The sequence below is a fragment of the Euleptes europaea genome, chromosome 4, assembly GCF_029931775.1.
Source record: "Euleptes europaea isolate rEulEur1 chromosome 4, rEulEur1.hap1, whole genome shotgun sequence".
Classification (NCBI taxonomy): domain Eukaryota; kingdom Metazoa; phylum Chordata; class Lepidosauria; order Squamata; family Sphaerodactylidae; genus Euleptes; species Euleptes europaea.
The window spans coordinates 102,039,147-102,111,045 of record NC_079315.1 but is presented as its reverse complement, the minus strand read 5'-3'; the positions used below and the strand labels follow the sequence as shown (position 1 = coordinate 102,111,045).

Below are 71,899 nucleotides of genomic sequence, written 5' to 3'. Positions count from 1 at the left end.
CATCAGTTCCCTTGTTCCTGTTAAATACATAACAAAGGAACAGAAATGAGGTAAAGATGCAGTGATTGCCACATAAAGCCAGTATGGCAAGGGCGCAGTCTTTCCAAATGGACAGATCCACAGGCCGTGACGAATTCCATCTCGAACGTGATGCGAGGTCCAGGATATAAACAGCATCCAGGGCAGAAAACACCAGGAATCCTTCAGCTTGAAAAGGTGCATAATAAACTTCAGCATCAGGCACACAACTGGAATCACAGTAGAACAATGAAGAAATGGTCTCTGTGGAAGTGTCACAGCAGCCTGAGGGAAAGACAAAACACAACATCCCATTGCATTACAAGGAAAGAACAGTTTGTTTGCCATTTTATAACTCCTTTATCAATCTGAACTTTTGTATCAGCAGGCTGGAAACATTTTGGAGGACATTGATTCATAGGGTCGCCATGAGTCAGAAGCGACTTGACTGCACTTAACACACAGGCTGGAAAGGTCTCATTTGTCCATAGTGTTCTGAATGCTGCATGCCATGTGGGGGCCCCAATGACCCCCACTTGTCAATATCACACATTTCTCTCAATTTTATTTATTTATGTAGCTCAATGTCATCCCCCCTTCCTTGAAGGAGCTCAGAGCATTCTTTTTTCCCTTCGCCATTTTATCCTTGCAATCCTGTTAGGTAAGTCAGGGTGCGACCAGCCAGAGGTCACTCGCTGAGCTTCGTGGCAGAGCGGGTCAGATCCTAGGCCACTCTAGCTGCTATGCCACACCAACTCTATTTTAGTTGGGGCAATTGTTGCAAATGCTGAAATAATTTTATTATTTCACTGGACTGCTTGGCTACAGGGAAACAGAAAAATACTCGCCATCTACTCGGGTAAGCTCCTCTCACTTTGACAGGGAGTTCTACCTACTCCAAGAACACCTGGGAGATTCCTAAGCTGAAATGCCAACATTTAATTTCCGCGCTTGAGTGGTTGGAGAACATGGCTTCGGTAACTCCAACTTCTAAAAGACCTGCAGTATGTGAGTTTCAAGATTATCAGAGATGCGCTACAGAACGTGGGATACGTGAAACCATTTGTAAGATGTTACCTTTGTTGGGTAGCTGCTATCCTGGTATTTGTGCCCCCCCACAAATAAAAGCGACCATGGGGGTGTCACCCACTCAAGCCACCCAGGCTCCTGGGCAGGGAGTGAGCTGGCACAGCCATGCTCACCATGGCTGTAGGCAGGTGGTGAGTGCAAGGAGGTGGAAGAGCCTGCCAATCCCCTGGGTGGACGAGGGGGGTGTTGCTGTTGTCCTGGCAACTGGATGCAGCTCAAGGTGGCGAATGCTCTGGGCCCTGTGCTGGGCTGGTTGCTTGGACTAGAGAAGGTGGACCTGGAAATGCTGGGTGTCTAGCGAATGGGGGAAGATGGGGGGAGGGGAGAATCAGCACCGCCTGTAAAAGGCTATTGAAGCCCCCACAAGTGAGGCTGAGGACTCTCCTGCCAGCTCCTCAGACCCAGAGAGAGGAAGGGTCCACACCAAGGCAAAGGAAGGACCGTGGCAGATCAGGATGTGGGAAGCGCCTCTCCTCTAGGAGCTGAGGCATCTGGGGAAAGTCGGATGGGGCACTGAAGGACACTATTGCCTAGCACAGAAAACTGGACACAGCAAAACTTTCTAATTTTGAACCCTGGCTTCTGGACCACCACTGGTTGTTAATCGAACGTCTATGTTCAGAAGCAGCATAGCTCCGAGTAGCAGAGAACAGACACGAACATTGGAGGATCAGATAGATCACTTCTGAAGACAGAATTCTAGGAAAACAGATCTTTACACCCATCTGGAAGATGACAGTAACCAAATGATGCGCATAGTACTGAGCTCTAAAGGTAAAGGTCCCCTGTGCAAGCACCGGGTCATTCCTGACCCATGGGGCGACGTCACATCCCGACATTTTCTAGGCAGACTTTGTTTGCGGGGTGTTTTGCCAGTGCCTTCCCCAGTCATCTTCCCTTTACCCCCAGCGAGCTGGGTACTCATTTTACTGACCTCGGAAGGATGGAAGGATGAGTCAACCTTGAGCCTGCTACCTGAAACCAACTTCCGTTGGGATCGAACTCAGGTCGTGAGCAGAGTTTGGACTGCAGTATTGCAGCTTTACCACTCTGCGCCACGGGGCTCTTGAGCTCTAGACTAATATAATAAAATTGCTTCTTGTTTCCAAAGTTGACCTTTCAGTAAGTCTATACATTCATTCTTCAGTTATAACTTTAGTTAAAAATATGGTCAGGAGTCTTGTGGCATCTTAAAAGCTAAGAAAAATTATTCTAGCATCAGCTTTGTAGACTCTGAAGAAGAGATGGTTTTTATAACCGGCTATTCTCTACTGTAAGGAGTCTCAAAGCTGCTTACAATCACATTCCCCCCTCACAACAGGCACCTTACAGGGTAAGGTGGGGCTGAGAAGGTTCTGAGAGAACTATGACTGGTCCAAGGTCACCCAACAGGCTTCATGTGGAGGAGTGGGGAATTGAACCCAGTTCTCCAGATTAGAGCCTGCCACTCTTAACCACTACACCACGCTGGCTCATGCTCTGCTAAACAAACACTGTTTAAAAGGCCTATGTTGTGTGAAGATCTCAGCTGATCGGAAACTCCACTATTTTGAGATGAAGTGGCCATGTAAACCTCCAGGATTTGACATCTAAGCATGTCATTAACTGTAGAGTTTGCAGAGCCCATTATTTCTGGAGCCACAAAACCAGGACCCAGGGCTTCACTCAACCTTTGTCCTAGAAAAACGTTGCTGTTTTCTCAGAAGAGATCCTAAGTAACCCCTGGCATCAACCAAACAAAGAGGTGTGTTCTGTGGTCCTTCCCCATCTTTTTGTGGTAGTTAACAGGAAGAGCTGGAAAGTAACTGATGGATAATGCAATAATTAATGTTCTCAGTTTGCATAATGAGCAAGCAGTTTATATAACATTCCCATTAGGTTACCTGTATTTGGAGAACTGGAATTAAGCAACCTTATGCACAAAACCAATGTGGTGTAGTAGTTAAGAGTGTCTGACTGGGATCTTGGCGACCCAGTAGTCCTAGATCCACAAGACACCCCCACAAAAAAATATGCACACAGAATTTTATTGTTTGTGTGTGTTTCAGGGCACTATTCCTTTAAAATTTTCTTGGGTGGACATTCCAATTCTGGGACGTTTTTCCTGTAGCTGCCATTTTCCAAGATGGCAGATATGTTTATTTGTATATTTAAAATTCACATAGGATGCTCATCTTTGTGTTAAACTATATGTTTCTAGGGTCAATAAAGCCAAATACACTCTTATATTGTAGAGACTGCCATTTTTTCTGTAGTCGCTATTTTGCAAGATGGCGGATCTTTTTCACATTCTTGTAGAATGTTCATCTTGGTGTCAAACTGTATGTTTTGGGGGGGTCAATAAGGCTGCTGATCAGTTCCCTTTACTGGGAATGGGAGAGTGTACAAGATTGCTGTGAAAAGATAAGGAACTCACTGGGTTCCCTTCAAGGGAAAGGGAGGTATTTTTCCTGTTGTGCACATGCATGCAGGCTCTGTCCCGCAGAGATCCAGGCCTGGAGGGTCACATATAGTTAGTTGGTGAGAGTTCTATCCAGGATATGATTCTTTTATGTAGGTGTGAAAAAACAAACTTGCAGGATAAAGGGCCCATATAATGGAGGAAATACAGGACGAAATGTTATTTTTTTAACTTTAATTTTACATAATACCCAGTACTTATTGCATTATAAGGCCCCTTGTCCTTGCAGTTTGCTCCCTCTCCCCTTCACGCTTCCTATATAAAATGCAGTGAGGATCCTTTTGTAACATCTGAAGAAGTTAGATCAAGTCCACAAAAGTTTACGCTGGAATAAACTTCTGTTAATGTTTAAGGTGCCATAAGACTTCTGTTCATTTCTGAACAGCCACCCCGCAGAAACTTCAGCTGCAGCCTTTGGCCTGTTCCGTCAGATTGCCACTTAAATAAGGAGAAAACATATATGAATATACACACACTTTACAAGAAAAACCGAAAAAACCCAAAACGTTACTTTAGCATGTCACTCAGGATACAAATCTGAGATTAAGAGAGAGACGAGGTATCAGGATTAAGGACTCCAAGAAAATGTCATAAGTATTTCTACTCCTTGTGAAGTTTGCCATCTACTGGCAACAGATGAAGCAGAACAGTATCAATGTTATTTGGCTTAAAATCATTTAAATTTCAGACAGCCAATGTACACAATTTGACTGACCTTCCCTTTGGTTAAAAAAAAATAAAACACTCTTACAAAGAGGGGGAAATTAACTATATAGGAGAAAACAATTAAAAATACAATGAAATTCAAAGGGTAATGTTCATTTTTATCCATTTATCAACTGTAAATCCATAGTAATAGAACACGGATGACCTATGGTTTCATGACGATAATGCTCATCTAAGTTCTATATTCAAGGGCCTTCTCGATACTGATTTAGCCTATTAAAGCTATGATCCTTAAACCAACTGTTTTGAAACAATTCCACCCGATTGTTTCAGTGTGATTGCATCCTGGCTGGCCAAGAATAGAAGTGCAACCAAATCCCCATACGCTGTCAGAACACACAGTTCTGTTGGTTTATGAATCCCATGTGTGGCAAGCGCCTTGGAATAAATAGGGTGATGACACCCTCTCTGTTAATTGTACCCGATAAAAAAAAAATTGGGTTGAGACCAATGCCCATTACTCATCAGTATCCCTGTTTCTCCTGACTCTTCATTGGCAAGCAGGCTAGAATCCCCAGCACACAGGAGCCAAGGATGTCCTCCGCCCAGTGTCACAAGGCAAGGCATATAACAGAATTAGAGACCAGTGGAAACAAGTCAGTTCCTGTGTGAGGACTGGATCTGTTTCCTTCAACACTTCTGTGTTTTAGAAAAGGCAGAAAGGCAACAGAAATGCAAAACTCAGCACCAAGGTGCAGAGATGGATTTAGCTGTACCTACGAGTCTTTCAGGAGGGAAGGCAGCATGGTACAGCCTGATCTTGGAAGCTAAGCAGGGTCAGCCCTGGTTAGTACTTGGATGGGAGACCACCAAGGAATACCAGGGTTGCTGTGCAGAGGAAGGCACTGGCAAACCACCTCTGTTAGTCTCTTGCCTTGAAAACCCCATAAGGGGTCGCCATAAGTCGGCTGCGACTTGACGGCACTTTACGCACACACAGAGTCTTTCATGAAGCTTCAAAAACACAGGTGCCCTGCAGGGTTGACAACCCAATTTCTATTTGAGGGCTGTCACAGTCCTCACTGTAGCCAATAAGAGTTTGTGTGTGTTATGCGTTGTCAAGTCACTTTTGACGTATGGCAACCCGATGAATTACTGACCTCCAAAATGCCCTATCATTAACAGACTTGCTCAGATCTTGCGCACTGATAAGCATATCTATCTTCTATATATTTATATTATATTATTATTATATATAATATATATATATATATATTATATATAAATAAAAATGTAAATGTTCATTTGTTCAAAATCTTAAATCTCCGAAAGTTCTTCACCGATCGCTTTGAAATTTTGACACAACGTTGCATTCGAATACGCGCATGTTTTTATATACCTACTATTATATAGATGTCACACCTGTGACAGGTAAAAACATGCTTTTTTTGAAAAACAGCACCATCTGTTGGCCGTTAAAGCAACACATGCTATACTAAATAGCCTCCCCTTTTGGTGTACTCATCTTCCTTTACAATAACATTCCTGGCTACAGGCCTGCATCTCCATAATATAATTAAATAGCAGAAATATATTGGAAGAATTCAATGTTGTTTCATCCATCATACACAGGATCAAGGCTGGAGATGGGCAAGCTCCCTGTCTCTCCTTGGATTCAAGTCAGCCTCATGCAGATCATGACTCTAAGAGCCAAATTATGAATGTCCTTTTCTCCCAGTTCAATGGTGCTCACTCTCTCAAGTACATTCACTGGTTTTGCACTTTCACTTACTTTCATATTTAGGAGAAGCTACGGCAGATCAAGGAAAGGGAAACATTTGGGTTTCCTATCGATGTCAAGCCTTGATTATCTTTTCCTCCATATTCCTCCCTTGCCCATATTCCAGCAGGATTTCTCTAATATTCATGCATTAAAGGGCAAGCAAAGGAAAGGGAGGCTATCAGATTTCTTGCCAGAAAGAAAAGCTCCCATCTCCTGTGCATAATGTGCACACATGAAAAGGACTGCTTTAGAGTTCTTTATCAGAAGAGCTCTTAAGTAAGTGTTAGCTGTCCTTGTAATACTCGAGTGTGGCAGAGCTGAGTTTCAAGCTAGAATGTCATATGATCAGCAGCATCTCTATTTGTTGGACCTGCATATAAAATTAGCTGCCATGAACCTGTATTTAATTACCGTATTTTTCGCTCCATAAGACGCTCTTTTTTCCTTCTCAAAAGTGAGGGGAAATGTGAGTGCGTCTTATAGAGCGAATGTGCGCACAGAGCCGGCTGGGCGCGCTGGGAGGCAGCCGGGGAAAGCTGCCTCGCGCCGTTCCAGCGCACCCAGCCGGCTCTGTGCGCCCGCCCAGCCCGCTCTGTGCGCTTGCTCACCTCCCAGCTGGGAAGCGGAGGGGGGGCGGCTTGGCGCGCCCGCCCGCCTCCTCCCGGCCCGCTCTGAGCGCTTGGCGCGCCTCTCCCGCCCGGCTCCTCCCAGCTTGCTCTGAGCTCTTGGAGCGCCCGCCCGCCTCCTCCCCGCCCGCTCTGAGCGCTTGGCGCGCCCGCTCCCTGCCCGCGTTTTTAGAGGAGGAAAACAAGATTTTTTCTTGTTTTCCTCCTCTAAAAACTAGGTGCGTCTTATGGAGCGGTGCGTCCTATGGAGCGAAAAATACGGTATTTCATTCTAATACACTCCATCTCACCATGAGCTTTCATGGACTTCAGAAAAACAGTTTGCAGAATCACAGAGTTGGAAGGTACCACCATGGTCATCGTCCAACCCCCTGCACAATGCAGGAAATTCACAACTACCTCCCCCCCACATCCCCAGTGACCCCTACTCCAAGCCCAGAAGATGGCAACAAATACAAATCAGCTTTCAACTTTTCATATCAGTTCTTAGTGCTATTACTTTTCTTCATTTTATGTCGAAGACGGAGAAATCTGAGGCAAGCAAAAGGCGTGGTTCAAAAGAGGTTGTGTACAAAGGTCTTGCCATCTTGTTGCAGGGGCAAATGTGGCTGGGATGCTCTCAGACTGCACCAAAAATCCACAAACATTATGCTTGACGTCAAGTCCTAGCTAGCTAGCTAGATTTTATTCCTCGGTTTACTTGCATGAGACCAGAGAAGTGGCAAATTGCAACTAGGAAATCTTGACAGAACCTTTCAAAGGTGAAGATGTCCTCATTCCTCGCATTCCTATGATTCCAACAGATATGCCATTTCAGTTTAAGAGATTGCAATTCCCAATTCGATTGGCGTTTGCAATCACCATCAACAAAGCTCAGAGCCAATCTTTAGAATTGTGGGGTTTAGATCTAGACACGGATTGCTTCTCACATGGACAATTACATGTTGCGTGTTCTAGAGTCGGCAAACCAGACAATCTCTATATCTGCACAGACAATGGAACCACAAAAAATATTGTATACCCACAAGCATTGTGAAATTAAACATATTAGAAACGTGCGCTTTCTCTTTTCTTTCTTTTCCACTGGGCCACAGCAACACGTGGCCGGGTACAGCTAGTAGTAAAATAAGAGTGCATCCATGTGTGTTTTGATGGTAATCTGCAGACAGTGATCTCCTTTCAGGTGCTTTCATGATGGGATAGAGCGGGGGTAGGGGGTGACAATGGGTTCCTCACCACTAGCATGACTATGTCCATAGGTTTGCCACTGGTGCATTATAGCCTCACAGTGCAATCCTTAAGAACACTTTCCAGGGAATAAGCCCCACTGAACAGACCTGAGTAGGAATCTGAATAGACATGCTTAAGACTGCTCTCTTAATCTATTAACCCACTTGAAGGTGGGGAGGTGCTGTGGCTCAGTGGTAGAGCATCTGCTTGGCATGCAGGAAGTCCCAGGTTCAATCCCTGGCATCTCCAGTTAAAGGGACTAGGCAAGTAGGTGATGTGAAAGACCTCTGCCTGCGATCCTGGAGAGCCGCTGTCGGACTGAGTAGACAATACTGACTCTGATGGACCAAGGGTCTGATTCAGTAGAAGGAAGCTTCATGTGTTCAAGCTCACAGTCCTAACTTCTGGTGTTAAATTGTCCATAGATTTCCCCTAAAAAAACCTCTGTGCAACATTAAGCTTCAATATTTCCACTAGTCTTTGTATATGTATATGTTCACAGATACATAGTTTATTAAGTTAAGGTTTTGCTTACCTTTAACGAAAACGAGCCAGCTAGGATAAAGTGATCCATGTCAATCACAGATGAGAGGAAACCAGCAAAAAATACCTCTGAAAAGTCGCTTTTCTTCTTGAGTCCAATCACTATTGCCCAGGACCACAAACCCACAACACCGTGCACAGAGTTATCAGAGATTGCCCGCAACCAGTCATTTTGTTGAATCAAAGAAAACTGTAGAAATCTATCTGCTGCAAAGCAGAAAATTCCCAATCCTAGGCTTGAAACAACAGAAGCTGTGCTGAATGACTGGAGAAGAGCATTGGCCTTTTCAGTCTCAGATGCCATAGCAAGCAACATGTCTCTATATACAAAATGCCGTCAGGGTACATATGGCCCATCGTCTGTTAAATCTTCAGTCATTCTGTAATCAGCAGAGAGAAAATGAGAGGGTTTATCAGCATGGAAGATCCCTCTTTAAAAGAGCAAAGCAATGACGGTATTTTTTAAACATCCTAACAAATAAGAGCACCCTGTAAAAAGCAAAGTCTGTATATGTATAAAAAGAAACATCACACTGTGTAGCCCTTGCTATTCCAAAGACAGTAAGCTCAGCACATGAAGTTATAATACAATCTGGCTTGCAATATTAGCAGCAGAGAACATGCTTCATTAATACAATAAAAATGTGAGGCACATTTAATCTTGGTTGTTAATTAGCAGGTAACCTCAAAACCAGTTTATTTTTCTTTAACAGCCACACTGTTTGTACCAAACCAAACAGGGGAAAAGCTTCAAAAACCATTTTCAGAGCTACAGTGCACTCCAAGACACTGGTTCTGATACCGGATACTCGAGACCAGTAGAAAAGAGCAAGAGTCCAGTAGCACCTTAAAGAATAACAAAATTTCTGAGCTATCCTGAGTCACAGCTCACTTCTTCACACACAGCTAGAATGACTCAAGAGTATCTGAACATTGGTCCCAATGTCCCTCTCTTATTGCTGCTGCTAGCAAGGTTTATGAAACTGCTAAACTATAGTTTCTTCTCCTTCAGCCCTCAGTTTCTAGACCACGGGTGTCCAATCTTTTGGCTTCCCTGGGCCACATTGGAAGAAGAAGAATTGTCTTGGGTCGCACATAAAATACACTAACACTAACGATAGCTGAGCTACATGACTACAGGTGACAGAAGCTAAAGGGGTATGTTAGATTTGCAACAATACACATATGTATTTCCCTTCTAAATCTCATACATCCCTAACTCTGTGCATGGTATACAACACAGAAAGCAGCCTCACACAAAACAATGTGTATTAATTCTAGACAGATCCAGGGCTGCATGACCTCATTTACAACTCACTCTTTATAATAGCAAGTGGTCAAAAGGCAGAGCCAAAGAGCTTCTTCTAGCTTACCATTACCAGTGAACAGGGTTTGGAGATCTTCTGGAGATCTCCTGGAATTACAAACTGATCTATACACTAAAAATCAGTTCCCCTAGAGAACTGACTAGAGAAAATGTCCACTTTGGATGTTAGACTTTATGGCATCACATCCTTGGTGAGCTCTCTACCCTTCACCCTCCCCAAGCTCCCCCCCCCCAGATCTCCAGGAATGTCCCAACCCAGAGCTGGCAACCCTATGAAGAGAAACCTGAGCAGGCTGTATTGGACAAGACGACTAGAACACAGGGTCATCTGCTAAAGCTGGAGGGTGAGAGATTCAAAACAGATAAAACAAAGTATTTTTTCACACAACACATAGTTAAACTGTGGAACTCCCTGCCCCAGGATGTGGTGATGGCTGCCAGCTTGGGAGGGCTTTAAGAGGGGAGTGGACATATTCATGGAGGAGAGGGGTATTCATGGCTGTTAGTTAGAATGGATACTGGTCATGCTGCATACGTATTCTCTCTAGTATCAGAGGAGCATGCCTATTATTTTGGGTGCGGTGGAACACAGGCAAGATGGTGCTGCTGCACTCGTCTTGTTAGTGGCTTCCTAGAGGCACCTGGTTGGCCCCTGTGTGAACAGACTGCTGGACTTGATGGGCCTTGGTCTGATCCAGCAGGGCCTTTCTTATGTACTCACAGCACAGTAGTCAAAACCGGTGGTGGACTGGCCAGAGTGTCAGCTTGCCCAATGGCAAGTGGGCCCCTGATGAAGTGGGCCCCCTTAAACATTAGACAATATGTTTAAAATGTTAATTACCTTTTAGTAGTCTGAAAATATAACAGATTTATTTAAAATTATTTATTTAAATTTTTTTAAAAAAATAAAATTTCAATTATATTTGTATTTACATTTGGTATCTACTGTATACTGCCAGTAATACGTACAATATATGTACACTGTAATTACTAAAAAATATACATTTGTTTTGCAAAAAAATTAATCGTTCCTGTTTTCCACTTACGTATTTTTTTTGAAAATTTTATTTATTCCTTATAAAAATTAAATGATAGCCTTATAGCTGCGGGTGGGCCCCCTTTGTCTCCTGGCAACCAATATTTTTAGACCCAGTCTGCCACTGGTCAAAACCTTAGAAAGCTAGGTCTAGTAGTTGGAACAACCCTTCTATGGTAATGCAGGGCAGAATTCTGAATATACCATACTCAGACAGGATCTGCCCTTGCTCTTCTGGCTCTATTGACTCATTAGCCCATGCCCTTTTGGAATGCCGCTTTTACGAGGAACTTCAATCGCACTATATTTTCCCCCTTTTAATATACAAATCCAATGCCTCTGTGACTGACATAATGCCTTTTTTACTAAGCGATAGGGACCCCAAGGCTACATTGTCAGTGGCAAGATTTGTTTCAATCCTTATATCCCTCCAACACTAGATATGTGCTACTCAAGATCAATTGATCAAGGAGCTTCTAAGGAATAAAAGGAAAAGGAAAGTAGTTGGAACAGAGAATGCTGGCCAGAATAGGCCTAAGCCAACTTGGCATGTTTTTTTGGGGGGGGGGGTCGACACCATCCATCCTGCGTATTAGGGATCCAGCCAAAATCGTGCTTCGGAGAAGAAGGCAGGTTTTCTACCCCTTCCTTGATCGCAGCGTGATGAGAAGGTTTTACCAAGGTGAGTAGGGAACAGTCACACATTGTGCAGCAACAAGGGCTGTCACCAAGTGCCCGGTGTGTGTGTGTGTGTGGAGGGACAGGAGTCTTGTGAGGTGTTAAACCTCATCAACGAAAATTGATGCTTTGAGCCCACTAAAGCTGACCCGGGGGTTGAAAACTCGGTAGGGTCTTTAAGGCACCACCAGACTGCTGTTTGTTTTTGCGGCGACGGGCACCTCTGCTAGTATTCCCACGGTTTAAACGACGTCTCCCTTCTGTTAACAAAGCAACGGGGGGGGGGTTGGGGGAGAGGCTTCCCCTGTTGAATGCCTGCCTTACCAGATCGCTGGAATCCTTTTTTTTAATAATAATGTGTATTGTTTTTCATTTAATATAGTAAAAAACATGTAAATGAGCAGATAACATTAAGGTTAATATAAAACAATTAAAACGTGTAACATTGTTAATTATAACAAAAAAAGAAAAAATAAATTGACTTCCCCCCTCACTCTCTTCTATCTTAAAATAAATTGTGTACACCTTTGCTAACAATACTAATCTCCATGGGGGGGGGGCAGAAGGATGGAGACAGAAAGGAAGGCGTTGGGCGCCCCTCCCCCCAAGCCCATAACGGATATCTCGCGTATCATTTCCCCCCCCCTTCACCTTGACGCCCACACCCGACCCCCGCCGCCATAGCGAGCCTCTCCCCCGCTGCTCCTTTGCCCCCTTCTCCCCCGCACAGAGAGACCCGCACTTCGCCCCCTGCCCGGGACTCCCCCCCCCCCAAATTCCCTCTGGCGACCCTCCCTCCCTCCGCGCCCATCCGGGTCTCGGCGCAGCATCCTCCCCCCTCCCCCCATCAGGCTCCCCAACCGCCCCGCTCACCTCTGGAACGCCGCCCGAGGCTCAGAAGGCGCTCGCGCTATAGCCCCGCCCACCGCCGCGCGCAAAGCATTCTGGGTTTCCCCCCCTGCTTTTGAAAGGCGGCCTCGACCCGCCGCCTCCTCAGCAGAGGCGTCTCCCCAGCTGATGGGTGGTCACGTGAACCCGTGAAGCTGCCTTAAACTGAATCAGACCCCTGGTCCCTCAAAGTCAGTATTGTCTACTCAGACAGGCAGCGGCTCTCCAGGGTCTCAGGCAGAGGACTTTCACACCACCTACTTACCTAGTCCCTTTAAGTGGAGATGCCAGGGATTGAACCTGGGACCTTCTGTATGCCAAGCAGATGCTCTACCACTGAGTCATGCTCTACCACTGAGCCCCACAAATCTGCCTTATACTGAATCAGACCCTTGGTCCATCCAAGTCAGCATTGTCTACTTGCCTAGTCCCTTTAACCAGAGATGCCGGGGATTGAACCCGGGACCTTCTGCATGCCAAGCAGATGCTCTGCCACTGAGTCATGCTCTACCACTGAGCCCCACAAATCTGCCTTATACTGAATCAGACCCTTGGTCCATCCAAGTCAGCATTGTCTACTTGCCTAGTCCCTTTAACCGGAGATGCCGGGGATTGAACCCAGGACCTTCTGCATGCCAAGCAGGTGCTCTACCAGAGCCGCAGCCCCTTCCCAAAACTCGAGTTTTTTTCCCCTCTGTGGCTTCGACATTTCTTGAAACTTTACATCTCACATGAACACATGAAGCTGCCTTCTACTGAATCAGACTCCTGGTCCCTCAAAGTCAGTATTGTCTACTCAGACTGACAGCAGCTCTCCAGGGTCTCAGGCGGAGGTCTTTCATATCACCTACTTGCCTAGTCCCTTTAACTGGAGATGCCGGGGATTGAACCTGGGACCTCCTGCATACCAAGCAGATGCTCTACCACTGGGCTACAGCACTTCCCTCAGTTCAACAGCTGGCCAGTTTTAAATCATAGCTGCTTTATGGCCCGCTTGTGTGATTGCGGGGGGGGGGGGGCAATGTGGCGTGACACCCGCTTGTTAAATAGTTATTATCATTTTAAATTTCTGTTCCATCCTCCACAGCCAAAGTCAGGCTCAGGGCGGGTAACAACAGTAAATTAACCTCCCCACACATAATTTCTCCACACGAGGGTCTCCGAAACCCTCACGAGATAAAAACTGATTCTAGGTGGAAAATTTGAGTGCTGTAGACCCCTAATTGGGTTGCCAACCTCCAGGTAGTAGAGATCTCCTGCTGATCGAGATCAGTTCACCTGGAGAAAATGGCCACCTTGGCAATTGGACTCTATAGTATTGAAGTCCGTCCCCAAACCCCGCCTTCCTCAGGCTCTACCACCAAAAGCCTCCCACCAGTGGCAAAGAGGGACCTGGCAACCCTACCTAATGACCAGCAAAAAAATTCAAGGTATGAGCTTTTGGCAGTCAAAGCTCACGTCATCAGATACAAATAGGAATGAGTGTAGATTGAGGTTGGGTGGACATGTTGGTCTATGGTAGAAGAGCAAAGTTCGAATCCAGTAGCACCTTAAAGAGCAACGTTTCCAGCTTTTGAGAAAAAGCTCCCTTTTTCAGATTTGTGTGTTGGATGAAGTGAGGTTTGATTCTGGAAAGCTTATTCCTTGGAAATCTTGTGGGTCTTTAAGGTGCTACTCTCCTGGTGATGGGGTAGAGATCCTGAATCGCTGCCTGGCCATGGTAGTTAACCGGCAAAAAGTGAACAAATTGAAACCAAACCCTATAAAGACAGAGGTAATGCTGGTTAGGAATGAGGAGGTCTTAAAGGGAATTGTTCTCCACACTTTTGATGGGAGTTCAACTGACCCTTGCTGACTCAAAAGCCTTGGTTTCATATTAGATCTAGCTTTATTACTGGAGAAGCAAGTTAATGCAGCTGCAAAAAAGGATTTCTCCCAAACTCAGCCTAGCCCTGAAAGATGGCCCCTTACTAACTTAACATGGCTGATCGGGCCACCTGGATCCACACCATGGTGACATCCAGACTACTGTATGGCACTTTACATTGATCTCCCCTCAAAACCAATTTAGAAACCCCAACTAGTCCAGAATGCTACAGCTCGGCTATTAACAGGAGCTAGATGGAGCATGCATGTTACTCCCATTCTGCAGACTCTCCATTGGCTGCCCATCTATTCCTGGGCCCAGTTTAAGGTATTGGCTATCACAAACAAAGCCCTTCATGGCCTTGGACCCTCATATCTGGAAGACCATTGAGAGTGAATTTTAACTTTGCATAAGCAGAGCCATCTTTATTGTCTGCTAGGTTCCTCTGGCTAAAAATGAACCTTTGTATCCTGACAAGTTTTTGAACACATGAAGCTGCCTTATACTGAATCAGACCATTGGTCCATCAAAGTCAGTATTGTCTACTCAGACCAGCAGCAGCTCTCCAGGGTCTCAGGCAGAGGTCTTTCACATCACCTACTTGTCTAGTCCCATTAACTGGAGACGCCAGGGATTGAACTTGGGACCTTCTGCATGCCAAGCAGATGCTCTACCACTAAGCCACAGTCCCTCCCCTTTTCTGCTGGCTTTGCTATTCTAAAAAGATTAATTGTTAAAGAAGACAAGGAACCTATCCTCTAGTGCTGATAAGGTGGTGCAGAGTAGAAATTTGACTAACCCTCCCTGTAGCTTCAAGAAGTCAGACACAATTTCTAAGCTGCATGAATATGTCAATACTTGCTTATGTCTAATTGGATGTGATTTTTCTTTTCTAGTGATGCTTTCACTGGTATTTTCATTAATATAGGAAACTAGGAAGAAGTCCCACATTTTAATTCAACTCAAGAGACATTTCAATGAAGCAACATTAAAACAGAAATGATCTGCTATCTTCTGACTTGTATATAAACTACAAGAGAGGGCTCTACCAGGACTCGAGGGGGGAGGGGAAATTACCCCCCCTGCTTTCTCTATTCCCTCCCCACTTTCCCCTCCTCTTGGTGGCCACTTCTTACGTGCCATTCCAGGTTGCAGAGTCCCCTGTCTCATGTTGTGCTTTGGGGAACCGGCAGCAGAGTTTCAGTATGTTTGTGAGAATTCTGCCTTTAAAGCCAATGACACAGAACATCAATTCTTCATGGCCTGACCCTACTTGCTTTATTTTTTTAATGGAATGGTAAATGAGGGATGTTAAATACTTTTGTGCTTTACCACAGTTTGTTTGGCAGAGGAAGCTAGAAGACAGTCAATATCATTGATCACTTTAGAAGTTTTTTCCAAAGTTTCAGCTATGTTCTTTTCATTGATCTTCTCAGGTAACAAGATACTTTCTGGCCTGCTTTGCTTGTCTGTGTTGGAGGATGGAATTTTTTTCGCTGCTGAAACCTTAGTTGGAATATTGCTGTTCTCCATCAGAACTATAGGTGTAGTTACTGTTAAGGGAAGAAACGTCTTTGCACAATAGAATATATCTTAGAGTTGGTTTTGCATGCACAGATTGACAGTGCGATCCTGTGTAGAGTTATTCCAGTCGAAGCCCATCTGAATTAAGACCACAGATTTCAAGGGGCATAGGCTGGAATAAGTCTGCATAGAACTGCACTGTTAAAAACTTCCACCGGCTATTTCAAGGTATCATCGGCTATATACAAATACAGCAGAGTCAGACAGCACCAAGGAATCCAAACCAACAGTCCAGAGGAAATATATGCATATTAAGATCTAACTATCACAGACTAAAGATGGTAACTAATATCGTAATGCACACAGATATTTTGTGTTGTGTTGAAAGACAAACTATTCCATGTTAAGAAGAGGAAGAAGAAGAGCTGGTTTTTACATGCCAATTTTCTCTAACTTTTTTTAAAGGAGACTCAAACCAGCTCACAATCTCCTTCCTTTACTCTCCCCACAACAGACACCTTGTGAGGTAGGTGAGGCTGAGAGAGCTTGAAGAGAGCTGTGAGTAGCCCAAGGTTAACCAGCTGGCTTCATGTGTAGGAGTGGAGAATCAAACCTGGTTCTCCATATTAAGAGTCCACCGCTCTTAACCACTCACTACACCACACTGGCTAAATAAAAAGGCTTATTACTGGTTGTCTTCTTGGGCCTCCAGAAGACCATAAACTAAAGTTTAAAAAGTTACATATGACTCAGACCACTGCAAAACAAAAAGGATACAGTTGAATCTTTTTATTTTTTCAAGCTCAGCAGCGACTGACCTGTATAAAAACAAAAGGTCGTGTTTCTCAGTTATTGTGTAAGCGTACTGTTTTATTCAACAAAGAGAACATGTTTCTCCAACCACACCATTTCATATAATATCACAATTTTAAACAAAAGTTAAAGTATTGTCGAAGGCTTTCACGGTCAGAGTTCATTGGTTCTTCTAGGTTATCCGGGCTGTGTAACCGTGGTCTTGGAATTTTCTTTCCTGACGTTTCGCCAGCAACTGTGGCAGGCATCTTCAGAGTAGTAACACTGAAGGACAGTGTCTCTCAGTGTCAAGGGTGTAGGAAGAGTAATATATAGTCAGAAAGGGGTTGGGTTTGAGCTGAGTATTGTCCTGCAAAAGTAATGTGCTAATCATTGTCCTGTAAGTATCAAGATAATGTGCTAATGAGGGTATGGTATGTTAATATGGAACCGTTGTATCCTGAAGTGATCTGTTAATGTGTGTAATCCATCTTAATAATATCCATCCAAACATTCAGTTTACCATGGAAAAGGAAATTGAGGGTAAACTCCCATTTCTTGATACCCTTGTCATCAGTAAAACAAACTTTCAGTTAGGTCACAAGGTCTACCGGAAACCAACTCACACAGATCGCTACTTACACAAAAACTCCAACCACCACCCCCGACAGAAAAGAGGAATAATCAAAACATTAATGGACCGAGCAAGACGGATCTGTGAACCACAGTTTCTCAAGGAAGAAACTAATCATCTAAATCACGCACTGCTAGCAAACGGCTACTCCAAGAATGAAATCAGAAGGGCCATTAAACCAAACAAAAATCAGAAAACTCAGGAAAAACAGTCTCCCATAGGAAAGGTATTCTTGCCATTTATTAAAGGAGTCACTGATAGGATGGAGAAACTTTTGAAAAAACATAACCTACAGTGTTTAAACCCACCAAGAAAATACAACAAATGCTACGATCAGCAAAAGACAAAAGAGACCCCCTCACCTCTGCAGGAGTATATCGTATACCTTGCAGCTGTGGAGAAGTTTACATCGGGACCACAAAACGCAGCATACAAACAAGGATAAAAGAACATGAAAGATACTGCAGACTTGGCCAACCTGAGAAATCAGCAGTAGCTGAACATGGACTGACACAAACAGGACACAGGGTCTTATTCCAAGACACTGAAAGACTGGACAATTCTACCAACTATTTTGTCAGATTGCACAGAGAAGCCATTGAAATTCATAAACATCAGCACAACTTTAACAGAAAAGAGGAGAGTTTAAGAATGAATAAGGCTTGGCTTCCTGTTCTAAAAAACCTCCAAACTAACAAAGACAACATTCAACAATAGCCATGCAGATTAGCTTTGGATTACACACATTAACAGATCACTTCAGGATACAATGGTTCCATATTAACATACCATACCCTCATTAGCACATTATCTTGATACTTACAGGACAATGATTAGCACATTACTTTTGCAGGACAATACTCAGCTCAAACCCAACCCCTTTCTGACTATATATTACTCTTCCTACACCCTTGACACTGAGAGACACTGTCCTTCAGTGTTACTACTCTGAAGATGCCTGCCACAGTTGCTGGCGAAACGTCAGGAAAGAAAATTCCAAGACCATGGTTACACAGCCCGGATAACCTACAAGAACCAAAAGTTAAAGTGCTCCTTATGAAAGGGCAGAAATAAAAAAAGCATTCACTCATGACTATGTCAACACCGTTTGGCCCTTGGGTGGACCACACAAGTTGTACAATGGGGCCATTTCAGGCAATCTCTCCATATTCTTCAGGGACTCAAAAAAGGTATTCCAGGAAGAACAAAAAGAGTTTTGTCAATTTGCCAACAGAAACAAAAAAGGTGGGGGAAGAGAACTAAGGGTTGAAAAGGTTCCAGAAAGGGCATAATGTTGAGAACTGCCAAGAATCAGTGTGTGTGTGGGGGGGAGAGATCAGCCTGAAGAAATACCTGCAAACTTAGAGAATCCTGGAATCAGTGATGGGGGTGGGGGAGAAGTACTTAAATTCCCCCACCTTCCCTATGATTCCTAAAGGGCCACCAACATGCTATGGCCTATTTTGATGTTTTTGGAATGGATAATTGCAGTGAAAGGTATTCTTTGTAAAAAACAACAACATTGATATTTGAATCAAATCTGATGGAGAAGGATGATCTACAAACTACAGAAAACTGCCTATCGCATTCAGTTAACTCTCACAGGCTTGCATACAACTGTGCTGCCAGGAACGCTGGTTTCCCTCGCATGCCTCTCTGTTCCGGCAATCCCTTCCAACTCCCAGAAAGATCATTCTTGGGATCATGAAACCCACGAAGATGAATACTTTTGCAGGTTTGGGAGCTGCAGCGAGGAGAGGGAAGGAATCGCCCTCCTCTCCTCTCTCTTCCTGCAGTGGGGCTGAGCTTGCAGAAGGGACAGAAGGAGCAATTTCCCCCCCTTTCCTTACTGCACCCACCTACCCTGCAGAGCTATTCTTCCAAGAGGGTCTTGCATCCCCAGCAATGATCTTTTTGGCAGCTGCAAAGGACTGCAAGAACAGAGACGAATGCAGGACAATCGGCGTTCCATGCACTGTGCACACCTCCTGTGCATACCTGGTTGGATACAGGTTTTGGTGCTTTAGGATCACAGGGCAACATCAGAAGAGTTGAAGCGTTCATTAGCCACCAAAACCATCACAAGCCTTTCACAAATTAAGGTCCAGTGAGTCAAACTAATTTGAGCTATTCTGTTTTGGCAAAGTGAGATGTATGTCTTTCTGGTTCTGTCTGGTTCAGTTTGATTCCTCAGATGAACCAGACTGCAGCAGAATCCAAACATTACTTGAATGTATAACATGAACTGGTGTGATTCCCTGCAAAGGTCATCCACAAAATTGTTGATTATTTCCCTGCCTTTTTAATGCAAGCAATCTTGCTATTGAAATGCTACAGCCTTTAAGGAGGCAAATTACAAGCAAGACAGAATGTTTCTAATTTGACATGACACAAAAATCCTAGGCCCTCTTTACTTCTCAGAGCCTTAATATGTTACAGATTGGCACCTACATACTGTACCATACACTGGCAATGTCTGCAATGTAAACCCACTACAGAATTACCGGTAAGTAGTTGCAGTATTACAGTGCTTAATATTTTATTGTTATTACCATATAACACTGTGTGCCATCAAGTCACAGCTGACTTATGGCAACCTCGTAGGGTTGCCAAGGCAGGAGACGTCCAGAGGTGGTTTGCCATTGCCTACCTCTGTGTAGGCTGAGAGAGTTCTGAGAGAACTGTGACTGGCCCAGGGTCACTCAGCAGGCTTCATGTGGAGGAGTGAGGAATCAAACCCGGTTTTCCAGATTAGAGTCCTGCCGATCTTAACCACTATACCATGCTGTTTCTCTCATAAACATTAGCAGATGAAAATCTAAGCACATGGACACTGCATCTGTCACTTGTCGGCATGTCTTTTATAAAAATCTATTGCCGTAGCAAAATCCCGAAGGTTGTGAATCCAATGAAAGATTTGGCTCTTTCAAAATGCCATTATAGTTGGTAAATTATGAGAGATGCTTAAGATTATACCATTGTTCTTCAGGGAGAGGCTGTGGAATAGCTGTATAGACGGCTCTATCCTTGTTCAAGCTTGCGCACCATTCCACCACAGTTCTGATGTACCTGTGTAAAAGAGGGAAAGGTTTGTTACATGTGTTGTGTGAGTGGGTGGTACTCTCACAGAACTCACAGCACTGTCAGCATCTCATCTCCGGCAAAAGAAACATATAACCATCTTTGGCAGATGGTTCTTGCGTTACATCCAGAGAACAGGTTCCCTTGTACCTGCTTGGGCAGTACAGCCCGCAATTTGGAGTACAGGGAGCATCCTGGGGAAAGCCAACCAGCAGTAACCGAAGAAGTATCTGACCTACTCTGAGGTGGCCGAGCAAGTCAGCTGTACAGACCTGCCAGTTCCCATCAGCAACATGGTCTTTGTGGGCTGACAAAGCATGCCCACCTGGGCTGAGAATTATCAGAAGGCAGAGAGAATCAACTGTTGACTTTACAGAAGTCTGTAACGCTAAAAGAGGATTTACATCAGTAAAATGATAATTTTTAAATGATCCTCTGCAGGATGTGCAATACATACCGACGGAATTTTCTCGACGTACAAAATGACTTACCTTTCGTAGACCCCAAGATGATCTATGTGGAGAAGCTGGTGTGCCCCCTCAGGCGAGATCAGTTTAAACCACCCTGAGTTAAGATCTTGATGTCCCTTAGAAGACATTTAAAAAGAAAAAAAATCAAGAAAAGTGCCCTTCCTTATCACTTCTCTAATGAACGACTGCCTTCCCACTGTAATGAGATTCAGCTAGTGATTGGTTTTCTAGTTTCCCCCTTCAAGTTAGGTGCTGTGGGCGTCAGTAGACATTCAGCATTGTGTAGTGGTTAGGAGTGGCGGACTCTAATCTGGAGAACCGGGTTGGTTTCCCCACTCCTCTACATGAGTGGCGGACTCTAACATGGTGAACAAGGTTTGATTCCCCACTCCTACACACGAAGCCTGCTGGGCAACCTTGGGTTCTCTTAGAGCTCTCTCAGCCCCACCTACCTCACAGGGTGTCTGTTGTGGGGAGGGGAAGGGAAGGTGATTGTAAGCCAGTGTGATTGTCCTTAAAAGGTAGAGAAAGTTGGCATATAAAAACCAACTCTTCTTCTTCTTCAGCTCAGAAACTCAGTGGGTCAGTACTGCTAAGGGTTACCTCTCTCTAGTTCTTTGCAAACACTGGAAGGAAGCTCTAGCAGCACCTCCAGCACTCTCCTGATGCTAAACAGAGCCTAAATAAATACCATGTTGAGTATTCTGCATTGGAGAAAGATTGCCAAGAGGTCAAAAGAATCTGGAAAAGTCTGCCTTCTGTTTCCAGGGGGCAACACTCCACCTCTGGTAATCTGCCTTATGTGAAGGCTGGCCCATTCAGTTCTTTCCTGCCACTTTGGCTGTAGCTTTCTTTCTTAGGTGAATGGCTGTTGTCTGGGTTTTCTAAAGAACTCCACAGGAGTTCTAGTGGGAGAGCTGGAACAAGTTTTACATTGTTGCTGGCCTCCCCATCCTCCCTTCCTTCTGCGATTTTCTGGGGGGTTATACTGCCCAAAGGAGCCCTGTGGCGCAGAGTGGTAAGCTGCAGTACTGCAGTCCAAGCTCGGCTCACGACCTGAGTTTGATACCGACAGAAGTTGGTTTCAGGTAGCCGGCTCAAGGTTGACTCAGCCTTCCATACTTCCGCGGTCGGTAAAATGAGTACCCAGCTTGCTGGGGGTAAAGGGAAGATGACTGGGGAAGGCACTGGCAAACCACCCCGTAAACACAGTCTGCCTAGTAAATGTCAGGATGTGATGCTACCCCATGGGTCAGGAATGACCCGGTGCTTGCACAGGGGACCTTTACCTTTTATACTGCCCAACCGGGTTTTTGGAGGCTGTTATCCCCCTATTAAAAGGATGATATCTTGTTATTTTATTTTATTGCTGCTTTTATTGTATTAGGATATTGTGATTTTAGCTGATGTTTTATAGTTTTAAATATCACCCACTGTGAGCCTGGCCTGGCTGGGAATGAGGGCAGGCTATAAATGAAATAAAATAAATAAATAAACAAACACTGCCTCATCAACAAGACTGTCCATGCCTTCAGCACAGACAATGCATGTTAAGATGTTTCCAAACCCCTTTTTTAGGGTGTGGGGGGAGACTTTTTGAATTAACTGGGCAATTCACTCTTCCTTATTTTGAGTAATAATTTTTATATATATTAAAAAAGAAAAATGCTTCCAGATCTTCACATTGTTGCATCTCTATTACTTCTATGTAAAGGGGTATCTACCTTTGTTAGAGCCTAACCGCTTCGAAATGGTTGCATGAAATTAGCCACAAATAAAGAGGGCAGGGTCACCACAACATGATTTTCCCCTTCAGTTGTCAGGTGGCAAAATAGTCTTGTGAATCCATCCCCACACATGAAAATTGAAACAAAATGGGCAACAGGATGTAGTATCAAGTATTTTAACCATACGTTTGGCATATATGCAGTTGAGACATGAGGAAGGGTTTTTTCCCAACACGGACTTAGAAACAAACAACTTCGTGCTAACCTGGGATTTTCCATAGTAAGAACTGAAATCCCACACTGTGTTCAGGAGCATTCCATCACAAAAAACAGCATGGACTTTATTATCTGAATATGCAAGGAGTCTTCCGACATTAGAAATAACCTTTTCAGCCAGCAGGACTGGTAGCGTTTCTCCTCTACCTGCCTCCGAGGACTGTTATAAAACAAACCGTGTGGGACAAAATTAAGTTTAGTTGAGCTATACTTCTTTACACAAATACCTGGAGAATCGGAAGGGATTTCCTTCTTCCCTGTGATCAGTATTGGGAAATCTACAGCCCAAATTGGGCAAATGATTCCAGAAAAGAACACCCTAAACATAACACTCAATTGCCTTGCACAAAATCTTACGAGACTCATTGTGGAAAAGCTAATTTCTGGACCTCATCAGGGAGACAAAGGCCATTCATGCATGGCTGTTTCCTCGCAGTCACCCCACCAACTGCTTCGAGGCTTTGCTTTGGCTATGGTTGCATTTTCCAATCATCAGAGGTCGCCTCGCTCTCCCCACGCATTTTCTGGATGCTAGCTAAACACAATTCCAGAAAACGCGGGTAAATGCATACTGACGGTCAGAAAATGCAAGCATGATCAAAGTAAAGCCCTGAAGTAGTCGGCGGGGTGACCACGAGGAAACAGCCGTGCATAAATGGCCAAAGAGACATATGTATGTACGAGAGAATGGCACATACAGCCAGAAACCCTGTTTGCTGTTCTTTTCTGTAGCCGTTTCCACTGTCACAGAGCTGTTTATAGGCCTTTTATGCACGGTCTGTTTCCTCTGGAACCGCTGCTCTCTAACTGCACAGTATTTGCAGTTGAATTCTCAAAGCACTATGCACAGGGACTTCGCCCCCTGAAGAAATTCCAGGAGTACCTTGTGATCACTTATGCATTCCCAGTGAAAACGCTGAGCTTCTGAACCACGCGTGAGTCCCTCCCCCCTGAAAACGCTGCTTTGTAATTGGCTTTCGTGTATTTTAAAAAATACATCTCCAGCCCCTGCCGGCCCCACAGCAGGATTCTTTCATTTGATATGAACTGAGTGGCCATTTTACAGCCAAAGCAGAGAAGGGACAACCTCTCCCTAACCAATTTGTTTCTGTGTAACTCAATGCAGGGGTCATAAGAACATAAAACACTCACAGGATCATCCTGCTGAGAACATAAATGGACCCACACTTGCTGTGAAACTGACTAAATAACCAGCCTCATGGGAAGGGTGGCAAATCAGCCCCACTGACCCAGACTCACTGTGAAACTGACCAAAAGCAGCCACATAGGTCGTTTGTGATCTCTCAACTGTTCGCTCTGAAACTGACCCACACTCACTGTGAAATTGATCAAATAAGCAGCCTCATGGTATCTCTCGCTAGTGCACTCACAAAAGGCTTCTAGAGGAGGGGTTGGATGAGGGGGAAAGACACGTGGAAGGGAGACGCGAGAATGGGCGTGGGGAGAAAACCCAAAGCGACAAGTATGCACAGGACCGCCTTTCAATTTGGGATCAAGGCAGTCTTTAAATTTGTGGCAAAACTGCATCCTGAAAAAGCAGGGGGAGAGCGAAGTGATTACTGAAGGTCTGAAAAATCATGCATAATCAAAACAAAGCCCCCAAGTAGTGGTGATCGCGATGCGAACTACCCATGCATAAAAGGCCATAATTTGCCTTTCTTGTGGAGACTCGGAACAAAAACTTCAGATGTCACAACAAATAATCTAAAAGCCCAAAGTGTGTGAATATCAGTCTTGTGTATCAATTATATTTTTGTTCTGTTCACTTTGTACTATGGTCCAGTGGTGTATGTTTTTAAAATTTACAGACAGGAGTGCATATTCTAGAACTGTTACATGTTAAAAGCCGTAATTAACTGCACGATCTTAAGCAGAATTATACCCTTCTTAGCTTAGTCTACCACTTATGCATCCTTGATGTAAATCATGCTATGTAAAACAGGTTTTATCTCATTTTCCACTGCCCAGATTCTCCAGGTTGACACAAATAAACATGCTTGTTTCTTACTTTCTGGAAAATGACATATCCACACCAGCAAGAAAATGTCTATGATATTTTACAACTGTCAGACTTTTAATACACACTGACACTTACGTACCACCTTCCAACAGCAGAAGCTGTTACTGGGGGTTAATGAAAGCAGGACCTCAAGATTGTGTTGAAGAACTCTAGGCAGAAAAAAGAAAACCAGCATTTCATAACTACTTGTAGAACTTCTGGGCATAGTTAGTTAATTAAAAAATATATTTCTACCCCCGTTTCCATTAAATATCCAAGGTGGCATATAAAATTTAAAACTCAGTATAAAATATAACTTCAAGCAAAAAAATGTCAACAGTAATAAAAAAACTCATAATTGTCACAAATCAAACTAAAAGCATCCATAATTTAAAAGCCACCAAAGTATTTGGGTAAGAACAGTTTTCATCCATTCATCTAAAAGAAACTTAGGAAGGCAGAAGTCAAACTTAGATAAGGAGAGCATTAATAGAAAAGGTGACCCTGTTGCTGTAATAGTCCACCAAACCTGAACATCTGGAACACCCAGGGCAGGCATCCAGTGCTGATCTTAATAAGATTTAAGACTGTGATCCTTAAGCTTCTTTTAGAGGGTACCCATGTTGGCCTGCAGTAGAAGAGCTAGATTCAAATCCAGTAGCACATTAGAAACCAACAAGATTTTCAAGGTATAAGCTTTTGAGAGTCAACACTTGCTTTGTCAGATACGAATCTGAGGAAGGGAGCTTTGACTCTCAAAAGCTTATATCCAGAAAATCTTGTTGGCCTCTAAAGTGCTACTGGACTCAGACCCTTACATTCCTGACAGCCAAGACAGATTACTGAATGAATTAGAACTGGAAGCAGTTTGTTTCACTTAGCGCCCAAAGGTTTACTTTTATAGCAGGAGAGTGAGCATTGGCTACCATCAAGGGAGCACACACCCTGTGCTTCTGCATGAGTTCTTCATGTGCCTCCTGAACCAGTGACCAAACTCAGTGAAGTGACTCACACAGAGATGCTTCAGACAAGCTCCTCTAGCACAAGCAACTCTAATTTTTTTGAAAATGAGAAGCAAAGCAACACTCCCATCACATCTGATGCAGAAGCGGAAGAGAATCACTCACCTCAGAAAAGCTTACTGGAAAGAAAAGAAGCAACAGCAGTAAATCATGCAGAGACACAGCAAGCAGCCTTCTCAGTGGGGAGTAATCTTGGCTCAAAGGAGCCTTCAAAGAATAACGTCTCACAGTTTACTAAAAGTTCTGTCACAGCACATGAACTGGGAATAACAGCAACAGGATAATTTGAAATCTCACGTGAAATAAAAATGCATATGTCTCCTTGGTTGGGAAATGTGCAAGCCCCTGATGCAGAAACAGTCTGAGCATTTCCCATGAGAGGAAGCACGAAGCAATTTCGCTGCTTGTTCACTGCACAACATCGTTGGAACCAAATACACTTCCACAAAGGTCAGGTTTGGAGGGATGGCTCCTTCGGCAACCAGGGAGGGTCTACTGGACAGAATACTCCGATCTGGGTCCCAGCTGCTGCTCAGGCTTCTATCAAAGGAGTGAAATATGCTGGGTGCCTTTAGGCAAGCTACAATTTCCCAGCATACAGATAATGATGGGTTGCTGCTGTGATTCATGATGTTGTGATTGTATAGCAGGGAACACTGCATTACATATTAAACCATTGCTCCGAAGTCAACACTACGTCTTGATCCTTATCTGGGCACACTGTGAGGCGCTTAGAATCACAGAGTTGGAAGGTACCACCAGGGTCATCTAGTCCAACCCGTGCACAAAGCAGGAAATTCACAACTACCTCCCCCCACACCCCCAGTGAGCTTTACCCCATTCCCAGAAGATGGCAACAGAAACCCTCCAGGATCCCTGGCCAATCTGGCCTGGAGGAAAATTGCTTCCTGACTCTGAAGTGGTGATCAGTATTACCCTGGGCGTGTAAGAAAGGGCCACGAGAGCCAAACACTGACACAACCCTTCCTGCCCTCCCTCTCATGATCTGAAGCTTAGCTCCAATACATACTCTCCTTGTGCCTTAATGTAATCAATGCTGAAGATGCTCTCTTAATTATATCAATCATGATTGATATAATTGATTGATCGTCAAGAAGGGCACAAGGAAAGGTGTTCTTGGTAGATGCCTTTCACTTATGGACTTTCCCCTCTCTGCAGATTCATCAGATTCCTAACTGGGAAGCACTGTAAGATTAAGCTAGGGTTTTGGTGCTCAGCATTAAGATAGCTGCTCCCACTTCATGTGTGCCTTGTAATGCATAACACATACTTTCTGCAAAGTACAGCTAAATAAAAAAAATATAGAGAACCCCCAAACATTTCACCTTATTGCTTGAGTAATGATTCCACACACAGAGTAGAGACTCCCTGGCACGTTGGGTGGCAAACTGCTTACAGAATACATCGTTTCTTCTCTCTTGAACATACAAGAAAGAAATCTGTTTGCAGGATGGTTCAATGAAGTGTCCTAATCTAGTACATTATTAAGCCATTGCATGTAAATTTCTGGAGTTGTATGTCACAGTTTAGTTTACTATCAAAAGGTGGGGAGATAGGGAGATACCACTTCCAAATTGCAAGAGCTTATTTAAGTAAATAGAGAGCCAGCATGGTGTAGTGGTTAGGAGTGGTGGTTTGGAGCCTTGGACTCTAATCTGGAGAGCCGGGTTTGATTCCCCACTCCTCCACATGAGCGGAGGACGCTAATCTGGTGAACTGAGTTGGTTTCCTTACTCCTTGTAATGATAATATAAGCCTACAGTATGAGAGTTTTTTAACGCTCTACATTTGGAATGAGTGAAATGCTTTGTAAGACAAGGTTTTTCTCACTCAAAAAGTTAAAAATATTTAATAGGAAGTTTTTTCAGTGCTTCCCCCTAATTTTCATTGGAAAAATTGAAAGACATTTTCATGCTATACATTTTGAGTGTGAAAAACATTGCCTTAAGAAGCATTTTACTCATTGTAAAATAGAAATAGAAATAGAAAATGTAAAATAGAAAATATTTCATAGGATTTTTTTTCAGTGCTCCCACATATTTTCCAATTTTTTTCATTAAAAAAATGGGAAAAACTGGCGGCAGCGGGGGGGGGGGGGGGAAATTCCAAACTTTTCCAGGCCCCTACATCTCTAAGCCTAACAAAATCTGATTTCAGCAAAGCTTTTGTGGACTAAAGTCTACTTCTTCAAATGCTAAGAATTAATCCTCACTTCGTATCATTTTATATAGGAGGTTTTAAAAAATAAACAGCAGGGTTAAGGGTTCATGTCATGCAAAATGTAGAGCGAAATGTAATTATGTAAAATAGTTGCCTGCAGGTCTACTCAAAATCCTTCTCACATGTTGTCAATGGGGCTTACTCCCAGGAAAATGTTTAGGCTGGCACCACATGTCACTTACCAATTTCGTTAGTTCCTGAACAGAATAACGAGTGAAGTATTTTCCCAAAAACGAACCTGTGGATTTGAAAACCGATCCATCCCCAGGGTAAATTTCTATACTTCTAGAACCAAGGAGAAACCTAAGAGAAAGAAGCAGTAATTAGGCTCACTAAGTGTTTTGCAAAGTTAGGTAAGATATTAGAAGAAGAGTTGGTTTTTATATGCCAATTTTCTCTACCTTTTAAGGAGAATCAAACCGGCTTACAATCTCCTTCCCACAACAGACATCTTGTGAGGTAGGTGGGGTTCAGAGAGTTCTGAAGGAACTGTGACTGGCCCAAGGTCACCCAGCTCATTATGAAATCATTACAGATAAAATACTGGTGTTGATGGAAGATGGATCCAAAGGTGCTCTCACAGAAGCTGAACACACTCCATGGGGGTGGGGGGTTATCTGTTATATCAGATAACATATCAGAGCCAAGATGCAAACCCCATTCTTCATCCAAAACTGTTCTCAAGGGTTCTGACCCTCAAGAGCAGATTCTTGGGTAGTGTACGGTGAGGGGGTGCTATGGAAAACGGAGAGCCAGTAAGATCTGTTTTGTGAACAGAGATCCCTCTTGTGATTCTTAGGATCTAACCCACTGGCTGCAATCCAGTACACAGGTCTGCCCGCTTCAGATCCATTAAGCTCAATGTGGTTTATGTGCATGTAATTTGCTCCAGAACTGTGGGTACTGCTTTTGATTTTTTTAAAAAACATATTCAGCAAATATTATACATGCATAAACCCTTTATAAAAAGAAAATTTGTTTTCTGCGTACCTAATGATTCCTGCCTATGTTCTTGTTAATTTAGGTATAATGGCATGATTATGTTTTCCACAGCTCTCCTTGTTAACATAGATTCAGAACTAAAATTAACACACACTTTCCAAGAAATATTAATTGTCAGCAGAACACATGCATATTTACTTGTAAAGGACACCCTCGTGCCAAACAACTTTTACTGGTTGGGACTGTGAATATCCAATATCCTCCTTTCTCTGAGAGAATAAGTTGCTGAAATTCCAGCTGTGGAGAAAACAGGAAAAATTTACTGGTCGATATCTAAGGATTCCTGTTAAGCCGAAACCAGAAACTGTAAGCTGAGACCAGAAACTAAAACTGAGGAACCACACTACATGCAGATATTGCTCTTATGCACACAGCAGCCTAGTTTATGTGTATCTTGTCAAGAATACGTCCTATTGTGGTCAGTGACACTTATGCCCAGGTAAGATGTGCAGCCTTACAATGCAATCTTAAGCAGAGTTACACCATTCTAAGTGCACTAAAGTCAATAGGCTTAGAAGGATATAATGCTTTATCCAGATGTATAGTAAAAAGATTTACAATGCTATGAATGTGCTTTATATTCTTTTAGTGTGTATGAAATAATAGTGAAGCCAAAGCTGTATTTGGTACATTTTGTATCTGCAGCCCCTCTGTGGGGTCAGAAGGGCAGTTGTAACCCTACACACATCTATTGGAGTGTGGGACATTTTGAGCACAAATTCCTACCAGAATAGCCTAGAAATTTAAAAAATGTTGTCTTACTATTCCTTAAGCCCTGTCACTATATAGTTCTCTCCTTATGAGTAAATGTATTAAATCACCTCTTTCAAAATGTCCAGTGAAAGTCACAGTAAACAAACCATACCATATAGAATACTCAGTTACAAGCAAAACAGCCCTATAAAACTGATTAAAATTACCCCACCTGTGTTCAAACCCATCTCAAACACAAAAGTCCTAGAAACCTATTAGGATGTTCTCAGTGATGAGCTCTGGCCATTTTCTAGAGGAAGGATGTTCCAGAATCACCAGCGATCAAGGACCCTCCTCTAGAGGGCCTTGAATTTTGAAATATGCATTTTTTTTAAATAGTCCAGGGTACTCCCTCTGAGGCTGGAATGTAACAGGGGAGAAGGTATGCAGTATGCAATTTCACATTTCCTGTGAAATAAAGAAATACCAGCTATGGACATCTTTGTGGTCCTACACTACTTGGCAGGTAACTCAGCAACGGTACTGAGGAACAGAGAAAACTTTAGAAAGGTTAACCGAACAGTTAAGTGGGAAACTATAGAGCCTCGGGGGACTGGGGCAGCGGAGGTGGCCTCCAGAAAGAAGGCAACTGACCAAAGAGAAATGGATGCCCAGCACCTATTCCCTGCTCAGGACCTCCATGTGGGAAAGCAGGGTCTCCATCACTGTGGGAATCTCACACCAGGTAGAATCCCTCCGGGGAAATATTATCCACTAAGGAGCCTCATGACTGCAGTCAAAGCTCTGCTCACGATAAGTTCGATCCCAACAGAAGTCGGTTTCAGGTAACCGAATCAAGGCTGACTCAGCCTTCCATCCTCCTGAGGATGGTAAAACGAGCAAGCAGCTTGCTGGAGATAAAATGTAGATGACTGGGGAAGGCACTGGCAAACCACCCCATAAACTTAGTCTGCCTAGTAAACGTCGTGATGTGACATCACCCCATGGGTCAGTAATGACATGGTGTTTGCCCAGGGGACTACCTTTAACATTTCTCTTTTAAGGCCCTTCGTCTTGCAAAATATGGATGAAGCCAAAGTACTTTTATGCTAAGCTGCTCATTGAGTTAACATTCATATGTGAGAAACCCTTATACTCCAAAATCCCTTAAAGTGTTCAGCTTCTTCTGTTACCTGTGAAAATATGGTGCTTCACAGCTCAGTGGCAAGGCCGAAGGCAGGCAACTGATAGTCCTAGAGTTTTCACATTCCAGGAAAACATCAAGCCCTCCAACTCTATGGTCTCTGCTTCCCTCATCAGATGCAGCTGCATTACTAGCAGATGTCTGATAAAACATAAAGGCCAATGACAAAGGGTATTTCCATTCTTCTGGGCAGGAGAACACACACAAGTGTTGGGTAACCCTACAGTATTCATACAAGCAGTGCTGGAAAGGCCCAGAGACCTCCTCATCTTTTTCACGGGTGGGACTTGGGGAACTCTCAGATTTGTTCACTCGCATGTGCTTCTCTGCATTCCTGCAGCGTTCATGGGCCTTCTCTTCTGTTTGTGACTGCTGGGAGACAGAATCTGGGTTGGATCTTCCACACCAGTCCTTTGTTGATTTTTTACAGCTGTTCTCCAAAAGAGGCGACGGTGTCAACAACTTTTGGCTGACTCTGCATAGGAACTCCACCATAAATTCTTGCTGGAGCTCTGACAAGAAGAGGCGTGCGTAACCATCAGAAGAAGACACTTTCACGCCACCATTGAGTCTACACATCAGCTCACTAGCAGCATCAGGATGAGGCCACTTGGCTTCGCAGATATCTGTGAAAACAATCTGTAAAGAATGGAAGTGCAGAGAGATGCTCTCAAGTACAATGTTAAACACCATTGCACTCTTATGTTTTGACAATTTCAGCTTAAAAAGGTAAAGGTCCCCTGTGCAAGCACCGGGTCATTCCTGACCCATGGGGTGACGTCACATCCCAATGGTTACTAGGCAGACTTTGTTTACGGGGTGGTTTGCCAGTGCCTTTCGCTGTCATCTTCCCTTTACCCCCAGCAAGCTGGGTACTCATTTGACCGACCTCAGAAGGATGGAAGGCTGAGTCAACCTTGAGCCGGCTACCTGAAACCAACTTCCGTTGGGATCGAACTCAGGTCATGAGCACAGCTTGGACTGCAGTACTGCAGCTTACCACTCTGCGCAACGGGGCTCTCAGTTTACCAGTGCAGAATAGTAAATATAGGCTGCATTTTGCAAGAATAGATATGTTCCTGGATGCCACTGGACAGCCTTCCCTCTTTCAAGTCTAAGGATCACTGAAACACCCACATCCATCAGAACTTGGCTAGCCATTACAAGGCAGACCATGAATTTTCACGTGTTCTGAATTAAGGTGTGTTGAACTACTATATAATCACATTTTAATTGGCTCTGTGTTGAAGCATCCCAACAAATGCTATATCCCTGGTTAGCTAAAGTTCAGTACATTTATTCTTCTCTCCGTATGCTTTAATCCATTAATCAAATCAATCACGATGTGTAGCCGTGTTAGTCTGTAGTAGTAGAAAAGAGCCAGAGTCCAGCAGCACCTTAAAGACTAACAAAAGTCCTGGTAGGGTATGAAGAAGTGAGCTGTAACGGACGAAAGCTCACACTCTATGAGAAATTTTGTTAGTCTTTAAGGTGCTACTGGACTCTTGCTCAATCAAATCAAAGCAGTTCACATGTTTTCATTTGATAAGGCAAGAAACTATCATTAGTTAGAACTGTAGTCAGAATTCCCTTTTCGTTGCAAGAAGCTTACATTTTTCTTTTCAGGAGGTATGATACTTGAAGGTAAATAAGGGCGATCAGAATATTGATTCCTAAATTCTACTGCTTGTAGAAGCTGTTTCTGAAGAAGAAAAAAGAATATCAAATTAAATGCAGATTAGCATATGCATTGTAATACACCTCCCTTTTTACAAGAATGACAATTAAAACCCTACTATTCTATTGCTATAATGGTCACATTTATTGTAAATTGTTTAATGTATTTGGTTTTAAGCTCTTACAACTGTACTCTGGGCCTTTGAAATAACCAGGTTAAAGAAGAAAGAAGCTCTGAGATCACCAGGACTGGTCAAGTCCTGCTACCATCTAGTACATTTCCACCTAGGAGCAACAAAATCCAGAGCACAGAATGCCATAATCAGAGAACAGGTAACCAAACACATTGCTCCAAATGACCCAAGTGAACAGCCTCAGAGTTCTTGAGAACAACTGAGATAATTTTGTTCAGTACGGGGGTTACCTTCTGAAAGAAACGTTCATTGAAATTTCTTGCAGTGCTGGTGAAAATCACCCCCTACCCTTTCCTCTCTTGCACACTCTTTACAATTTTTAAAAAATAAGAAGCATGTTCTCTTGTACCCGGTAGAGGCTAATAGCAAACTGTGTCCTCTGGTGAATCCTCTCGGCCGGCTGCATCGGATGGGCAGAAGGAGAGACGGCCTTCTCAAATAAAAACTCAGAACCGCAAGGAGAAAGGAGCAATCCAGATCCGTCCGTATAGTGCACTTCGACAGAATTGTCCTCATAAAGGATCATGAGGCTTTCAGTCTCCATCGCCAACAGATGGCTAGCCAAAGAGATCCTATGGAGAGAACCACAAGTGAAGAACGTGCTTGTTTTTCTGAACAAAATAACAAGTCACCCATGCCAGAACTAGCATAACACATTTATTTGTTATGGTGTAGTGGTTAAGAGTGGTGGAGTCTGATCTGGAGAAGCGGGTTTGATTCCCCTCTCCCCTACATGAGCTGCGGGGGCTAATATGGTGAACTGGATTTGTTTCCCCACTCCTACACACGAAGCCAGCTGGGTGACCTTGGGCAAGTTACAACTGTTAGAGCTCTCTCAGCCCCACCTACCTCATAGGGTGTCTCTAGCAACAAGGTTGGGGCTCCCAAGACCACTTCTGACATACTCAAAATACTATGGTGGTTATACAAACAACCTGTACCAGTGGGGAACATCTGAGTGTTAAAGTTAATTCTAAATTGTTTCTAGTTCCTGTTCTCTGGGAAGTTGACTGTTTTAAAATCTGTGCTGGAGTCTGTGAGTAGACGATCTGAAAACCTTTAAATTGGTTTCCTTGGTCAAGTGTGTTATGGTACCTTGACAACTCTTGGAAAGAGTCACTCCACAACCCGAAATCCTTTCTTTAAAGCATGAATCGGTGCCAACTGGCAACACATGCATGGAGAGAGGACTGTTATCTCTGTGCTGAAACCCGCCAAAACAGCACCTGGCTAGAAACACGGAACATCTTCAGCTGCTGATGTACTCGCAGTGAAGGACTCTGGGAAATGTAGTTCTGTGAAACTACATGTTTACTCCAAGGCTTTAGGTAATCCTTATATTTGATTGCTACTTAATTTTATCAAGCTGTGGCAGCCATGGCCAAATATTGACGAAATAGCTGGCATCTCTAAAGGGGCAAAGTTGTCTGAACTACTCATCTCACCTTGACGCATCCCACTAATTTACAAATAGTTGCATATACTGATGGCCACATGGATAGAGATTTGACTCCATGAGTATAGGAGACAGACAAATTTCCTAAGGCAATGACTGAGGTGGAGGATGGGCAGACAGAACACAAACAAGCTGCTGCCCTGAACTCCATGGCCCCTTTATTGAGGGGGAAAGTGCAACCTCGTTGGGCTAAGTACCATTTCCCAGCCTAGCCCACCTCACAGGAGTGTTGGTAGCATTGGGGTGGGGGCAGATACATTCACTGCCCTGACCTTCTTGGAGGAAAAATGGGACACAACTATTAGTGGAATTAGGGGTGAGTGGGGGGGGATATAGTGTGCGTGGCGATAGCCAAATATTACCCTAGCCATGCAGGTCATGCAATTTGTTTTTCGTAAGATGTTATGGCTGGATTTCGGTAGTGTGAGGAGTGAAATCAGAGGCTGTCTTTACCGGAGGGGGGGGGGGGCTCTTGGAGGCCTCCTATAAATCTACTGTTATAATCTGCTGCCTTTTAATGGGTGGACCTGTTCAGTTTAGTTCAAAAAGGGCAAGAGTCCAGTAGCACCTTTTTGTTAGTCTTTAAGGTGCTACTGGACTCTTGCCCTTTTTGACTACTGCAAACAGACTAACACGGCTACCCACTGTGAATCGGTTTAGTTCAGTTTTTTTTTATAATATAAAACAAAACAAATACAATAAAAAGAAAATAAAAAGAAATACAAAAGAGTATCAATTATAATTATACAAAGTTATAAAGTTCAACAAAGCCAAAATACCCTTTTGACCCTCCACCCACCTTAAAAAGTGACCCTTCACCTGGCTTCCGCAGAAGTGTCTAAGCAGTTTTAAAAGTTGTTAATAATAATAATAATATAAAAGTAAATAAATTTGTTTCTATAACTCACTAACTAGAACAGTAAAATCCATTCTTGCCAGCTTGTCCCAATATGTGATGGCCAGTTTAGTTCAGTTTTTTTGGAACGTTTTAACTCAACGGCCTTTAAAAAGACGTTTTCCGAAAGCTACCTGCAACCTCACGCGCGCTTTCTTAGGAGAAAGCTCCACCGAGTAGAACGGGGTTCTCTCTGCGTCAAGAGGCACAGGATGGCGCTGCAAATCTTTCTCGGGAAGGAAGAGCCAACGTTTCGGGGGCGACCCGTGCAAGAAACCGCCGCCTTCCTGGATTGCAAACTGGCCCCCTCCACCCGTCCCCGAGAATCTCCCACCTTGCCGCCCAGAGTCCTCTACGTTGCACCCCAAAGCAGGGGAAAAAAACCCCGGAAAAGAGGCGACGGGCAGCTCACCCTACAGGACCCGGAGTCGGTCGACCAATGGCATTGCGGCCGGCGCTCAAACGAAGCCGCGAAGCCAACCAGAAAGCGCGGGACTAAAGACAAGGGGCGGAGCCAAGGGGCGAGTGGGCGGGCCTTCGCGCCGTTTAGAAGTTTCCCGGGAAAGTGGGCGGGGTTCTGCAGCTTTCCTGGGTTCGGCGCGCTGCTAACGTCGCGTGCCTGTGGTTTTGCTGTGAAGTCACAGCTGACACGTGGCGACCCCGTAGGATTTTTAAAAAAATATAATTATTATTATTTTTGTAATAAAAAAAGAAACGTTATAATATGCATAAAACAAAACACAGAGGGGGAAAAAAGAAAGCATATAAAATACAAAAATACAAAAAAGAGCACTTATAAAACCATCACAGATTACATTGTATAGTATAAATTGCAAAATATACAGTGCTCTAATACCCCCCACCCCCTAAACAGTGTTCCCTCCACCACTGGACTTCCGGAGAAGTGTTATGACAGTATCTAAGATTATTATTATCTCCATTGTAAAAAATAAAATCTATAATTCATTAACTATACTTATAAAGTTCATTTTGCCAATTTATCCCAATATGCGGCGGCCTTTAACCACGTTTTTTAAAACTGTTCCATATCTTTACCATGTAACGAATCTGTAAGTTTGGCCATCCGCCATCCAGAATTTCTCTCTCCATTCTTTAATAGAAGGTTGCGACCCCTTAGGATTTTCGAGGCAAGAGGCGTTCAGAGATGGTTCCCCACTGCCTGCCTCTGCCAGGGCTGAGAGAGTTCGGAGAGACCTGTGACTGGCCCAAGGTCACCCAGCAGTATGGTTGCCAACCTCCAGGTACTAGATGGAGATCTCCTGCTATTACAACTGATCTCCAGCCGATAGAGATCAGTACACCTGGATAAAATGGCCGCTTTTGCAATTGGACTCTATGGCAGTGAAGTCCCTCCCCTCCCTCCAAATCGTAAATGTTGCTAGGAATTCTTCCTTTTCATCAGTACCCAATTTGGAATCTGTTTCCCCCCTCCCCCAATATTTAGTGACTTATCCATCATTTTGAATCTAGAAGATTGGATTATTGCAACATGCTGTACATGGTGCTGCCCTCGAAGACAACATAGATGCTCCAACCAGTGCAGAAATCAGCTGCCTCCTTCCTTACATTAGTTTCCCACCACCCCACCCTTTTTCACTTGCTGCCCCTGTATTATGAAACGTATTGCCAGAGTAGAAAAGAGCAAGAGTCCAGTAGCACCTTAAAGACTCACTTTGAGCTTTGAGGTGTGGCTCATGAAAGCTCATACCCTGCCAGAAAATATTTTTGTTAGTCTTTAAGGTGCTACTGGACTCTTGCTCTTTTCTACTACTGCAGACAGACTAACACGGCTACCCACTGTGAATTGTATTGCCAGAGACAGTTTGGAAAGCGCTAACATTTATGATTTTTCCTAAAGCCTGTGAAACCATTCTTTGTCAGCAGGCTTTTCTCCTGAGGGGCAGGTTATCAGCTGAAAGTGTATCGACTTCTTCTGCCAGGTAATTAACTTGATGTTACTTCCTTTGGAAGCTTTGTGATTTCATAGTGCAGACCTGTATTATTTTTAACTGTCCATTGAGTCTAATGGAATTAGGCTGAAAACTCTGCACAGGATTGCACTGTCAATTACTTCAATTTCTTAGGAAGAATGGGACCTTTTCCAGTGCTGTTTTGGCCTCAGAGGACTCCCTCTAAGCTTAGAAGGCTCAGCAGCATTATTGTGGTTGCACAGCAACCTCCAAAAAGGCCGCTGAGCCCAGCTTTCCCCCCAGATTTTCCTGAAAACCTGGGTTTTCTTTCAGGTTTGTAGAGAAAAGCCCCCATGTGTCTAGCTCCATTTTATGTATCTATTGATACTCAATGGCCCAGTTTGGAATTAGATATGACAAGCAGTGGACATCTCATTCCCCCCCTTCTCCACTATTTCCTCTTTCCTATCCCTGAAAACCCAAAAGCCTCTACCCCTTTTCCTGCTTCCTTCCCGCTCCCCCGCCAGCTAACTCATCTTTATCTGTTCCTGTCTTCAGCTTTAACTCCTTCCCTCCCGTTAGCCTCTTCCCACAAAATGTCTGCCTGCCTGGCAACCCCCATATCCTCTCCCCCATTCATTTCTTTCCAACCCATCCGTTTTTATTTGCCCCTCTCCTATCTTCAGCTATATTTATTATTTACTTCATTTATATTCCCACCTTTCTTCCCAATGGGGACCAAAGCAACTTACATCATTCTTCTTGCCTCCCTTTATCCTCACAACAACCCAGTGAAGTATTGTCGAAGGCTTTCACGGTCAGAGTTCATTGGTTCTTGTAGGTTATCCGGGCTGTGTGACCGTGGTCTTGGTATTTTCTTTCCTGACGTTTCGCCAGCAGCTGTGGCAGGCATCTTATTCCAAGATACTGAAAGACTGGACAATTCGACCAACTATTTTGTCAGATTGCACAGAGAAGCCATTGAAATTCATAAACATCAGCACAACTTTAACAGAAGAGAGTTTAAGAATGAGTAAGGCTTGGCTTCCTGTCCTGAAAACCTCCAGACTAACAAAGACTACAGTCCACAATAGCCATGCAGATTAGCTTTGGATTTCACACATTAACAGATCTCTTCAGGATACAATGGTTCCATATTAACATAACACACCCTCATTAGCACATTATCTTGATACTTACAGGACAATGATTAGCACATTACCTTTGATACTTTTTGCAGGACAATGATTCAGCTCAAACCCAACCCCTTTCTGACTATATATTACTCTTCCTACACACTTGACACTGAGAGACACTGTCCTTCAGTGTTAATCCTCTGAAGATGCCTGCCACAGCTGCTGGCGAAATGTCAGGAAAGAAAATACCAAGACCACGGTCACACAGCCCGGATAACCTACAAAAACCAGTGAAGTATGTTAGGCTGAGAATGAGTAAGCTAAGTTTTTCCAGTTTTTTTTCAAGTTTGTAGAAAGATCTGTCTTGTCTGCCCATGTCCCCAATCTCTAGATTTAAGTATCCACAGATGGGACCATGTTGAGAATTAGACATGTTGATTATGATAGTCAGAAATAACCATAGTTTGCCTTATGTGGACTAGACTGCCAAACAGGAAACAAAGAGGGAACTGGAGCACGGAAGGGAAAGAGTGCACAAACCCTCTTCACAATGTCAATTTGACTGTCATGTCTGTCACCAGGCCACAGAGGATCTATCATATTCCTTTTACATATTTTATTTTCAAGTGGAACTTTTTATACTGTTCCATATTTGCTACAATATCACCTTGCTCTTCTTTGAGCTAGTGTAATAAGACAGCAACAAATGTCAATGTGCGTTTGCCAGCAAGTATATATATGCTTTTCTTGTGCATAGACAACAAGGAAGATCTAGTAGGATTAGAGGGTGCAAAAATAAAGGACATACAAAAGAAAGATGAAAGTATACCCAACAAAACAAAGTAGTTTATTTTCAAAAACCTGATGTTAATAAGCTAAACAAATGAACAGCCAGAAGATGTAGATGACGCTAACTGCATTGACACAAATTGTACTAAGTTATAACAGTGCAATATTAAACAGCACTATTTACATGCATATTTACAACTTGTGTTGTCTTTACATAGATCCTTTTTACTTCTTGGGAAGTTTAACATATATTCAGAATTAAAATGCCATGAACTGAGCAAAAATGTTCAAATCGCTCAGCGGATACATTACCCATTTGAAAACAATCCTTGTTTGCTTGCATGTTTTCAACATTTTCCTGGGAGGAACAGGGTGAACTGCTTACAATGTTCATGATTGGGAAACATTAAAAAAAAAAATTGGCTAACAGTTCTAGGAGCCTAAAAGTATGGGATGAAAACTATACTCTATACAAAGGAGAGGCAGTACAAATACATACCAAAAGCAAGTCAAAATGCACTTTATGATTCAAGGGATTTTAATCTAAAAAAAAAGAAGTGTGGCTGTTTCAGAAAACAACCCTTATATATGTATATTAATGTGACATGTTTCAAATAAAATTTGTTCCAGCCAAAACATTGTTTATTTAACTGTACATAAAATAAACTATGATATATACATATTGTTTAAGTTACAGGGTTTTAAGTTTACATTTTTTTTGGCAGATTCTGTTTAACAAAATGAAGATTGCATAAGTTGCGGACTTAGAGAAACTTAATTTCCTTTGTTTGGTATGGACATGACAAGACTTTTCCATCCTCTCTACGTGCTATTCATACCTATGCTGGTTGCTCAAAACACTAATTAGTCTGTGTGCACCGTCTCACTGTTTTCTTTTGCGTTCTGATTCTAAACAAAATTTCTCATAGGCTTCTTCAATTTCTGGGTCCATCTCGTCGTCATCGTCATCGTCAAAATACCTATGAAAGAAATCCAGTTGTTACAGGCATTCGTACTTTTTGGTAGATATAAGGACATCAAACTCTGACAGAACATCACAGTCCAATACACAGATGCGACCTTGAAAATAACCAGAAGGGGTAATGCAGATTTGGAACAGCAGGATTCTGTGCAAATAAATAACATCTGTCCAGGTAAAATATTATTAAAAGGTTACTACCAGATGTCCCACATCAGTACTCATAAGGAGCCTGTGCACAGATTTTTCAGTTCAGTGTATTCCTTTGGTTGTGTGTGTGTAAAGTGCAGTCAAGTCGCAGCCTGTGGTTAGTGCTTTTAAAAAAACTTTATTTATACCCCTGCCTTTGTCCCTAATGGGAACTGAAAGTGGCTTTACATTGTTCTTCTGTCCTCCATTTTATCCTCACAACCACCCTGTAAGGTAAATGAGAGTGTATGACTGGCCCAAGGTCATTGTGCAAGCTTCCATGGCAGAGCAGAGATTCGTTCCTGGGTCTCTCAGATCCTAGTCACTTTCTAATTACTATATGACGATGGCTGAAACCCATGGGGTCAAACCACCACTAGCCATGAAGCTTGTTATCTTTTAGTCTAACCTGACTAAAGAGTTGACTGAGTTGAGGATAAAACAGGGGAGAGAATTCTCTTGAGCACCTTAGAGGAAGGATGGAATAAGAATGTAAGAGTGCTCGAAGAAGAAGAGTTGGTTTTTACATGCCGACTTTCTCCACCTTTTAAGGAGACTCAAACTGGCTTACAATCTCCTTCCCCTACTCTCCCTTCCTCAGGTGGCGCTGAGAGATTTCAGAAAACTCTGACTAGGCCAAGGTCACCCAGCTGGCCTCACCAGATAAGAGTCTGGCACTCTTAAGCACTGTACCACACTTGCTAGGAATGCAATTTGGGTGAGAGACAGGGGAGGGGGGGAGAGAGAGAGAGACTGTAGAAGCAGCTGCAATCCGAGATGTCTCTGAAGCGTCTTTGACACGTATGTGCTGCCCAAACTCTATGTGAAGCTTCATTATTGTGTCGGTGGGCACCCAATGAAGTTGATAGGCAAAGGTACAGGTCACATAAAAGGAAATACTTCTTTACTCAATATGTAATTAAATTGTAGAATTCACTTCCAATGGAGGTAGTGATGCCCATGAGCACAGATGGCTTTAAAAGGGGGTTAAGGTCATGGAGGAGAGGTCTATCAATAGCTACTACCCATGGTGAAGAAAGGGAATCTCCATATTCAGATGCAATAAACCTCTGAAACCCAGGGCTAGGAGGCAACATCAAGTGGAAGGCTTTGGCCCCTCGGCCCTGTTTGTTGGCCTGGCTGCTGTGTGACAGAGGATGCTGCACTAGCTGGACCACTACTCTGATCCAGCAGGGCTCTTCTTATTATCTTGTGCTCCAGCCCACTGACCTACATGACTATTTTTCCACGTGGATCCTGCAACACTTGGGATTATCATTCTGAGGGGCAGGGGGAGCTGTAGCAAAGCAGAGTAACACGGGAAAGCTCCATGAGCCTTCCTGCAGGATACCGATCATTATGATATCTATGGAAATTTGTACGTGTTAAGACACCTTCAGTATTCTGCATAAAGGAAAGATGGGGTCTACGTGCCTTTTGCCTAGATGGGTAAAATGAACGGATTCATACAAGTAACCTTTTTTATTTCAGCCATTTAAGTATTTGGCTTCTGCACTCTTATTTCTACTCGGTTTATCTGGTAGATTTTTTAATGGGGTCATACTTGCACAGTTTTCAAGAGTTTTCTTGATTGTGAAGCTATTTCCAGGCATTTTAGTATTTGGGACTGGCAAGGCATGTCTCCCTAGTACAGGGGTCTCAAAACTGCGGCTCCAGAGCCGCATGTGGCTCTTTGGCCCGTTGAGTGCGGCTCTCTGAACTTGGTTTGGAGACCCTGCTCTTGCACCCGTTTGCGCCGGCCGCCGGGCTGCGGAGCCAACGCACCTGAGAGAGAGAGAGAGAGCGGGCAAGCGGGTGCGCTGTCTCTTCCCCCCCCCCCATGGAGAATGGCCGGGTCCCCCTTTCCCTTGCCCTCAATGGTTGGGAGGCTAAAGCCTCCCCTCCCCTCTAGCCGCGTGATTGCTGGGCAGGTGGCTTGGTGGTTCCTGCCCCCCCCCTATCAGCTGTTGGGCGGGCGGGCTTCCTTTGGTAGACCTGGCCTCCGGCTGAGTCCCATTGGGAGGCCAGGTCTACCCACTGGCTTTCTTGGCAGTAGACCTGGACTCCGAGGATGGGGAAAAAGTCCCCCTTCAGAGGCCAGGTCTACCAATTGGCTTCTATGGGCCTCCGGAGGCCAGGTCTACTGCCAAGAAAGCCAATGGGTAGACCTGGCCTCCCAATGGGACTCAGCCGGAGGCCAGGTCTACCAATAGGCTTTTATGGCAGTAGACCACGCCTCCAGACGAGGACTCCAGACGGGGAGGGGGAAATGTCAGGGACTTACAATTTAATTTTTATCAATAAATAAGATCACTATTAAGTATGATCACTATTAAGTATTCAGTGTACCTATAGTTTAATTAAGACTTAAAACTTTAATTACAGTTTATTAAGTTAATAAACAGTGTACCTACCTATATAGTTTAAGAAATTTGGCTCTCAAAAGAAATCTCAATCGTTGTACTGTTGATATTTGGCTCTTCTGACTAATGAGTTTGCCAACCCCTGCCCTAGTACATATAGTTCCAGGCCGAATAAGGAAGGCAAGTCAGAAGCAGTCATGGTCAGAACCTATTCCAACTAGGCTCTGGCCAAACAAAAGAGAATTCACTGTGGATCTGCTCAGAGATCCTTATTCATGCTGCAGGATAGCTGGTCTGCCTAGATAGGACCGGCAGAATAAGTTTTTGGCTGACAGAAAGACAGAGAGAGAGACAGAGAGAGAGACAGAGAGAGAGAGAGAATCAGATTTTTAATCTGCGTGCAAATATAGGAAGAAATGACCTAATTTGGCCACCTGGTCCTAAATTTACATCTGATTATCTGTGAGAAGCAGAAGTCCACAAGAAATTGGGCACACACATTCACATACACTCGAACAGGTTGCTTGAGTTCAGGATGAAGAACATTTTTCGGGGCCTCAAAGGAGACTGAGGGCATTTCGCACATATTGAATAATGCACTTCCAATCCACTTTCAATGCACCTTAATGATTGTTTGCAAGTGGATTTTGCTGATACACACAGTAACATCCAGCTGCAAAGTGCACTGAAAGTGCATTATCGGCATGTGTGAATGTGTCCTGGGTCTGGTTGACCTAAGCTGACTAAACTTCCAGCTAAAATAGGTCATTTCCATCACATGGACTTCCAGCTAGAACAAAGCAGAGGGTTAGCCAAGTTAGTCTGTTTCAGGAATCACAAAAAGCACTCTCTAAGATGTCAAAATACTGCTTTTTGTTTCTGTTAAATCAAAGTAATCATGTGTATACCAAGGGGTCTGCATAAACCAATAACTTACGGATCTCCAGCTCCTGATAAATCAGCTCCATTTTCCTCGAACTCTTGAAATAGATCTTGTCTGTCAAGGAGCTCTTGATATTTCTCTTGATAATCTACAGCAAAGTTCATAAGTTATTTTTTCAAAATTAAACTGCAAATTCTCAAGCTTAGTTGTTGCCACCATAACAAAAATACTCTGTAGTAAGCGATATCCAAACAGATTATTGTTCTTCTTAGTTATTGAAATGCATTTAATCAGTGCAAAATTTGAAACATGCTGGCACCATTTAGAAAGTCTCTTCAGTCTGATGTTAGTTTATATATTTCTATATTCACCAGAGTTTAATGATATACACTATATAAATATAAGCTCTATGCTGATAGCTGCCCTGAGCCCTGCTGCAGAGGGAGCAGGATAGAAATCAAATCAAATCAAATCAAAAATAAATAAAAATGTAGGCTTTGCTGCATTCCATTCCATAACTGGCATTTTCCTGAACTCACAATATACTTAGTGTTTCCCCAGTTGCTCTTCCCTAAAATAATGCTGAATATGCACTAATGTAACTTAGTTGCCCAATATATCACATGAAGCTGCCTTATACTTAATCAGACCCTTGGTCCATCAAGGTCAGTATTGTCTACTTAGACCGGCAACGGCTCTCCAGGGTCTCAGGCAGAGAGGTCTTTCACATCACCTACTTACCTAGTCCCTTTAACTGGAAATGCCGGGGATTGAACCTGGCACCTTCTGCATGCCAAGCTCTACCGCTAAACCACTGCCCCTCCCCAGATTACAGTACATACAGATTACAGTACATACAGTTGCTCAATATATCAGACATAGTACATCAAGAAAGGTAGAGGTAGAATTGTAATGCAAGGCTGTGAAAGTTTAAAATTACAGCTATTCCTCATCACCAACTCAGGCTCCAGAAACCAGAAGCTCGCTCCAGTGCTCAAGATGCAGGCATTCAGAAGCCTATTATACATTCCTGGGGAGAGCTGCTTTGTTATGTAAGGTCACTGTTCAGATCTTCTACTAGAATTACCATTGAACTTCTCTGTAGCAACTTGACTGTTAGGTTATAATAGTGGGGGATCTACAGGGACTTGCCAGGGGCACCTCACTTTCCCCTGGTATCCCCTTCCCAGTATTTTCTCTTTCCTTCCCCTGGTAGCCCCCATATCCTCTCGCCTTTCCCTGCCTCCTTCCCACATACCAGCTAAACTACCTTTTTATCTGCTCCCCCATCTTCAGCTATATTTATTATTTATTGCATTTATACCCCCTTTCTCACCAATGAGTGAGAAAACAGCTTACATTGTTCATGTTTGTGGCTTCTGTGCAGTCGCACATGGGACTGCGCAGGCCCATGCATACCTGCACAGATCACTCGATGAACAGCTACAGGTAAGCACAACCGTTTTCTCCTGTCCTCTCATTTTATCCTCACAACAGTCCTGTGAGGTAGGTTAGGATGGGAGCGTTCGACTAACTGGAACGAAGGAACATGTACTATGGTAGCACAGGATGCCTCAGTCTGCGGTTTTCTCTCAAGTGTAGCATTTAGTTGCAATTTTGCTTGCAGAAAAAACTATGGCATTTATAACTTTTAAATTTCATAAATATGTTAAGTATTGCAATTTTGTATGCTGAGTTATAAATGATGCATTTTATGTTGTTAGAGCAGTAAAATTAATTTAGGTTTGAAGGGACAGTAAGTATTGCCTATATTTTGATCCTTCCCCTTTCTGGGTTTTTTTTCTGGAAAAAACAATTTTTCCAATGACTTCAAAATTTCCAGAAACTTTACATCTCTATTTCCTACTTTCCCTCCTGCTGTTCTTTCCTTCCACTTTGCAGCGTCTCCCTTTTTCCTGCTTCCTTCCCTCCCTCCAGCCCCTTTTGCTCCATTTTCCTTTCTGGCTTTGTTCCCTACTCTCACCCCCACCTTTTCTGCTTGCCACTCCTCCTCCCCACAACTTACCTCAGGTTTCAATATGAAACTGAAGCAGCCATTCTGAGCAAGTCAAAAATATATGTCGAGATTTTATGAGACAATCTCACAAGATCTCAGCATTTATAAACTTCTAATTTCATATTATCTCTTCCTTACTTTTTTAATTCATGATTTTTCCCCCTTGCAAATCTGTGGGTTACTGATTTGTAGAAACAGCTCCCCTTTTTGTACCTGGTATTGGACTTTTTTGAGTCACACTTAAAGGCCAGGTACAAAATTAGGTATATGGATATTTTACATCCAAGTGTAATGGATACCTGCTAATCTAAAGCCAAGATAACTGGGCTTCTTTTGCGTAGGGGCCTTACTTCTGGCAGTAAGTACCACCTCAGAAAAGCTACATACAACAATAGCCCCCCTTCCCCAACATTACATACAGCAGACTTCTCACCCCTCACACATTTACTTGCAGCACTGCACCCTCTTTTCTTCCCTGCCCAGGGGCTGTGGCTCAGTGGTAGAGCATCTGCTTGGCATGCAGAAGGTCTCAGGTTCAATCCCCGGTGTCTCCAGTTAAAGAGAATAGGCAAGTAGGTAATGTGAAAGACCTCTGCCTGAGACCCTGGAGAGCTGCTGCCGGTCTGAGTAGACAATACTGACTTGGATAGATCAAGGGTCTCATTCAGGATAAGGTAGCTTCATGTGTTCTTATATCCCTCACCCCTGTTAGGGGGAAAAAGTTAAATACATAGGACTATGAAATGGAAAACCTCTGATTTCAAATGTTAGGTAAAATTAGTGAAGTGTCTGAATAAAAAGGTGCAATGGCACAAAAACCACACATAAAGGAAGAGGATCCAACAATGAAGGAAGTGGGTCAATGGCTGGGTATGGAGGCTTACTCTTCAATGAAATGCAAACAAAATACAATGAAATACAAACTTCTAAGAAAACTTTAAGCTGACATACTAACAAGCTGATAGATCATAGCCTGTAGTGTGGATTTCACTTCTTCCTTCTGCAACAGCTAACCACAGACTACCTGCAGTCAACTTGCCAGCTTGGGGGCATCCTAACAAGCCACAAAAGTCTGTCTTATCTGGGTATGTAGCAATACTCTTGAGTTTTGTCTAACAAAATTTACTGATACACGATATGTAGTTTATCTCCTTGAAGTCCTGGTCAGAACCCAATCTTTGTCAAAGATGGTAAAGTGGTGGCACTCTTGAACAGTGTAGCAAAGTGCATTTGCATCCTACTGATTACTGTCTGGAAAACAGAGCGGTTTTCAAGAACACAAAAGGTGGTCATCCCAGGCCTATACAAAGGCAGCTAGTGTTAATCACACAGCAGTAAGAACCTGGCCTTGTGGCTTTTTAATCAGTCTTGCTATTGTGTAAGAAGAAGCAAGGACAAGCCTGGACTAGACAACATCCCAGTTTGGTGTTCCTTCCTCTTGTGTTGCATTAATTTCCAAATCCCTCCCCTGCTCCAGTTTGCATTAATCATGATGTAGCATTAGTTTTGCACCAAGGTTCATTCTAAAAGTGGTCCTGCAGTGAAAACTGATAATTAAATTAACTCTTGTTATTTAGAATCCTTTTAGACTGCTTGTCTTTTCTAATTTCTCATCCATAGCATATATTTTATTTAAGCCTTTATTATACCTTTAAACACCCACATCTCCTGTAGGGACTTGAGTTTTCCAAATGTACTTCCAAGTCCTCTTAACTAAATTTTTGCTACAGATATGCTATTGAATTGAGAAAAAACCCTAATTATTCAACTTGCCATTAAAAACTGTTATCAAACTTACCTTTGTTAATATTCAACTTGGTTAGCTACACAAACTTACAGCAAATATCTGCTCCCACCCAAAAAACTGAAATTGTTGTTGTACCTGGATCTGCTGCAGTGAAAGGAACACCTTCAGACGTGTAAAATGTTGGTTCATTCTAAAATTAAAATACAAGTGTTATTGATAAATGTAATTAGTACTTTCATCAGTCTATCAGGCTTAGCACATTTAAATATATTCTGATAAATCTATCTGAAAGAAAACTGCAGGTATAAATTACCATGAAATAGTTAGGGTCATTTTCTGGAGTTGCTTCCCTGTATGTTGAAGCTATATGTACCCTTCCCCAGTTGCTTGACCGCAGTTCGACAAGTTTCAGAAGCATATGCTTTACATCTCTGTAATAGATACACAAAATAAAAATTACTATATCTCTAATACTAGAGGTAAATTTTCTCATGTTGCTTACAATCAGGAAAAAAACTCCTTATAATATCTGGTGAATTATTCAAGGCTGCTTATGAATTTAATTTGAAATTCTTTGTTAAATGCCTTGATTTATTAATAAATTTGGAAGCACTACTAGTTCAAATGTAGTAGCAATCCTACGCAGAGTTCTTCCAGTCTAAGCTCAACAAAATCAATGAGCTTTGACTGGAATAACAGTTCACAGAATTACGCTGTAAAAATCTTAAATCAACTGATATAGGTATATATTGGTCATCAGAGTCTGTTGAAAAAAAGGACAACAACAGATAGCTCTGAAGATCTGAGGTTTTAGGGCTAGTTAGGAATAGCTGTTTATTTTAACTTCCTATCTTTTTCAAATTTATATGAAGAATAATATAGAAACACTGAAAATAAACTTTTAACTAATATCAGAGGTAAAAACTCCTGGTCCTACCACCACCATCTATCCCCCTGAAAGCCCAGTTCTCAGCCTTGAATTTTGTCAGGAGACTATAGGTAATGAAGAATTGGTTTTTATATGCCAACTTTCTCTACCACTTAAGGGAGACTCAAACAAGCTTACAATCACCTTCCCTTCCCCTCCCCACAACAGACACCCTGTGAGGTAGGTGGGGCTGAGAGAGCTGTGACCAGACCAAGGTCACCCAGCTGGCTTTGAGTGTAGGAGTGGGGAAACAAATCCAGTTCACCAGATTAGCCTCAGCTGCTCATGTGGAGGAGTGGGGAATCAAACCCGGTTCTCCAGATCAGACTCCACCGCTCCAAACCACAGCTCTTAACCACTTCACCATGCTGGCTCTCCAGTGAAGACAGTTTGCTACCAGCAACCTATGTCCATCAAGTGGTAAACCATCATATTTTACTGATTTAGTGTTTTCACTGTTCTTGTGTATTCTTGTATACTACTTCAAGTATTACAGCTAAAAGGCAGTATAGATGTTTAAATATATTGGTTGAATTGTCCCGAAAAATTGTAAAGAAATGGAGGGAAGAGAAAGGAGAGAGTGGAGATCCATCTACATATGAAGAGGCCTTACACTAAATTAGAGCATTGGCACATCAAGTATGTACTGTCTACCCAGACTAGCAGCAGCTCTCCTAGGTCCCAGGATAGAGGTCCTTCCTTCATATCACCTACCACTTGATCCTTTTAACTGGAATTGCCAGGGATTGAACCTGGCGATTTCTGCATGCCAAGCAGATGCTCTTCGACTGAGCCACAGGCCCTCTGCATACATCCTACAGGACCCTAAGCAAGCACTTGCATTAGAGTTTTGCAGTATTTACATTTAAGGTGCCACTGGACTTTTGTTTTATTAAGCAACTTGCAAGTGATGAAGTTAATGATTCAAAGTATTTAATATGACTGAGAGCCATAATACTTAAAAACACAGGATACTTTAGCCTAAGTTGTGCTACCAACCCAATAGATGACAATCCTTAGAGGCTTGATTTTTGGACTACGTAACTTTAAGAAATGGCAAGGAACTATAATCATGCCTGAATACATGAAAGCTAAGAAACAATTTTCTTACTACCTGCTGCAATTTGCATCCAAGACGACATTTTCAATTTTCTGTATTATGTCATCCATATAAGTCTTTCCTTTTTCTTTCCATGAGTCTTCCAGCACCGACCCTGTCAACTATGGAATGTACGCTATTAGTAAGGCCATTTCCAAAATTACTTTAGAATCAACAAAATGTCTGTCATCAGTGGCTGTAGGATAAAGCAATTTTACAGGTACTTCCTGATTATCCCTTGCTAGCTAATATCTCCTACTGTGATAAACTGAAGAACCTGGACTATACATTTTTAGTAGGTGGTGCTGGAAATTTTAGCAGTGGCTCTATCATCCTTGCTCAAGAAAACTGGAAGCTGTTTACTTATCTTTTTAGTATTTATGCCACCTATTAGGTACAAGCACAGCAGAAGACCTTGCATGACATATGCCTTACAAAGTGCCTTATTATAGTCATAAAATAACATATACTATTGCTAGTGGACACTATTGAAATTTATTTCTTTTTATGATTAAATGTTATTTTAAAGAGTCCCACTGACATTTATTATTTCATTTGAAGTTATAGATGATAGGAATAAACGTTTGACCAGGCTTAGCTTGACCTTTCACCTGCTAAGGAAAACAACGTAATTATATAATACTTCTCTTAAAAAAGTGATAAAACTAAGCTCCTCTTTGGATAAGACATTATGATTAGATAACTGGGGACATCAAACCACCTTACACTGAGTAAGACCTTATTGAGTGAGTGTGTGTGTGTGTGTGTTTGTGTGTGTAAAGTGCCGTCAAGTCGCAGCCGACTTATGGCGACCCCTTTTTGAGATTTTCATGGCAAGAGACTTAACAGAGGTGGTTTGCCAGTGCCTTCCTCTGCACAGCAACCCTGGTATTCCTTGGTGGTCTCCCATCCAAATACTAACCAGGGCTGACCCTGCTTAACTTCTGAGATCTGACGAGATCAGGCTAGCCTGGGCCATCCAGGTCAGGGCACCTTATTGAGTACTAGACCTTATACTGAGGTCTAGTAAAGACAGGATTATCTATATTCTGACTGGTTTTGGATCTCTTGAGGTCTCAGGCAGAGGTTTCTCACATCACATACTACCTAGTCCTTTTAAATGGAGAGGCTGGGCATTGAACCTGGGACCTTCTGGATGCAAGGCAGATGCTGTGAAGCTTACTTCTTTTTTCACACACAAATAATTTGTGATAAAGTAAGCAATCCTCCATGGCAAAAGAATTATTTTAACGAGTGGTAGGTGTACTCACTGCGCCCCCTGGCCACACTACCTTTAGTGATCCTGTTCAACAGACTGAACTGGTTTAATACAGTGTGATGAAACACAGGAATAGTTTTTCATTTACCACCCCTCCCATAAGAAGGTCAGGACAACATACAGGGGACCTCACCCCACTTTATCCTCACAATTCTATTATAAAATAGGTTAGTCAGAGATCATGACACAGTGTAGACACAGACAATGAGCAAAAATTTGAACAGAGCCCTCTCCCCGAGTCCAGGTCCTCCACTCTTATCTGCTATGGACACAGATATAAAAACTGAATGTTTACAAAAATAATCTGAAACATCAGTCGAATTTTACAATAAGAGTTCCTATGTTAACTGTACAATTAATGTACAATTGTGCCTCACTTTCACAACAAACAATATATTAATATATATTAAATAGAATAATGGAAATGAGTAACTAGTCACGACTGGCAGCCCATTCCTGAAGGGGGGGCAATTAGGCAGTGGTGGGGAGCAGCGTCGCTGCACCGGCTCCACAAAGGCTTCCCGGCTGCTGCAAATAAAAGGCATTTGAAAAAGCAAAAAGCAAAAAATGCCCCTGTTGAAAACAGTGAGGCTATGCCACACCGCAGCTCAAGGGAGCGTTCCAGGGTCCAAAGGGGTTAGGAAGCTGCCTAAAGGCAACTCCACCCCCAGGAACGCCCCCCCCCCAAGTTTGTGAAGGCTCTTGGTACCGGCGTGTTTGCCCCCTTGCCGGCGTAGGTGCCACTTTAGTCCATGATAAGGTGGCACCTACACCGGCTCCTAAAGAGCTTCAGCCCCCCAATTCAGGATTTCAGCCTGAGTGTTAATTCGCTGCTATATTAATGAGCTTTAAATATGCAGTTGTAATACTGTAAGTTTTTGTAATTGGTTGAGGGTAAGTTGTTTCAGAATGAAAATAATGTGACTTGACTGTGTATTGTAATTTTTTTTTGAAAAAAATTATCTTTAAAAAGAATTCTTAAAAAGGAGCAAGAAGATAGCAAATAAACAATTTAAACATCATACTTTCAGTAGCTTTACTGCACAGATCAAATTGTTGTCCATGGGATTCGAAAAAAGCGTGTTTAACAATTCATGAAGTCCAGTCTGAAGAATTTCTGCTCGTGTTAGCTGACCTTTAGTTCCTTTAATCTGTAAATATATATATATATATATTAATTCCAAATATTTACAAGCCATTAAATGAGATTTTCATTTCTGTAGACTATTCTGAAACTTTGGAACCACTGGATTAGGTTACCTTGACTGTAGAAAACGTTAAAAATACTGCAGGTTAATAAAACACGTATCTGGAGATACCCAATACAAGTCACACCTCCCTTGACACAAAAGCAGTAAGACAATAAATAAAAAATGAAGTGTGTTATTACCATATTTATTAAGTATATCTTCTTGACCATTTAACCTATCCAGTGAAATAGTGAAAGTTTATAATCTAGAAAGATACTGCACTCAAATGAGTTCACAACATTTGTTAAAACCCCAGACAATTCAGGGTCTCCCCAAAATGCAATCTGGAGAATTTCCCATTGTCAGCATTACATTAAAAAAACCCTACAAAGAGCTGCAATTAACAGCCAACCACCTTTCTGCTCACAAATAATTTGAATGGAAATTAAAGGCTCAAACCCAAGTGCGGTGTTTTGAAATGGGAACATTTTGGGTGTGTTTTATTTCGGGTTTTCAAAATCTCTCTCTGTAGTTTAAAATGCAGGCCTCTAGAGTAAGAAAAAAGGGGGCTGAATGGGTGATTGGATGGTAGTTGTACCCTGGGGGCCGTGTTCACTGAGTTAGTTCAGTGTGTATATGAGAGAGAGAGAGAGAAGAAAACTGAGTAGAGATTAAGTGGAGTGCTGTAGAGTGTGAGAGAAATAAGCCTTTGTGGCTATTTCTATTTACAGAGAACTGTACCTATCTGTGACCATTTCTCTTATGAACCATACAGAAATCATTAAGCTGTTATCTCTCTATATATCTATTTTTCAAGCATGGGCAGATCTGTGGATACCTACTAAATATGTGGATTGGGCCCACACAGAAAGTAGATTTTTCTCCAAATGGGGGGACCCCCAGGTTGGATGAAATATCTGAAACTGGTAAAAAAAGGGAGAATTTAACCCCCCCGCACATACCCCTCCTCTTTTGGCGGGCCAGCAGTGTTGGTGACGGTAGGTGGGGTAGCCAGGAGCCGCAGCGGGTCAGCTGCATTACTGATGTGGGGGATTAGATGGAACTGTGGCAGGATGGCTGCTTCACTGATGGTGTGTGTGTGTGTGTGTGTGTGTGGTTTTAAAACGTTTTTAAAACTGGGTTTACCTCCCCCCAAATGGTAGCGTTCTCTGTGCCTACGCAGCTTTTATGTGTCTTCTGGGGCGGCAAAGCTGCAGGCAGGTGGAGAAGGAGTTGCTGCTGCTGCGGCAGCGAAGAGGCAAGTAGCCGAGTGGGTGTGGCTTCCTCCATTGCGGCTGGTGATGGTGTGGCTTCTCCCATTGCAGCATGGCTGAAGAAGGGGGTTGGTGGGAGAAGGACTATTTTGGCCTTTGAAGGAGGACTCATTGGGGCCAGGCCTGGCTAGGGTTGCCAGCTCCAGGTTGGGAAATTCCTGTATGTTTTCTGGTGGAGTCTGAGGAGGGCAGGGTTTGGGAAGGGGAGAGGCCTCAGCTGTACATAATGCCATAGAGCCATTTTCTGTAGGGGGACAGATCTCTGTCCCCCTAGTGTTCAGTTGTAATTCTGGGAGATCTCCAGGTCCCACCTGGAGGTGGGCTACCCTATGCCTGGCAGCAATCTCTGGGTGACTTGATACAACCTGACTTGATTGACTCAACTAGGGCTGGCTACTTGCTACTGTTAAACAGCAGCCACCCTATAAAATCCACTGTGGTGTAGCTGTTAAGAGCTTCAGAGTAGGGTTTGGGAGACCCAGGTTCGAATCCCTATCTTGCTGTGGAACCTCACTGGGTGATTATGGACCAGTCACATACTTTCAGCCTAATCTACCACACAGGAGGAGAGGGGAATAATGTGAGCTGCTTTGGTCCTCACTGTGGAGAAAAGTGGGGTGAAAATGAAGTAAATAAATAATAAATATAGCTGATGATGGGAGGTCAGTAGATGGGTGCGGATTCCCACTTGTAAACTCTATTTACATTTCAGAAAAAACAACTGTGTGATTTAGAGTGCAACTATACTGTCATTTTACCAAATGCAACTAAGACATCCTGTTCTTTGGGTCCAACTAACAATTCTAAGGTGACAGCCTTTGGTGGCAGCAAAACTAAGTACGAATTGCTAAGGAAGGCAAGGAGACAGCATAACACATGTCATCTCAGTACCTTACAGAGAAGTATCATTACAGGTGTTATATATAAGGGGTCTCAGAAAGAAACAAGATGTTACACCAAATAAATTGTTTCCATCAACAGGAAAACTTGTTTTGTGTGTACAAAAAAATTCCATTCATATATCTATATGAATTTGCATACCAAACAAACCTACATTTGATATGAATAAGTCCTTTCCATTCTACAACACAACACAGCACACTGCCCCTGTGTGCTATTATATATCCCTCTCAAGTGACATGAATGGCAAGATGGACTGTTGTCAAAGGTTTTAAATATATTAGTACTAATGGTTAAAACACTTCCAAAATCAGGAGCATGCAACATTTTACTATACAATCCTTTTCTGTCTGGGTTTCCACTTTGAAAGGCTGCCCACTTGTGTAGTTTAGGAAGTTTTCTACTTGATATCAGCAACCAAGTAAGTGATTTTTCCCCACATAAACTTTGTTTTAATTAAACAACAGGGCTATAATACTTTGTGGTTTACAGATAACTCTGTTAAACAAGATGCACATATGATGTGTTTCCTTGGTACATTTACTTAACGAGATATTACAAAATTTTCAATAACCATTTCTTTTTCAGTGCTCCCCAAAATGTCTGCGTTTTCCCAACAGAAAAATGGAAAACAGGACCCCCACCCCATTTTTCTGGGCCATCACAACACTTTAAATATGACAAGTATTTTTTATTAAAATTAGATACTTTATGGAATAAAATTATGTACTAAATAAACACTATACATTACATACACTTTACATACATGTGTTGATTGTTTTTCATTAACATACAGCGCACGCTTAGCGCCTCCAACTCAACTAAATTTCTGACTACCACGCTGCATTTATTTTTCAAAAATCCCCACCCCACCAACCCCATATTGGGAATAATAGGAAGGAACAACAATTTATTTTACCTCTAGGTTTAGATAAAGTTCAGCTAAAAATAGCACAAATGCATGAAACCTTTTCCGTACAGCTTCATCCCCTTTGGCTGCTTCATCTCTATTTTCATACTCTTTTCGACACCTTAAAAAAAAAAAAGACACACTTAAAACAAGATTTCATTTTGGAACGTTGATCAATTCTACCTTTGCACAAGGCAATAGTGCGTTACAATGTGATATTACAGGCAAAGTATGTATTAAAATGGGATAATGTATGCAGGAAACAATAATGTATCCAACTAAGCAGCATGGTTGCTCAAACAGACCATGCAACCGCAAGAGCTTCTCTGTTATCACGAGGGCCAGTGAAAGCATCATAATCCATACGATACAGGGGATGGAGTGCTGGGTTTTGACCAGAGAAAACTGGATTCAATTCTCTGCTCTGCTGTGAAGCTTACTTTTGGATTGTCACCCTTGCCTATGATAATCTACCTTTAAATAACTGTGAAAGTAACATTTATACTGTCCTGAATTCCCTGGATTCGAGTGAATAAATGAAAACGAGAAGCATTTTGCTCATCCTAAGTAAAAGCTAGCAATGGTTTCCCCATGTAAGTAGCACACTTACACCACCTGTTATACTGAGGGGCAACGGGGGCTCACCCCAACATATCCATGTATCAGAAAGTACTATATTGTAGCACTAAAATAAGACACCCCCCCAAAAAAAAGGTTAATTAAAATGTTTAGCAGATGATAAGCACTGAATAAGAGAACAACCAATTTTCAAGCAGGATCGTTTCTCCTAAAAAAAAAAGTTAGGTACTGACCTGTGAAGCAGTAACTGTCTAAAGTTGCCACTTTGTGGATTAATGGTGAGATGATGAGAAAGATAATTGCACAGTCTTGCCCCCATATAGGAAAAATTTGGGACAGATGTAGCCTTCCAAACAAACAAGAAAAACAGCCAGAATTAGAAAATACAAAGTTTTTTTGTAGTGATTTTTTTGTTCTTGTTTGAAAGGCTCTCCCAGACAAACTGTTTCAGTCATTTCACTAGGACAAGCTGCCAAGTCACCCAAGGTCACGAGTAGACTACTCTCAGGAACCTCATATCACCCTTCTAGCTGAGTTCCAAATGAATAAACTATTTCCAGAGATTTGTATATAATCATCGCACACTGCATCATTGTACCTTACCCAGGAACACTGAAGTAATTAATCCTTCAAAAACTCACAAAAATGGCCTGTAGTTTCTTCAGCAGAAAGTCATGATTTCCTTATATTAGCACATGATTTAGTTTCATAACGTATGCATTTCTTGTACTCAAGTTCTTTTGGGAAAAAAAAATTGGAGGTTGGAGAGGCTGACACTTCAAACTCCCTATTTCTTACCACTTCATTCTCATAGACAGAGAAATGATGCTACCTAATGAGGCAAAGAAGAAGAGTTGGTTTCTATATGCCGACTTTCTCTACCATTTAAGGAAGAATCAAACTAGCTTACAATCACCTTCCCTTCCGCTCCCCACAACAGACACCCTGTGAGGTAGGTGGGGCTGAGAGAGCTCTAAGAGAGCTGTGACTAGCCCAAGGTCACCCAGCTGGCTTCATGTGTAGGAGTGAGGAAACCAACCTGGTTTGCCAAATTAGTGTATGCCGCTCATGTGGAGGAGTGGGGAATCAAACCCGGTTCTCCAGATTAGAGTCCACCACTCCAAACCACCGCTCTTAACCACTACACCACTCTGGCTCTCAAAGGAACAAGTCCAAAAATATATCCATGATTAAATAGCTTAAATTTTCATAAATCAGTTTAAAATATACCTATGGGATATATGAACAGATTCCAAAATCAAGTGATTTACATATGATTCATCTAAGCTTAAACAACCTTGGTCTTTCAGCCAGAGATTCAAACAGCTGTCCAGCCCAAGAGAGAAACGCTAATGCAGATTATTAAAGGAATCTGAAAAGCTATACTAGTTATTTTCACTTTCCTTTAACAAGCAGCAATTAAAACCTGCACTGAAAGAAAACAAACTAAAAACAATTAACGTAGCTCACAAAAGGCTATTACTGTAGGAACTCGGGTTGTTCTGCCATCTCCAGTTCTCCTAATTGACAGAGTTCAAGTCAAGGTCCCCGTCCTCATTTTTAAAGCTTCCTCCAATTTGCTGCTCAGTAGAAAGGGATGTCTTTTTACAACCCTCTATAGAAAACATTACCTAGCTGCGTTTATGTAACACCAACACATGGAAAGGTGAGAAGTGTAAAGACAACTACGTGATGCAGCATAACATAAGCAAAAAGTTTATCTTTCATTTTAAAATCGACAGCTTTTTGCTTTGATCAGATAGATAACCAACCCAAAATAAGGGATTTCTGTGGTTTTCCATTATTAAAAGTTTTTGATGCTGTTTCAGACACTAAGGTTCAGCATCTATTATTTCATTGCCAAAAGGACAGAAATGTATTAAGGCTGCAGACTATGGACACTTGAGAACAAACTCACTGAACCCAGTGGGATATGCTTCTGAATCACAAGAGCAGCTTTGCAGGTGGCATGGGGCAGCTGCAGGAGACAGTGGGGGGTGAGAAAATACCCCATCTGGAGAGCTTTCAGACCTTACGATCCAGCCCTATATAATACTTACTGGTAAAAAAAAATGGATTACTGATACTACGGAACATTTTGTATCTGTTTTCTGGATGTTTTAAGTTTCTGAAATATTTGTCCTAAAACCTGAAATTCTCCATGTGCAAACTGGACTTTGTATACAGAATACAGCATGTGCAGTTCCTTATACTCTCAGATTAAATTCACATACACTTTCAGTAAAATTTGACACTAGGAGTATTACATACAGTTGGAACTAAGATTTCATCTGTACTTTTGTGGTCTGATATTTTAGAAATCTCCCCAAAGCATTACTGTTTCTGGTTTATTAACATTTTTATTTTTTAAAGTTTCCTTCTACCTTACAGTTATTTATATTAATGTTCATAGTCCTTTTTAGAAAGGACAAATTACAGTGAAATCCTAAGGAGAGTTACTCCAGTCGAAGCCGATTCATTTCTAATAATAAAAAGATACTGGGTTAGATCCAAGACTCCCTTCCGCTAAGTAAATACACTGGATCCAACCCTTTCTACATATGAAATTTCAAAAGGTATTTTAACACTTTTGCTTTGGACCAGTGCAACTGCTTACAATCTTTAATCCTCATTTGGTTTCTGTAGCCAATTTTTTCTAGTAAAAAATTAGCAAACCTAATTTTTTTTAGCAAATCTAGCAGGATATCACAAAACAAAGGTTTCCCTTCTGCTCATATCTTTCATATCATATCAAGCTTGGAAAAGAACATTAAAACTGGTAGTGAGAACTGAGAACATAATCATTTGACAGCCCAGCATTGAAAGACATACTCCTGTCTATTACTGTTTTCAAGCCACACAGCAAAACATTATTCCCAGGGTAACCAATTCATCTCCAGACTCTCAGAAAATTCCAATTCAAGCCTTTAACATTTCAAACAAAATACTTTCAAAATTCCTTATTTTAAAATATTGTCGAAGGCTTTCACGGTCAGAGTTCATTGGTTCTCGTAGGTTATCCGGGCTGTGTAACCGTGGTCTTGGTATTTTCTTTCCTGACGTTTCGCCAGCAGCTGTGGCAGGCATCTTCAGAGGAGTAACACTGAAGGACAGTGTCTCTCAGTGTCAAGTGTGTAGGAAGAGTAATATATAGTCAGAAAGGGTTTGGGTTGAGCTGGACATTGCAGGACAATGATTCAGCTCAACCCAACCCCTTTCTGACTATATATTACTCTTCCTACACACTTGACACTGAGAGACACTGTCCTTCAGTGTTACTCCTCTGAAGATGCCTGCCACAGCTGCTGGCGAAACGTCAGGAAAGAAAATACCAAGACCACGGTTACACAGCCCGGATAACCTACAAGAACCAATTCCTTATTTTATTTGCTATTGTGGTACTGGCAGTATATGCAAATATGACTTGATACAGCATGCAGCTTATGGGTTACATCACAGATGCTCAACCTACCTGTTGGTAAATGAGTTCGACAAGTTCCTGTAATGCTTCATCTCTGGTGACGCAGCCATTTAAAGTTTTGGAAAAATGCGCTATTTCGTTTTCAAAACTGGCAGGCTGTTCCGCAAGGTGATTTAGAAAATCCTGAACATATTCTGTTAAAGATGTATACCCATCGCAACCATCTTCTGAAGAAGATTCCTAAATATAATTACAACAGTGGACCAAAACAAACAAAACGAGTGTTGTTCAAACTGTAACTATAACCAAAAAACACACTAGGTTATACTAATACTATATACTATGTTCACTATGAATTTTTATCAAACGTGACAGTAATGTATAGAAACTGAAGTATTCATATAATATTTTATAAGCGATTGCACAGAACCCAACCTTCCAACAAAGGTAAAGGCAAACCCGAGAGTTAAACAGGTAAGTCAACAAGGTTCAACAGGTAAAGCAAAAAGTTCGTAAAGTACCAAGTGGGCCAGGTAAGTATAATAATCCAAAAATCTCCAGAGACTCACGGCTAGAAGTAGATCAAGAAGATGGGCTTTCCAGATAATAATGAGGCTCCATTTGCACTTCCAGTTTCTTTAGTTACTTGATCCAAAAAGTCACAATATAGCCAATATGTTATTTCTTATTCCTCAAGAATCCATTTCTACTGCATCGCTCCCGACATAGGCTTCCTATCAAAGAACCCTGTCGACTTATCTGTTGAACTCTTGGGTTTGCCTTTACCTTTGTTGGAAGGTTGGGTTCTGTGCAATCGCTTATAAAATATTATATGAATACTTTATTTTCTATACATTAAATGTAATTACAGACATAATGACTGCAACAAAATCTTTTTAGTTTGACACTGAGGTAAAAAAAATTAAAAAGAAGTTTCACAGATGCACAACATAGAAGTATTCACGAACACAAGTTTCACTTTACAACCTATTTTTGTTAGTCTTTAAGGTGCTACTGGACTCTTGCCCTTTTCTACTACTGCAGACAGACTAACACGGCTACCCACTGTGAATTATAATCAATAGCCCCACTCTATTATGCAGCTAATGGGGGCTAGGCTTGCCAACTGCCTGCAAAATAAAAAAGTCTTATAATAGAAATTTAATGAGGTATTATTTACCATGAAAAGCTTAAATGGCCCATTTCCACACATTAATCCTCTATTAAAGGGACAGGACATTTTTTTGTCCAGGCCTACTGGCACCCCTGCCTCTCCCAGATGAACTTCTAACTTACAATGTTCATTGTAAATAGAAGGAAGCCATGTTACTCATCAATTACGATTTTCAAACTATCCCCAAAGCATTTTCTTAGAGCATGAAATATTTCATAATAATTAAACTTCTTATTACAAGCTGCCCAGCTGAACTAACACCAGATTCATACATAAAAACTCTTCTTTTAAGCACTTCAGTGTTTTAGGACCTTCAAGGTTCCTACAACACCTCAGAAAACTTTGAAATGTACCTTTGAAGATAAAAGCCATTTCTTCCACAAAAAGACTGAGAACCCTGCAAGAAGACAAACACTTGTTTCACTTGCTTGGAAAATGACCAGGGATAATGCTAAATACTTACAGGCTGATTAGGGGAATATCCTGAAGGGTAAAATTCAGGAGCATCCACTGACAGCTTTGACATTACTGCTGGAGCCACAACCACCTGAGGTTTAGGAATTGTGGATACAGAACAATTTTTTTCCGGTAAAGATGCTGCTCTTGAGTGTTCTGAAATGTTATTATAAACACAATTAAAAAAAAAAAAAGACTACTGTAACACAAGATGCTTCCGCTACATAACTATTAAAAATCCATTTATCTTTTCCCTTGTTTTAAGCACATCTTCACAGAGGATAAACAATTATGAGCATTTACTCTGGCATTTCAAAATTACCAGCTAGATATCTATTTGCATTTGCAAATTTATACCCCACTTTCCCCTAAAATATGTCCAATGTAATATATCTGTATTAACTTAACCCAAGCCCATTATAATGCATACCACACAGCATCCAAATACACAGACATACTGTTGTGCCGTAACTAATATGTAGTTGCATGTAAAAACACCCAGAGCCATTCACAAGTATGAAATCTGAAAATATAAAACCCAAGTACAAATAATATCGTTAAATAAGATTTAATAAATCAGTTGAATGTATCATTTTACTTAACCCCCCCCTCATCTGAATCACAACTCCTCTTCACTCACAGCACTTCTGACAACTGAATACTGATATATTTTTTAAAATTATAAATATACCTTGCAAGTAGAATCACATCTATGGCAAAATTAACTAATTTGCTTCCAAAAAAAATAATATGACAGATCATAGACAGAGGTGGCAACTTTTTTTTAATGATAGACATGTTTTACCTTAGTATCTGTGTTCGTATGTAAAGAAATAACTGTAGATCAAGATTATAATATTGTAGGTAATTGTCAGCTTTATTGTATAACAAGTATGATTGAGAGAGAAAGGTTATATATTCTGAATAGCGAAGATTAATTTATTGCAAGTTGTCAATGGAATATTACTATTTGATGGTGTTGATGGGACTCGGTCAAGACATGGGCCCAACTATGTGTCAATGCCTTGCCCTCCCACTTTCCCTATTTTTCACTTTCTGTATTCTATATAAAAATTTAATAATTTTTTAAAAAAAAGAACCTTAGTGTTTCTTGAGAAAATTTAGCAACTTTCCAGGTTCACTTCAGGAATATATGTAAAAATAATGACTTACTCTTCAATAAATGTGTGTTTTATACCTAGCATTACAATATAATACTGAGAAAGTGTACTTTTTCCTTTCGTAGCTTGGAAATATATTTTGTTTTACTCAAGTTCTTTCTTTGGGTATAGGCATCTCGGCACAGCACACACACACCCCAAAGCTAATTCTGCAACTTTGACTAATTGTCATCCATTAAAATTCATTATATCACAATCTGTTTGGAACATCTGGAAATGGGACAGTGATACCCCCCCACACCTTCCAGTCCTTTGCTACTAATACAATACACAATTTACTACTGTCTTATGACCGCCATACGAACACATGGCCCTTTTTACCCCCAAGGCATGCCTCTGTAATTATCATTCCTCTTCTCCTGACACAAACATTTCGTGTGCCTGCCCAGAGCAATGGGGACACGGTTGCAAACGAAATCTTCATGGCACAACCGTGTTTCAAACAGGGCAACACCATAGAGGCTGTGTGTGATGATATCTGCCTCGTTAAGAGTTACAGGCCCTTAAATGAGACAAGAGCCAGCTACACAATGCCATTTTCAAAGCTCTACTCTTTTAAACAAGTGACAGTATTATGAAACTGCATGCAAGGCCATTAGGCTTTCAGCCGAAGAGCCAGCAGATGAAAGCGAGATTGAGAGTCCTTATAGCACGTCCCACTGAACTCAGGCTAGTGCTACAGAGGTTAAATCTTGTGCTTTTCCCTTTTGACATTAAATAGCATGCAGCACTTCAGAGCTAAAAAGAATGGGAATGCTTTGGATGCGATCATCATTGTGTAGCCTCTTAAACACAAGACTGAGCTACGACACCTGTGAGCACAACTTTATTCCTTCTTTAGTAAAGGCACACGTGGTTGCCTGAAGGCAGTGGTTACTTACCTAGGCACCAAGGCGTATGCTGCTGTTATGAAAAAGCTCCATTACACCAGGAAATCCACCCAAAATTGGAACAAAAGGAACTCAAGAACATTCTGATGTCAGAAAAGAACCCACAAGTCTAGATCATCACTGGAAAACTTCAAAAATATCTTAAAGGTGTGTAAGAAATGTATGAACAGAGAAGTGAACTCAATTAATATGAGTGCAAAAGTACATTTGTACTGTTATTGATGCACTGTCCATGATAAGGTTGGCATCAAAGTGAGATCTAAATCAGCCTCTCATTAGATCAGTTTGTTATGGCACAAATATCCACTACAGTTGTTTAGACTGGAGTGTAACCAACTATCTGCCATGGCTATTTTGGGTCACACAGAGGGTAGGACTGCAACTTTTGAATACTCTAGTCATAGGCATGCTGTTTGGAGTCAAATCCTTCTGATGCTCATTTATACCAATTAGAATTGAAATTCTCATTTATAGAAAAGTATTATGTAATTGTGAAGTGTATCTTATTTATAAGTAGTGATTTCTGAATGGACTAGCATTAGACCCCCAAGGTTCCAGACAGAGGTCATTTCCAGTCTCTTAAACAAATCTTGGAACATTGAACAATCTATTCTACCTGTAAACTACAGTCCTGCTTGTAAAGGTGCCGCAACATTCCCCAATAATATGGTCTTCCCAGGGAACTGAACTGAGGACCCTTGTACACAAGCAAGAATCACGCCAATAAACCTTATTGCAGGGGCTTTTTTTTTCTTCAACAATATGTACATGATAACTTATGGTATACAAGATTACAAGAAATAAAGCAAAATGTCATGAACATAACATCTGCAGCCATCTACAATAAGATTACTTTTTAATTATACAAAAATAGTTTAGATGTATTTATTAGTAAGCTGTCTCACTGTGTTTTAGGCAAAAACTGAACATCTATGTTCATTTCTAAAGCACTTTTGAGTATTTCAGATACCACAACTGACTCCAGCTTGCTTGCAATTTACCATTCAGAGTCAATGTTGTTTACAGCATTAGATTAGGTCTAAGGAAACCCAGGTTTAAATATCCATTTGATGACTGTGGGCCAATCTTTCTCTCTTACCCAACCTACCTCACAGGATTACTGAGAAGATTAAACTGGGATGGAAAATCCTGTATAGCAGCTTGAGATTCTTGGAGAAATGGGCAGGATAAAAGTGCAATAAATATTATTTCAAAAAAAGTGATGGACATATCTGTTACAAAATGTTACTTCTTCAAATCTGTTTCAGATCACCACATAGACTTCTTTTAAAATCCTAGCTTTTCACTTTACACAGAAGAGCACAACAAACTCAAAATTCTGTATCACAATATTTATTTATTTGTTAAAATATTTCTATACTGCTTTTCTTCACTTTAGGCAAACCTGTACATGGGTAAGATATAAATGACTAGCCGTTTAGATGATCGAAGCAAGTGAACAATAGGGTGGATCAACGGTATTGTATCCATGTAGGAATGTTTTCTGGGAGGCTGTGTACATCTGATTTGTTTTAACACCATTCAATGAGGAATTTTCTACTGTCATTATTTATTCAGTATTGTCAATGTACATGACACTTTTCAGACATACATAAGCAAAATAGCCTGAGGTACTTACAATCTAAAGATATTATCTGACCCTGGAACAAGGTAGGCTAAACATTCATTTCAAACAGATAACATAGTTTGACTGCTTGTTCATTGAGCAATGATTTCTCTTCAGTGATAAAAGCAAAATACAGACGTTTGTAGCTTTGCTCTGCTTTCAAGTACAAGACATGCCAACCTTTTCACACACGACACAAACTGGTTTTTGCAAATCTTTAATTCAAATTAACACTAAAATCTAACCTCAGTTTAACAATTGCTCTCTTTCATAGGTGCATAAGCAACACGTGGTATTGTCGAAGGCTTTCACGGTCAGAGTTCATTGGTTCTTGTAGGTTATCCGGGCTGTGTGACCTTGGTCTTGGTATTTTCTTTCCTGACTTTTCGCCAGCAGCTGTGGCAGGCATCTTCAGAAGATGCCTGCCACAGCTGCTGGCGAAATGTCAGGAAAGAAAATACCAAGACCACGGTCACACAGCCCGGATAACCTACAAGAACCAACATGTGGTATGTTTACTGCTACATCCTAAACCAGAACATTCAGTGAAACTTTGGTGGTATTTCTATGCACACCTATTCAACCATTGTTGACGGCCTTGGGACTTACCATGAAGACAGCAAAGATTTTGATTAAACAAACTAGCAGAAGAAACCACCACTGAACCCAGTGGGAGTAATCATGCTTTGGATCCAGCAGTTATTTTCTTATTTGCATTCTTAAGATTCCATTGGAAATAACTCTCATTAATTCAATGGAACTTACTTCCATTGTAAGTAAGCTGAGGATTCCATCATCAGCACCACATACAAAAACAAATAAAACCAAACATGCAAATAAATAAAAAACTGGATCCGCAGCACGGTCTCCATATCTCTAAAAGAGTTTAGGATCCTGTACATAGTTCCACCCCTTCATTTTATTGTAACAATAACCCTATTCACAAGTTATAGTGAGTGCATGTACAATCGGTGCACGACGTACCCTTGATTATTCTTTATACACGTTGAGTAACATGTTGAATAACACGTTTCATGCATATACAGCTGAACATGTGCATGAAACTACACATTTACCTAGGTGCTAGTCCCTAGTTTCGTTTGTAAAATGAACATGACTGTAGGCAGTTCATGAGAGGTAGGGCATCTTGGCCATCTGGGCAAGGAGTAAGGGTCACTGTGTGTGTGTGTGTGTGTGTGTCTGTGAGAGGTAGTTGTGAATTTCCTGCATTGTGCAGGGGGTTGGACTAGATGACCCTGGTGGTCCCTTCCAACTCTATGATTCTATGAACATGTGTTAGCTCTTTCTTACAAATGTTCCCTCGTACATGCAAGTTGTACGTGTGTTCACTGCAACATGCAAACAGGGTTCCTGTGAGGTTAGGTTGTGAGCCGCTGGCAAGGTCACCAAGGGAGCATTATGGCAAAAGTGGGAATAATGAACAAGGGTCGTTTTACAATCTTAGTTAGACGTTACAGTGTCTCAAATGTATGAGTCACTTCTATAAATGCCACAGTGGGATATCAGTGTTTAACCAAATACAGACCATTGTCACACTACAGCAATTGTCTCCAACTGGATTTTCTTGCATGGACAACACAGCCAACAGGTAAAAATGACTGCTTCAATAAAATGATAGTGCACTCTCCACCAATATGTGAATTAAGCAATGGTTACATCCATAAATCTGTGTGCTTCTTCCAGGTCATTAAAACAATTACTGAAAGGAGGAACAGGGACAGAGGAAGTCACATAAACACACAATTTTCGGTCTGGTTAAATTATGATTCAAATTCCATTCCTGCCCCCCAATGCCTTTTCAGTGGCAAAATCGATTTCAACATGGAAGATTCTCTTCAAGGCCATTACTGAATATTCCCACAATGAAACTGCAAAGTATGTGCCCGTAGCCATTTATGTATGGGAAGGTTTTGCCCTGCATTTGCTACTCTCCAGATGCCCATTTTTTCCCCATCCAAATTCTCCAAACTCAACAGTAAGCCCCAATGCAGAGTTCTGAGAATTCGGATAGGGGAAATGTGCATCTGTGTGTGTGTGTGTGTAAAGTGCCGTCAAGTCGCAGCCGACTTATGGCGACCCCTTTTTGGGGGTTTTCATGGCAAGAGACTAACAGAGGTGGTTTGCCAGTGCCTTCCTCTGCACAGCAACCCTGGTCTTCCTTGGTGGTCTCCCATCCAAATACTAACCAGGGCTGACCCTGCTTAGCATCTGAGATCTGACGAGATCAGGCCAGCCTAGGCCATCCAGGTCAGGGCAAATGTGCATCTAGAGAGCAGCAAATCCAAAGCAAAACCTCCCATGCATAAAGGGCCCTTGTGTACCCATTCAGCCTGATGCTGTTACTCTTGAATCCCTAGGAAATATAACGGGATCACCACAACGCAAGTCACTCAAGCCTTTTCAATAAATAATAATAATAATAATAATAATAATTAAAAAGCAAAGGGCTCTAGTCAGTACAAAGGGCCAGCTAGAACTGGGCCATTTATGCATGGAGGGTTTTGCCTTGGATTTGCCGCTCTCTAGATGCGCATTTTCCCCATCCGAATTCTCAGAACTCTGCACGGGGGCTTATTGTTGAGTTTTCAGAATTTGGAGGGGGGGGGGTAAATGTGCATCTAAAGAGTGGCAAATCCAAGGCAAAACCTCCCGTGCATCAATGGCCCTGGTTGCAACAATAGTGCGTAAATAAAAGCCGGCCAGAAAATAGAAACACTCCTAAGGGATAGCAATATCTGAATGCGGGTTGTGGCGACGCCCACCCTCGAAGATGCAATGCTCTGAAGGGGGGGGGGGAGAAAGGGGAGAAAGAGGGAGGGGAAATATCTTTTCACCGGCTTCGCGCCCCCCCCCTTGTCGGCTACAAACCGGGGGGGGGGGGAGAAAGGTTCCCGACGGATCAGCCCGAGAAACCGGGCCATTTATTCACGGGAGGTTTTGCATTGGATTTGCCCCTCCAGAGATGCACATTTCCCCCATCCGAATTCTCAAAACTCTGCACGGGGGCTTGTGGTTGAGTTTTGAGAATATTTATTGGGGGGGGGGGAAGAAAGTGCGTCTAAAGAGCAGCAAACCCAAGGCAAAAACCTCCCGTGCTCTAAATATTATCCACGGGAGGTTTTGCCTTGGATTTGCCACTCTAGAGATGCACAAAAACTCTGCATGGGGGCTTATTGTTGAGCTTTGAGAATATGGATGGGGGGAAATGCGCATCTATAGAGTGGCAAATCCAAGGCCAAACCTCCCGTGAATGAAGAATGAGGGAAATGGGGGTGGGGTGGGGGAGGCTATACCTGAGGCGCCGTTGCTGCCGGGCGGCGCCGTTTTGGGCGGCCGGAGGGGCTCCTGGTGGCGCGGGAAGCCAGGCCTGAGGAGCTGCTGCTGCTGCTCGGGGCCGCCGAAGCCCCCGCCGCCGCCCGCCCCCAGGCCAGCCCCCCTCTCGGGAGCCAGCGGGGCGCCTCCCCCCCGGCCTCGGCCCGCGCCGGGAGCCCGGTCGAAGCCGTTGTCGGACATGTCGGCCTCCTCAGGCCTTCCTCATGGGCCGGGCCGCCGCCGCCGCAGCAGCACCGCCGTCGGGCCCCGAACCGAACCCGCCTCCCTTTCCGCCCTTCCTATTCCTCCCCCACCGGGAAGAAGGATGCGGGGGGGCAGGGGAAGCCCGAACACGGGACCCTTGCGGCGTTTGCCGACTCTCCTCACAGCGCCCCCCAGCGCCCCGGAGGCCCCGCATCGCCATAGTAACGGACGGGAGTAACGCCTGAACTCGGGCAGGGCCCGGGGTGCCGGTTGCCACGGCCCGCTTCGCCCCCGGCGGGAGGTTTTTTGGGGCGGAGCCTGGGGAGGGGCGGGGCTTGGGGAGGGGCGAGGCTGCAACGCCATGGAACCCAGTTGCCAGAGCAGGCGTTTCATCCAGGTGAACTGATCTCTTATTGGCTGGAGATCAGTGGGCATAGAAGGAGATCTCCAGCTAGTACCTGGAGGTTGGCAACCCTAGCCGGGAGGATCCGAGAGGAACATAAGAAAGGCCACACTGGATCAGACCAAGGCCCATCAAGTCCAGCAGCCTGTTCACACAGTGGCCAACCAGGTGCCTCTAGGAAGCCACAAACAAGATGACTGCAGCAGCATTGTCCTGCCTGTGTTCCACCACACCCAAAATAATAGGCATGCTCCTCTGATACTAGAGAGAATAGGCATGCAGCATGACTAGTATCCATTCTAACTAATAGCCATGAATACCCCTCTCCTCCATGAATATGTCCACTCCCCTCTTAAAGCCCTCCAAGCTGGCAGCCATCACCACATCCTGGGGCAGGGAGTTCCACAATATATATAATAATATATTCGACATGCTCCTCTGATCCTGGAGATAACTGGTATGCATCATGATTAGTATCTGTTTTTACTAGTAGCCGTGAATAGTGCTAGTGGTGACTTGTTGATCTGCGACTTCCGAAGATCAAGTCCCCAATAACCTCACAGTAATGCAATATAGGGGGAGAGTGGAGGGTAGTGAAGATGTCCTAAGAACATAAGAAAGGCCACGCTGGATCAGACCGAGGCCCATCCAGTCCAGCTGTCTGTTCACACAGGGGCCCAACCAGGTGCCTCCAGGAAGCCCACAAACAGGACGACTGCAGCAGCACCATCCTGCCTGTGTTCCACAGCACCTAAGATAATAGGCATGCTCCTCTGATCCTGGAGAGAATAGGTCTGCATCATAAGAATAGGTATGCATCATGACTAGGAGGAAGGCGGTTTGTTGTGGGTGCTTTTCCTCCTCCGAAAACAGCAAAATCAAGCCCGACACCTGGAGAATAAATCTGTTTGGTACATCCTTCTAAGCTCATTGACTTCAAATAATTTAGAAGGGAGCAACTCTGTTTAGGATTACACTGTCACAATACTGTCTCTTTAATTTCACCAGGGCAATTACCAGATTAGAGAAGTGTTAGTTGACTCATCATTATGAGCTTTAACTGAATCAGCTAAACTGGCATACGTTCCATATAGTGTTATTTTGTAAAGTATATTGTCTATTTTCAGATGATGCACTTGTGTTCCAAGTATTACCTTAGAAGAGAAATCCCCCCACTTTTTCTTTCACAAATTGAATGTCTCCTTTGAGGAAGTGCTTGCCACCTGCACCTTTTGTAATTTAATTGTAAAAAATTTAAAATCTGTAGGTGGTATAAAAATGTGACAGATAACAAATGCCAAGCAGTGTTAGCCTGCAGCTTTCAAAATGTCTTCGTTCCTGCAAGTCAGGAAACAGTCTTGTCCATACACATCTTGGCAATGAGAAAAAGAAGCAACCGCAGCAATCTTTTATTTCCCTGCTCAGATTAAGAAACAGAGAGGGTTTTCCGCTATTTGCCCCGGAAAGATTATTCACACACACACACACACTGTGTACAGAGGAGCTGTGTTTAAGACCTTGCATACTTGTCAAAAACACAAGGGCGAAAGGAAAGAAGACAAACGAGTCTCTTTCCCCATCTGTAGTGTTTCTTCCTCTTTAGGGTTCCTTCTCCCTGGTTGCTTTTCTAACTGCGTTCCAACATGGGGTGAAAACCAGGGGCTGTCATTCCAGCCTCAGAACAGGTGTGCTTGTCACTTCATTGGTGGGGGGGGGGGCTGTCATTCCGGTTCCAGAACACTTGTTCTAGTCCCAGGGGCTGTCAATCCACTTGAGGGGCTGTCAATCCAGTCCTCGAACACTTGTGCTAGTCCCAGGGGTTGTCACTTCACTGGGGGGGGAGGGGCATCATTCCCGCTCCAGAACACTTGTGCTAGTCCCAGGGGCTGTCAATCCACTTGGGGGGCTGTCATTCCAGGCCCAGAGTCGTGTATCTGGGCTTAGACTGACTTTGCTGGAAAATCCATTCCACATTTTCTTTGCAACTCTGGAGCCCATGCAAGTCTATGGACACTCCAGGCTCCTGTGCAGCCTCTCCCATTGTTTCTAATGGGCTAGATGTCAGGAGTCATGCTGTCCAGACAGGCTCTTGACATGAGTTAGGCCCATTTCTGTTCAAGTGCATGTTTTGGTTTTGTTTCTCTGAGCTGTTCAAGCTGTCCCCGCTCCTTTCCTTCCCCCCCTGCTCTGACCTTGAGTCTCAAGCAGGCAACTTCAGTATTATGGCTTGCTCACTCCCTACTTCCTACCAGGCACCGTTATCTCCTAATTCCCAGGCCTTCTTGGTTTTGCACCTGGGATTGCTTTGTGCTTAAAGTTATGCTTTGTAGTTTGGTTTGTCATTAGCAGCTTTGAACCTGTGGGTTGCTTATGCTGTACCTGCGGCTCCTGAATAAACGTTTACCTGCTTTAGATCTGCCTGTGCGAGCGAGTGACTTTTTGGGATTGCCGAGGTTGGCTGGAGAACGTCACATTAGACTGTCATCCGTTTTAGTACATCCCCCCCAAAAGGACATCGGTCAGTTATGAATGGGAGGTTTTGCCTCTCTCTAGATCACTGGTTCCCAACCGGGGGTCCGCGAGAACTAAATTAAGGTCCGCAAAACAAAGTTACAAACCCATAATAAATTAACATTTTCAATTAAAAGTTCTCTATTATAAAAAATATATTCAAATATTATTCTAAGTTTAATGTTTAACTAACAGTTATGATTAAAGTTCATTTTCAAATTCTCAGAATTTTTATGTTGAACCTGGGGGTCCCTGCACGGAACAAAAAAAACCTAGTGGTCCCTGGCCAAAAAATGGTTGGGAACCACTGCTCTAGATGCACGTTTTCCCCACCCAAATTCGCAGCGCTCGGAAACAAGCCCCCGTGCAGGGAGAGGACCCTCTCCCACCCCCTCCCTTTGCAGAGGCGGCAGCTCACGTGACCGCCTCCCTCTCCGCCGGGTCTACCCGCCCCTCCCTCCAAGTCTGGGTTTGCAGAAGCGGCGCGCGCGCCCCTCTCGCCCCGCCCACTTGGCTGGGCCCTGGCGCGCGGCTGGGCTTCCCGTCTCGCGCCGGCTCCTGCAAGCCGCAGGAAGGTCAACGCGGCAGCTGCAGCGGGAAGAGCGGGCAGGGCGCGAAGGGCGGGTAAGTGGGTTGCAGCCGATGCCTCTCTTTCCGCCCCCCTCCTCTTTATTTACTGCGGGGTTTGAGAGGCTGGGTGATTGATTCCTTTGCTTGCTTGCTGCTCTGGGGTGGGGGCTAGGGATTGGGAGCGGTTGCGTGTTTTTTTTTTTTTTGCCTCCGTCGCTCTCACCTATTGCAACACCACGGTGCAGTACGGGATGAGAGCCTCTTCTGTTTCCATCGCCGTTGCAGGGAGTAGGGGGGGCAGAGCGGCCAGGCCGGACGCTAAAGCCGCCTCGCGCCCTTCCTCTTGCATGGGAACGGGGCCCGGACGGAAAGGGTTAAGCAAGCCGCTATCCCAATTTTCCGCCACGCATAAGCCGCCGGCGAGCGCTTTGGCAGCCGAGGAGCTAAGAACACAATTGCTATTCTGGGCCCGTCGACAGGACGGGAGTGGGGGAAGAGGGAGGCAAAGCAGCTGTTTCCCATCCTGCCCTCATTGTTCTGAGGGCAACAGATGGGACTGCGGAAGGCTGAGTTGGGTTACTGGCCGGGAGGTGTCTCCTGCAGCCCGCCCTTGTGCAGAATGATTCCGGAGACTGCAGCCAAGAAATCAGGAGGAGATTGAGACGGGGAAGGGCAGCCATGAGGAGCTAGAAAAGATTCTGAAGTGTAAGGATGTGTCATCGGCCACCAAGACTAGATCAATTCATGCCATCGTATTCCCTATTACTATGTACGGGTGTGAAAGCTGGACAGTGAAGAAAGCTGATAGGAAGAAAA

General features: G+C 42.9%; 3 protein-coding genes across 3 annotated transcripts in view; all 3 read right to left on the bottom strand.

Annotated features, from left to right (window-relative positions):
- The window catches only part of TMEM267 (transmembrane protein 267), an 8,869-nt gene extending 75 nt beyond the window's left edge, over window positions 1-8,794 (bottom strand). Inside the window, exons 1-2 of the mRNA XM_056848755.1 lie at window positions 8,409-8,794; window positions 1-303 (exon numbers count right to left, since the gene is read on the bottom strand). The exon at window positions 1-303 is cut by the window's left edge and continues 75 nt beyond it. Coding sequence (XP_056704733.1) covers window positions 1-303; window positions 8,409-8,732 — 627 coding nt within the window. The 5' untranslated portion in view covers window positions 8,733-8,794. The remainder of the gene's footprint in view (window positions 304-8,408) is intronic.
- Window positions 8,795-15,523: 6,729 nt separating this feature from the next.
- On the bottom strand, window positions 15,524-33,328 carry C4H5orf34 (chromosome 4 C5orf34 homolog). The gene is made up of 12 exons (XM_056849051.1): window positions 33,119-33,328; window positions 32,511-32,600; window positions 30,888-31,537; window positions 29,140-29,238; window positions 28,182-28,302; window positions 27,105-27,196; window positions 24,837-24,906; window positions 22,706-22,876; window positions 20,735-20,829; window positions 20,139-20,231; window positions 16,514-16,554; window positions 15,524-15,750 (listed from the first exon to the last, which is right to left on the bottom strand). Exons 1-12 carry the CDS (start codon window positions 33,311-33,313, stop codon window positions 15,524-15,526), a joined length of 1,944 nt encoding a protein of 647 aa, XP_056705029.1. The 5' UTR covers window positions 33,314-33,328.
- Window positions 33,329-39,443: 6,115 nt separating this feature from the next.
- On the bottom strand, window positions 39,444-67,596 carry PAIP1 (poly(A) binding protein interacting protein 1). The gene is made up of 11 exons (XM_056849050.1): window positions 67,377-67,596; window positions 60,372-60,520; window positions 58,786-58,974; window positions 55,547-55,659; window positions 54,744-54,855; window positions 51,486-51,611; window positions 49,197-49,303; window positions 47,468-47,585; window positions 47,290-47,344; window positions 43,445-43,538; window positions 39,444-39,956 (listed from the first exon to the last, which is right to left on the bottom strand). Exons 1-11 carry the CDS (start codon window positions 67,594-67,596, stop codon window positions 39,860-39,862), a joined length of 1,380 nt encoding a protein of 459 aa, XP_056705028.1. The 3' UTR covers window positions 39,444-39,859.
- Between the last annotated feature and the right edge of the window lie 4,303 nt (window positions 67,597-71,899).

Excerpts from the sequence above, each read along its gene's own strand:
- C4H5orf34 (XM_056849051.1), bottom strand. The coding sequence starts at position 33,313 with ATGGAGACTGAAAGCCTCATGATCCTTTATGAGGACAATTCTGTCGAA. Across the intron at positions 31,538-32,510 it reads TACCTCCTGAAAAGAAAAAT|ATTGTTTTCACAGATATCTG; the intron begins GTAAGCTTCTTG and ends CATTCTTTACAG. Across the intron at positions 15,751-16,513 it reads AAAAATAAAAAGATTCAACT|TTCTGATGGAGAACAGCAAT; the intron begins GTATCCTTTTTG and ends CTACACCTATAG.
- PAIP1 (XM_056849050.1), bottom strand. The coding sequence starts at position 67,596 with ATGTCCGACAACGGCTTCGACCGGGCTCCCGGCGCGGGCCGAGGCCGG. Across the intron at positions 55,660-58,785 it reads TCGAACTCATTTACCAACAG|GCTACATCTGTCCCAAATTT; the intron begins GTAGGTTGAGCA and ends TTTGTTTGGAAG. Across the intron at positions 54,856-55,546 it reads AGACAGTTACTGCTTCACAG|GTGTCGAAAAGAGTATGAAA; the intron begins GTCAGTACCTAA and ends TTTTTTTTTAAG.